At 49.1% G+C, this 65,918-nt stretch overlaps 1 protein-coding gene across 1 annotated transcript; it reads left to right on the forward strand.

The window, feature by feature from the left end:
- Positions 1–18,540: 18,540 nt before the first annotated feature.
- Positions 18,541–60,204, forward strand: LOC149441017 (thialysine N-epsilon-acetyltransferase-like). The gene is made up of 6 exons (XM_089657865.1): positions 18,541–18,661; positions 32,725–32,776; positions 32,897–32,983; positions 47,308–47,409; positions 49,009–49,049; positions 59,573–60,204. The coding sequence occupies exons 1-6, from the start codon at positions 18,596–18,598 to the stop codon at positions 59,771–59,773; spliced, it is 549 nt and encodes a 182-aa protein (XP_089513991.1). The 5' UTR covers positions 18,541–18,595; the 3' UTR covers positions 59,774–60,204.
- Positions 60,205–65,918: the final 5,714 nt, after the last annotated feature.

A 65,918-nucleotide genomic window follows, 5' to 3' on the forward strand; every position in this document is an offset into this window, starting at 1 on the left:
GTCATGCTGCATACACCACTTCAAAACAGAGGCAGCGATTGGGGCCTGCAAAATGTGTCACAGCAAGCCGAAATATGGGGCTGACCGAGGAAAAAGTACCTCTGGGGGCGCTGCATAACACAGGATGGTCTGGGGGCGCTGCATGACACAGGATGGTCTGGGGGCACTGCACGCCACAAGGCACTCTGGGGGCACTGCATGCCACAAAGCACTCTGGGGGCACTGCATGACACAGAGCGCTCTGGGGGCACTGCATGACACAGGGCGCTCTGGGGGCGCTGTATGACACAGGATGGTCTGGGGGCGCTGCATGAGACAGGGTGCTCTGGGGGCACTGCATGACACAAGATGGTCTGGGGGGCACTGCAGGACACAGGATGGTCTGGGGGCGTTGCAGGACACAGGATGGTCTTGGGGCGCTGCATGACACAGGATGGTCTGGGGGGCACTGCAGGACACAGGATGGTCTGGGGGCACTGCAGGACACAGGATGGTCTGGGGGCACTGCATGACACAGGATGAGGATGGTCTGGGGGGCGCTGCATGACACAGGATGGTCTGGGAGCGATGCATGACACAGGATGGTCTGGGGGGCGCTGCATGACAGAGGTTGGTCTGGGGGTGCTGCAGGACACAGGATGGTCTGGGGGGCACTGCAGGACACAGGATGGTCTGGGGGCGTTGCAGGACACAGGATGGTCTGGGGGCGTTGCAGGACACAGGATGGTCTGGGGGACGCTGAATGACACAGGATGGTCTGGGGGACGCTGAATGACACAGGATGGTCTGGGGGGCACTGCAGGACACAGGATGGTCTGGGGGCACTGCAGGACACAGGATGGTCGGGGGGCACTGCAGGACACAGGATGGTCTGGGGGCACTGCAGGACACAGGATGGTCTGGGGGCACTGCATGACACAGGATGGTCTGGGGGCACTGCATGACACAGGGTTCTGTATAGGCACTGCATGATACAGGATGGTCTGGGGGCGCTGCATGACACAAGGTTCTGTATAGGCACTGCATGACACAAGATGGTCTGGGGGGCACTGCAGGACACAGGATGGTCTGGGGGGCACTGCAGGACACAGGATGGTCTGGGGGGCACTGCAGGACACAGGATGGTCTGGGGGCGCTGCATGACACAGGATGGTCTGGGGGCGCTGCATGACACAGGATGGTCTGAGGGGGCACTGCAGGACACAGGATGGTCTGGGGGCGCTGCAGGACACAGGATGGTCTCGGGGCGCTGCATGACACAGGATGGTCTGGGGGGCACTGCAGGACACAGGATGGTCTGGGGGGCACTGCAGGACACAAGATGGTCTCGGGGTGCTGCATGACACAGGATGGTCTGGGGGGCACTGCAGGACACAGGATGGTCTGGGGGGCACTGCAGGACACAGGATGGTCTCGGGGTGCTGCATGACACAGGATGGTCTGGGGGCACTTCAGGACACAGGATGGTCTGGGGGCACTGCAGGACACAGGATGGTCTGGGGGCACTGCAGGACACAAGATGGTCTGGGGGCGCTGCATGACACAGGATGGTCTGGGAGCGATGCATGACACAGGATGGTCTGGGGGGCACTGCATGACACAGGTTGGTCTGGGGGTGCTGCAGGACACAGGATGGTCTGGGGGTGCTGCAGGACACAGGATGGTCTGGGGACGCTGCATGACACAGGATGGTCTGGGGGCTATGCATGACACAGGGTTCTGTAGAGGCACTGCATGATACAGGATGGTCTGGGGGACTGCATGATACTGGATGGTCTGGGGGACTGCATGATACAGGGTGCTCTGGGGGCACTGCATGACATGGGGTGGATGGGTTCACAGGGGTTACTAAACATGCAGTAGTCAACAGAGACACAAGAGCACATGGGGCTCACAAGCTTCCCTGGAGACAGGGGTCACTGGAGCCATAGCAGTGCACAGGGGTCACTGGGGACACTGTAGCCACAGGAAATCCAAAAGCACATTGGGGGGTCACTAGATACACAAGAGAATATAGGGGTTGCAGGGGTCATTGAATACACAAGGGTTGCTTGAGCGCACAAGGATCGCAGGGTACTCCAAGACTCAGGGGCATCGGGTTTACTGGAGTGACCCTGGGGGTCAGTTGAGTGCACAGGGGTCACTGAAGGCACAGGAGTACATGGGGGGTCACTGAAGGCACAGGAGTACATGGGGGGTCACTGAAGGCATAGGAGTACATGGGGGGGTCACTGAAAGCACAATAGTACACAGGGGGAGTCACTGAAGGCACAGGAGTACATGGGGGGTCACTGAAGGCACAGGAGTACATGGGGGGTCACTGAAGGCACAGGAGTACATGGGGGATCACTGAAGGCACAGGAGTACATGGGGGATCACTGAAGGCACAGGAGTACATGCGGGGGGGGGTCACTGAAGGCACAGGAGTACATGGGGGGTCACTGAAGGCACAGGAGTACATGGGGGATCACTGAAGGCACAGGAGTACATGCGGGGGGGGGGGGGTCACTGAAGGCACAGGAGTACATGGGGGGGGGGGGGGGTCACTGAAGGCACAGGAGTACATGGGGGGTCACTGAAGGCACAGGAGTACATGGGGGATCACTGAAGGCACAGGAGTACATGCGGGGGGGGGTCACTGAAGGCACAGGAGTACATGGGGGGGGTCACTGAAGGCACAGGAGTACATGGGGGGGTCACTAAAGGCACAGGAGTACATGGGGGATCACTGAAGGCACAGGAGTACATGGGGGGGGGGTCTCTGAAGGCACAGGAGTACATGGGGGGGGGGGTCACTGAAGGCACAGGAGTACATGGGGTGTCACTGAATGCACAGGAGTACATGGGGGGTCACTGAAGACACAGGAGTACATGGGGGGGTCACTGAAGGCACAGGAGTACATGGGGGGGTCAGTGAAGGCACAGGAGTACATGGGGGGGGGGGTCACTAAAGGCACAGGAGTACATGGGGGGTCACTGAAGGCACAGAAGTACATGGGGGGTCACTGAAGGCACAGGAGTACATGGGGGGATCACTGAAGGCACAGGAGTACATGGGGGGTCACTGAAGGCACAGGAGTACATGGGGGGTCACTGAAGACACAGGAGTACATGGGGGGTCACTGGAGGCACAGGAGTACATGGGGGGTCACTGAAGAAACAGGAGTACATGGTGGGTCACTGAAGGCACAGGAGTACATGGGGGGGTCACTGAAGGCACAGGAGTACATGGGGGGGTCACTGAAGGCACAGGAGTACATGGGGGGTCACTGAAGGCACAGGAGTACATGGGGGATCACTGATGGCACAGTAGTACATGGGGGGTCACTGAAGGCACAGGAGTACATGGGGGGGGGGGTCACTGAAGGCACAGGAGTACATGGGGGATCACTGAAGGCACAGGAGTACATGGGGGGGGGTCACTGAAGGCACAGGAGTATATGGAGTGTCACTGAAGGCACAGGAGTACATGGGGGGGTCACTAAAGGCACAGGAGTACATGGGGGATCACTGAAGGCACAGGAGTACATGGGGGGGGTCTCTGAAGGCACAGGAGTACATGGGGGGGGGGGTCACTGAAGGCACAGGAGTACATGGGGTGTCACTGAATGCACAGGAGTACATGGGGGTCACTGAAGACACAGGAGTACATGGGGGGGGGGGTCACTGAAGGCACAGGAGTACATGGGGGGGTCAGTGAAGGCACAGGAGTACATGGGGGGGGGGTCACTAAAGGCACAGGAGTACATGGGGGGTCACTGAAGGCACAGAAGTACATGGGGGGTCACTGAAGGCACAGGAGTACATGGGGGGATCACTGAAGGCACAGGAGTACATGGGGGGTCACTGAAGGCACAGGAGTACATGGGGGGTCACTGAAGACACAGGAGTACATGGGGGTCACTGGAGGCACAGGAGTACATGGGGGGTCACTGAAGACACAGGAGTACATGGGGGGTCACTGAAGGCACAGGAGTACATGGGGGGGGGGTCACTGAAGGCACAGGAGTACATGGGGGGGTCACTGAAGGCACAGGAGTACATGGGGGGTCACTGAAGGCACAGGAGTACATGGGGGTCACTGATGGCACAGTAGTACATGGGGGGTCACTGAAGGCACAGGAGTACATGGGGGGGGGGTCACTAAAGGCACAGGAGTACATGGGGGATCACTGAAGGCACAGGAGTACATGGGGGGGGGGTCACTGAAGGCACAGGAGTATATGGAGTGTCACTGAAGGCACAGGAGTACATGGGGGGGTCACTGAAGGCACAGGAGTATATGGAGTGTCACTGAAGGCACAGGAGTACATGGGGGGGGGGGGTCACTGAAGACACAGGAGTACATGGGGGGATCACTGAAGGCACAGGAGTACATGGGGGGATCACTGAAGGCACAGGAGTACATGGGGGGATCACTGAAGGCACAGGAGTACATGGGGGGTCACTGAAGGCACAGGAGTACATGGGGGGTCACTGAAGACACAGGAGTACATTGGGGGTCACTGAAGGCACAGGAGTACATGGGGGGTCACTGAAGGCACAGGAGTACATGGGGGGTCACTAAAGGCACAGGAGTACATGGGGGGTCACTGAAGGCACAGGAGTACATGGGGGGTCACTAAAGGCACAGCAGTACATGGGGGGTCACTGAAGGCACAGGAGTACATGGGGGATCACTGAAGGCACAGGAGTACATGGGGGGGTCACTGAAGGCACAGGAGTACATGGGGGGGTCACTGAAGGCACAGGAGTACATGGGGGATCACTGAAGGCACAGGAGTACATGGGGGGTCACTGAAGACACAGGAGTACATTGGGGGTCACTGAAGGCACAGGAGTACATGGGGGGTCACTGAAGGCACAGGAGTACATGGGGGGTCACTGAAGGCACAGGAGTACATGGGGGGTCACTGAAGGCACAGGAGTACATGGGGGGGGGGGGTCACTGAAGACACAGGAGTACATGGGGGGGGTCACTGTAGGCACAGGAGTACATGGGGGGTCACTGAAGGCAAAGGAGTACATGGGGGGGTCACTGAAGGCACAGGAGTACATGGGGGGTCACTGAAGGCAGAGGAGTACATGGGGGGGTCACTGAAGGCAGAGGAGTACATGGGGGGTCACTGAAGGCAGAGGAGTACATGGGGGGTCACTGAAGGCACAGGAGTACATGGGGGGTCACTGAAGACACAGGAGTACATGGGGGGTCACTGAAGGCACAGGAGTACATGGAGGGTCACTGAAGGCACAGGAGTACATGGGGGGGGGGTCACTGAAGGCACAGGAGTACATGGGGGCGTCACTGAAGGCACAGGAGTACATGGGGGGGTCACTGAAGGCACAGGAGTACATGTAGACAGGTGCTCCTCTATAGTGTTCCTTTTTGATGATTATGACATGCTCCTGCAGTGTGTCTTAAATTGTCGCTGTCGGGGGTGACTTCCTCCTCTGCAGGGGTGACTTCCTCCTCTGCAGGGGTGACTTCCTCCTCTGCAGGGGTGACTTCCTCCTCTGCAGGGGTGTCATACTCTTTATAAATGGGCCCGGCCCAGAGTCTTTTGCTGTTGATCCATGGGAGTTCATTGGTCAGGACAGAGTGCTGAGACGTGATTCCTTCTCTGCTGTCATTACTCCTCAAATGGGCCCATCACCAGTTACTCCGGGTGCCAGGGACGTTGTTGCTCGGGACATGATCCATTCCAGGTACGGGCTGCACTACGTACCTCATGCAATATTAGTGACCCCCCCCTCCATGGTAATGATATACAGAACATTCCTCCCAAATGAACCAGAAAACGGTACACAAGCCCAGGGCCGGTGCTACCACTAGGCAAACTAGGCGGCTGCCTAGGGCACAGCCACTGCCACTGGTTTCCCTACTCTCCACCATGGCCGAATCTAGGGGGGTGCTGCGGTGGGCTAATCCCCCTAGGCTGGTCTTTCCATGGACTGGAGGGGGAGGGGTTGTGTTAGGAGAGGGGAGGGGGGGATTTGTGCTAGGAGGGAAGATTGGGGGATTGTTGGGATGGAGGATTGGGAGAGGTGTTGCTAGGCGGGGGTTTTGTGGGGGGGGGATTTGTGTTAGGAGGTTTGATTGGGGGATTGTTAGGAAGGAGGATTGGGAGAGGTGTTGCTAGGTGGGTTTTTTTTGGGGGGGGGATTTGGGTTAGGAGGGGGTATTGAAGGGGAGATTTGTGCTGGGAGAGGAGGATTTGGGGGGGATTATCCTAGGAGGGGGGATTTGTGCTAGGAGAGAGGGGGGATTTTAGGTAGGAGAGGAGGATTGGGGAGGGATTGAAGGGAGGGGGGGATTTGTGCTAGGAGAGGGGGATTGGGGAGATTTGTGGTAGGAGAGGAGGATTGTGGGGGGGGGGATTTGTGGTAGGAGAGGAGGATTGGGGGGGGAATTTGTGGTAGGAGAGGAGGATTGGGGAGGATTGAAGGGGGGGATTTGTGCTAGGAGAGAGGAAATGGGGCAATTTGTGGTAAAAGAGGAGGATTGGGGGGGTATTGAAGGGGGGGATTTGTGCTAGAGGAGGATGGGGGGGATTGAAGGGGGGGATTTGTGTTTGTGCGCGAGGAGGATGGGGGGATTGAAGGGGGGATTTCTGCTAGAGGAGGATAGGGGGATTGTACTAGGAGGGGGGATTGGGAGATTGAGATGGGTTGTGCTGGGAGGGGGGATCTGGGTGGGGAGAAAGGATTTGTGACGGGAAGGGTAACATGGAGGAGGTTGTGCTAGGAGGGATTTAGGGGGATTCGTGCTAGGAGGTGGGATTGGGGGCAGTTTATGCCAGGAGGAGGGATGTGGGGGAAAGGATTCATGCTAGAGTGGAAAATTAAAGGGGTAAGAGGATGTGTGCTAGGAGGGGGGATTTGGGGGGAATTTGTACTAGGAGGGGGCATCGGGATGGGATTTGTGCTAGGAGGGGGGTTGGGGAGAATTTGTACTAGGAGGGGAGATTGGGGGTTTGTTAGGAGGGGGGATTGGGGGAGGTGTTACTAGGCAGGGGGATTTGTTTTGGGGGGGGATTTGTGCTTGGAGGCAGATTGAAGGGGGGGATTTGTGGTAGGAGAGGAGGATTGGGGAGGGGGGGGGATTGTACCAGGAGTGGGATTGGGAGATTGAGATGGGTTGTGCTAGGAAGGGGGATTTGGGTGGGGAGCTGGGGCAGACTGACCATTTGGAAACTTGGGTACTGCTTGAGGGCCCGGGGTCAGTAGGGGGCCCCATGAGATGCCCCTGGTACCTTTTTCATAGGCTTTTTTGAGTTTGGGCAAGGCCCCGGGGCCCCATGATCCCCTATGTCTGGGGGCCCCATGAGTTGTCAGTCCGAAAGGATTTGTGCTGGGAAGGGTAATTTGGAGGGGGCTGTGCTAGGAAGCAGGATTGGGGGAAATGTATGCCAGGAGGGGGTATTTGGGAGAAAAGATTTGTGCTAGGGTGGAAAATTTAAGGGGTAAGAGGATGTGTGCTAGGAGGGGTGAAGTAGAACTACAGGTGTGGGGGGGGGGGGGGGTGCAAGCAGTTGGTCTTGCCCATGGTGCAAAATTGCACCGACCCCGACAAGCTGCCGTCCTTAACCCCCTACAAATCCAAATATGAAGTTCAAGAGATCCATCACGTTGTGCAGTGCATATCCTAAAAGTCGATCAATCAAATCAGTGAACACATGCCGATTATTGTGTAATGAATTATGAAAACTCCCTTCATACCGTATATTGTACATAAACCCAATAATCACACCCAACACAGACCAATAATGGAGCGCTAATACAGTACGTGTCCAGAAAACCGACACAAACATGACTCAATAACAAAGCGATCTTCAAACGTTAACAAAAAGTATCCAATTCAATAATAAAGTCGTTTTTTGTCAAAATAACTAGTCTTGTCAGGAATCTGCAGCAGAGACGGTCAGATCTGCGTGGCTACACTCAGGAATCTGCAGCAGAGACGATCAGATCTGTGTGGCTACACTCAGGAATCTGCAGCAGAGACGATCAGATCTGTGTGGCTACACTCAGGAATCTGCCGCAGAGACGATCAGATCTGTGTGGCTACACTCAGGAATCTGCCTCAGAGACGGTCAGATCTGCGTGGCTACACTCAGGAATCTGCAGCAGAGACGGTCAGATCTGTGTGGCTACACTCAGGAATCTGCAGCAGAGACGGTCAGATCTGTGTGGCTACACTCAGGAATCTGCAGCAGAGACGGTCAGATCCGCGTGGCTATACTCAGGAATCTGCAGCAGAGACGGTCAGATCTGTGTGGCTACACTCAGGAATCTGCAGCAGAGACGGTCAGATCTGTGTGGCTACACTCAGGAATCTGCCGCAGAGACGATCAGATCTGTGTGGCTACACTCAGGAATCTGCAGTGGAGACGGTCAGATCCGTGTGGCTACACTCAGGAATCTGCAGCAGAGACGGTCAGATCTGTGTGGCTACACTCAGGAATCTGCAGCGGAGACGGTCAGATCTGCGTGGCTACACTCAGAAATCTGCAGCAGAGACGGTCAGATCTGCGTGGCTACACTCAGGAATCTGCAGCAGAGACGGTCAGATCTGTGTGGCTACACTCAGGAATCTTCAGCAGAGACGGTCAGATCTGTGTGGCTACACTCAGAAATCTGCAGCAGAGACGGTCAGATCTGCGTGGCTACACTCAGGAATCTGCAGCAGAGACGGTCAGATCTGCGTGGCTACACTCAGGAATTTGCAGCAGAGACGGTCAGATCTGCGTGGCTACACTCAGGAATCTGCAGCAGAGACGGTCAGATCTGCGTGGCTACACTCAGGAATCTGCAGCAGAGACGGTCAGATCTGTGTGGCTACACTCAGGAATCTGCAGCAGAGACGGTCAGATCTGTGTGGCTACACTCAGGAATCTGCAGCAGAGGCGGTCAGATCTGCGTGGCTACACTCAGGAATCTGCAGCAGAGACGGTCAGATCCGTGTGGCTACACTCAGGAATCTGCAGCAGAGACGGTCAGATCTGCGTGGCTACACTCAGGAATCTGCAGCAGAGACGGTCAGATCCGCGTGGCTACACTCAGCAATCTGCAGCAGAGACGGTCAGATCTGCGTGGCTACACTCAGGAATCTGCAGCAGAGACGGTCAGATCTGCGTGGCTACACTCAGGAATCTGCAGCAGAGACGGTCAGATCTGTGTGGCTACACTCAGGAATCTGCAGCAGAGGCGGTCAGATCTGCGTGGCTACACTCAGGAATCTGCAGCAGAGAAGGTCAGATCTGCGTGGCTACACTCAGGAATCTGCAGCAGAGACGGTCAGATCTGCGTGGCTACACTCAGGAATCTCCAGCAGAGACGGAGATGGGGACAAGGGCCTCTATCCCACAATCCTGGGCTGTGGTTGTGGGGGTCTAAGGTGGGGTGACTTATAGGAAATTTGAAAGCCCCCCAAATACTGCCCCCCACCCTTTGAATGATTAAGCGGTACCCCTTTACTAGTACCCCTACCCATTTACCAAAAAAGCATAAAATGTGAAGAAACACATCAACAGTTTCTGACTTTTCTTAAAAAAAAAAATGGTTCCATCGTTGTACAGTAATCCATCGTCAAACATGGCGTCCAGCGTTGTCACAATGATGGCGACTCGCTAAAATAGAAAAAACCCTGACGCCCTCCTGCGGTCAGGTGCATTATTTCAGCCAATCACAATGCACTCTGAGAGCGTAGTGGGGCGCAGCGGGGGAACAGCCCGCTGAACACCCTTGCCATTCATGTGTTCATTGAACACACCAATGGCCGATGTTCGAGTTGAACTCGCTTTTGACTCGAACATCAAGCCCCACCCCCTTCCTCAGCATGCAGGACCTCATGAATGGGCCCCGAAGCCGGCCACACACATCGCCATCTGATACAGCAGCCATACTTTCAATTCAATTTTTTGTCGAAATTTCAAAGCCATTGAAATGGTGGTTTTGATTGACCCCCAAGGAGATGGGATTGAGAGAGATAAAGGTACTTTGCTATGGGGGGGCTGATTAGCGAGGTAGTCCCACATATTGAGGGAATGTGGCCTGGTGAGATTCGGGGTGTGTGTTGGTGGGGCCCCCGTTCTCTCCGGTATGATCAGGTGGCGCTCTCAGGTAAGTGAGGTGGATGTAAACTCCTGATGTAGACCAACGTCTGGGATAAGGGTCTGAGGTGGATGTAGACCAGCGTCTGGGATAAGGGTCTGAGATGGATGTAGACCAACATCTGGGATAAGGGTCTGAGATGGATGTAGACCAACGTCTGGGATAAGGGTCTGAGGTGGATGTAGACCAGCGTCTGGGATAAGGGTCTGAGATGGATGTAGACTCCTGATGTAGACCAACATCTGGGATAAGGGTCTGAGATGGATGTAGACCGACGTCTGGGATAAGGGTCTGAGATGGATGTAGACCGACGTCTGGGATAAGGGTCTGAGATAGATGTAGACATCCTGATGTAGACCAACGTCTGGGATAAGGGTCTGAGGTGGATGTAGACCAATGTCTGGGATAAGGGTCTGAAGTGGATGTAGACCAACGTCTGCGATAAGGGTCTGAAGTGGATGTAGACCAACGTCTGGGATAAGGGTCTGAGGTGGATGTAGACCAACGTCTGGGATAAGGGTCTGAAGTGGATGTAGACCAACGTCTGGGATAAGGGTCTGAGGTGGATGTAGACCAACGTCTGGGATAAGGGTCTGAAGTTGATGTAGACTCCTGATGTAGACCAATGTCTGGGATAAGGGTCTGAGGTGGATGTAGACTCCTGATGTAGACCAACGTCTGGGATAAGGGTCTGAGGTGGATGTAGACCAACATCTGGGATAAGGGTCTGAAGTGGATGTAGACCAACGTCTGGGATAAGGGTCTGCGGTGGATGTAGACCAATGTCTGGGATAAGGGTCTGAAGTGGATGTAGGTATCCTGATGTAGACCAACGTCTGGGATAAGGGTCTGAGGTGGATGTAGACTCCTGATGTAGACCAACGTCTGGGATAAGGGTCTGAGGTGGATGTAGACTCCTGATGTAGACCAACGTCTGGGATAAGGGTCTGAGGTGGCTGTAGACTTCTGATGTAGACCAACGTCTGGGATAAGGGTCTGAGGTGGCTGTAGACTCCTGATGTAGACCAACGTCTGAGATAAGGGTCTGAAGTGGATGTAGGCGTCCTGATGTAGACCAACATCTGGGATAAGGGTCTGAGGTGGATGTAGACTCCTGATGTAGACCAACGTCTGGGATAAGGGTCTGAAGTGGATGTAGGCGTCCTGATGTAGACCAACGTCTGGGATAAGGGTCTGAGGTGGATGTAGACCAATGTCTGGGATAAGGGTCTGAAGTGGATGTAGACCAACGTCTGGGATAAGGGTCTGAAGTGGATGTAGACCAACGTCTGGGATAAGGGTCTGAGGTGGATGTAGACCAACGTCTGGGATAAGGGTCTGAGGTGGATGTAGACCAACATCTGGGATAAGGGTCTGAAATGGATGTAGACCACCGTCTGGGATAAGGGTCTGAAGTGGATGTAGACCAACGTCTGGGATAAGGGTCTGAGGTGGATGTAGACCAACGTCTGGGATAAGGGTCTGAAGTGGATGTAGACCAACGTCTGGGATAAGGGTCTGAAATGGATGTAGACCAACGTCTGGGATAAGGGTCTGAAGTGGATGTAGACCAACGTCTGGGATAAGGGTCTGAAGTGGATGTAGACCAACGTCTGGGATAAGGGTCTGAGGTGGATGTAGACCAACGTCTGGGATAAGGGTCTGAAGTGGATGTAGACCAACGTCTGGGATAAGGGTCTGAAGTGGATGTAGACCAACGTCTGGGATAAGGGTCTGAGGTGGATGTAGACCAGCAATGGGCAAACTACGGCCCGCGGGCCATATATGGCCCGGCGGACCTTTTAATCCGGCCCGCGGAGTGATACTGTCAGGATGGCTGTCAGGATGTGTGTAGGCGGGGCAGCGTAACGAACGTGAGGGGAGCTAGGCTCCTCTCACAGTCCGCCCTGAAGACCGGAACGGCGCGGGAACACAGCGAGAGGAACGCGCGGAGCAAAGGTAAGTGAATTGAATTACTATGGGGGATGAATTACTATATTGGGGATGAATTACTATGGGAGATGAATTACTATATGGGGGATGAATTACTATGGGGGATGAATTACTATATGGGGGATGAATTACTATATGGGGGATGAATTACTATGGGGGATGAATTACTATATGGGGATGAATTACTATATGGGGGATTAATTACTATGGGGGATGAATTACTATATGGGGGATGAATTACTATAGGGGGGATGAGTTACTATGGGGGATGAATTACTATATGGGGGATTAATTACTATGGGGGATGAATTACTATGGGGGATGAATTACTATAGGGGGGATGAGTTACTATGGGGGATGAATTTCTATATGGGGGATGAATTTCTATATGGGGGATGAATTACTATATGGGGGATGAATTACTATGGGGGATGAATTACTATATGGGGGATGAATTACTATATTGGGGGTGAATTACTATGGGGGATGAATTACTATGGGGGATGAATTACTATGGGGGATGAATTACTATATGGGGGATGAATTACTATATGGGGGATGAATTCCTATATGGGGGATTAATTACTATGGGGGATGAATTACTATGGGGGATGAATTACTATAGGGGGGATGAGTTACTATGGGGGATGAATTTCTATATGGGGGATGAATTACTATATGGGGGATGAATTACTATGGGGGATGAATTACTATGGGGGATGAATTACTATAGGGGATGAATTGCTATATGGGGGATGAATTACTATATGGGGGATGAATTACTATGGGGGATGCATTACTATATGGGGGATTAATTACTATGGGGGATGAATTACTATATGGGGGATGAATTACTATATGGGGGATGAATTACTATGGGGGATGAATTACTATATGGGGGATGAATTACTATGGGGGATGAATTACTATGGGGGATGAATTACTATATGGGGGATGAATTACTATATGGGGGATGAATTACTATGGGAGATGAATTACTATAGGGGGGATGAATTACTATGGGGAATTAATTACTATGGGGGATGAATTACTATGGGGGATGAATTACTATATGGGGGATGAATTACTATAGGGGGGATTAATTACTATGGGGGATGAATTACTATGGGGGATGCATTACTATATGGGGAATTAATTACTATGGGGGATGAATTACTATATGGGGGATGAATTACTATGGGGGATGAATTACTATGGGGGATGAATTACTATATGGGGGATTAATTACTATGCTTACTATGGGAGAATATTACTATACTTACTATGGATGACACATACACATCATTCATCTACTCTTGGTCCGGCCCCCGGGTCCAATATATGAACCCATTGCGGCCCTCAAGTCAAAAAGTTTGCCCACCCCTGATGTAGACCAACGTCTGGGATAAGGGTCTGAAATGGATGTAGGCGTCCTGATGTAGACCAACGTGTGGGATAAGGGTCTGAGGTGGATGTAGGCGTCCTGATGTAGACCAACGTCTGGGATAAGGGTCTGAGGTGGATGTAGACCACCGTCTGGGATAAGGGTCTGAAGTGGATGTAGACCAACATCTGGGATAAGGGTCTGAAGTGGATGTAGACCAACGTCTGGGATAAGGGTCTGCAGTGGATGTAGACCAACGTCTGGGATAAGGGTCTGAGGTGGATGTAGACCAACGTCTGGGATAAGGGTCTGAGGTGGATGTAGACCAACGTCTGGGATAAGGGTCTGAGGTGGATGTAGACCAACGTCTGGGATAAGGGTCTGAAGTGGATGTAGACCACCGTCTGGGATAAGGGTCTGAAGTGGATGTAGACCAACGTCTGGGATAAGGGTCTGAAGTGGATGTAGACCAACGCCTGGGATAAGGGTCTGAAGTGGATGTAGACCAACGTCTGCGATAAGGGTCTGCAGTGGATGTAGACCAACGTCTGGGATAAGGGTCTGAGGTGGATGTAGACCAACGTCTGGGATAAGGGTCTGAGGTGGATGTAGACCAACGTCTGGGATAAGGGTCTGAGGTGGATGTAGACCAACGTCTGGGATAAGGGTCTGAAGTGGATGTAGACAACCGTCTGGGATAAGGGTCTGAAGTGGATGTAGACCAACGTCTGGGATAAGGGTCTGAAGTGGATGTAGACCAACGTCTGCGATAAGGGTCTGAAGTGGATGTAGACCAACGTCTGGGATAAGGGTCTGCAGTGGATGTAGACCAACGTCTGGGATAAGGGTCTGAGGTGGATGTAGACCAACGTCTGGGATAAGGGTCTGAGGTGGATGTAGACCAACGTCTGGGATAAGGGTCTGAGGTGGATGTAGACCAACGTCTGGGATAAGGGTCTGAGGTGGATGTAGACCAACGTCTGGGATAAGGGTCTGAAGTGGATGTAGACCAACGTCTGGGATAAGGGTCTGAAATGGATGTAGACCAACGTCTGGGATAAGGGTCTGAAGTGGATGTAGACCAACGTCTGGGATAAGGGTCTGAAGTGGATGTAGACCAACGTCTGGGATAAGGGTCTGAGGTGGATGTAGACCAACGTCTGGGATAAGGGTCTGAAGTGGATGTAGACCAACGTCTGGGATAAGGGTCTGAAGTGGATGTAGACCAACGTCTGGGATAAGGGTCTGAGGTGGATGTAGACCAGCAATGGGCAAACTACGGCCCGCGGGCCATATATGGCCCGGCGGACCTTTTAATCCGGCCCGCGGAGTGATACTGTCAGGATGGCTGTCAGGATGTGTGTAGGCGGGGCAGCGTAACGAACGTGAGGGGAGCTAGGCTCCTCTCACAGTCCGCCCTGAAGACCGGAACGGCGCGGGAACACAGCGAGAGGAACGCGCGGAGCAAAGGTAAGTGAATTGAATTACTATGGGGGATGAATTACTATATTGGGGATGAATTACTATGGGAGATGAATTACTATATGGGGGATGAATTACTATGGGGGATGAATTACTATATGGGGGATGAATTACTATATGGGGGATGAATTACTATGGGGGATGAATTACTATATGGGGATGAATTACTATATGGGGGATTAATTACTATGGGGGATGAATTACTATATGGGGGATGAATTACTATAGGGGGGATGAGTTACTATGGGGGATGAATTACTATATGGGGGATTAATTACTATGGGGGATGAATTACTATGGGGGATGAATTACTATAGGGGGGATGAGTTACTATGGGGGATGAATTTCTATATGGGGGATGAATTTCTATATGGGGGATGAATTACTATATGGGGGATGAATTACTATGGGGGATGAATTACTATATGGGGGATGAATTACTATATTGGGGGTGAATTACTATGGGGGATGAATTACTATGGGGGATGAATTACTATGGGGGATGAATTACTATATGGGGGATGAATTACTATATGGGGGATGAATTCCTATATGGGGGATTAATTACTATGGGGGATGAATTACTATGGGGGATGAATTACTATAGGGGGGATGAGTTACTATGGGGGATGAATTTCTATATGGGGGATGAATTACTATATGGGGGATGAATTACTATGGGGGATGAATTACTATGGGGGATGAATTACTATAGGGGATGAATTACTATATGGGGGATGAATTACTATATGGGGGATGAATTACTATGGGGGATGCATTACTATATGGGGGATTAATTACTATGGGGGATGAATTACTATATGGGGGATGAATTACTATATGGGGGATGAATTACTATGGGGGATGAATTACTATATGGGGGATGAATTACTATGGGGGATGAATTACTATGGGGGATGAATTACTATATGGGGGATGAATTACTATATGGGGGATGAATTACTATGGGAGATGAATTACTATAGGGGGGATGAATTACTATGGGGAATTAATTACTATGGGGGATGAATTACTATGGGGGATGAATTACTATATGGGGGATGAATTACTATAGGGGGGATTAATTACTATGGGGGATGAATTACTATGGGGGATGCATTACTATATGGGGAATTAATTACTATGGGGGATGAATTACTATATGGGGGATGAATTACTATGGGGGATGAATTACTATGGGGGATGAATTACTATATGGGGGATTAATTACTATGCTTACTATGGGAGAATATTACTATACTTACTATGGATGACACATACACATCATTCATCTACTCTTGGTCCGGCCCCCGGGTCCAATATATGAACCCATTGCGGCCCTCAAGTCAAAAAGTTTGCCCACCCCTGATGTAGACCAACGTCTGGGATAAGGGTCTGAAATGGATGTAGGCGTCCTGATGTAGACCAACGTGTGGGATAAGGGTCTGAGGTGGATGTAGGCGTCCTGATGTAGACCAACGTCTGGGATAAGGGTCTGAGGTGGATGTAGACCACCGTCTGGGATAAGGGTCTGAAGTGGATGTAGACCAACATCTGGGATAAGGGTCTGAAGTGGATGTAGACCAACGTCTGGGATAAGGGTCTGCAGTGGATGTAGACCAACGTCTGGGATAAGGGTCTGAGGTGGATGTAGACCAACGTCTGGGATAAGGGTCTGAGGTGGATGTAGACCAACGTCTGGGATAAGGGTCTGAGGTGGATGTAGACCAACGTCTGGGATAAGGGTCTGAAGTGGATGTAGACCAACGTCTGGGATAAGGGTCTGAAGTGGATGTAGACCAACGCCTGGGATAAGGGTCTGAAGTGGATGTAGACCAACGTCTGCGATAAGGGTCTGCAGTGGATGTAGACCAACGTCTGGGATAAGGGTCTGAGGTGGATGTAGACCAACGTCTGGGATAAGGGTCTGAGGTGGATGTAGACCAACGTCTGGGATAAGGGTCTGAGGTGGATGTAGACCAACGTCTGGGATAAGGGTCTGAAGTGGATGTAGACAACCGTCTGGGATAAGGGTCTGAAGTGGATGTAGACCAACGTCTGGGATAAGGGTCTGAAGTGGATGTAGACCAACGTCTGCGATAAGGGTCTGAAGTGGATGTAGACCAACGTCTGGGATAAGGGTCTGCAGTGGATGTAGACCAACGTCTGGGATAAGGGTCTGAGGTGGATGTAGACCAACGTCTGGGATAAGGGTCTGAGGTGGATGTAGACCAACGTCTGGGATAAGGGTCTGAGGTGGATGTAGACCAACGTCTGGGATAAGGGTCTGAGGTGGATGTAGACCAACGTCTGGGATAAGGGTCTGAGGTGGATGTAGACCAACGTCTGGGATAAGGGTCTGAAGTGGATGTAGACCACCGTCTGGGATAAGGGTCTGAAGTGGATGTAGACCAACGTCTGGGATAAGGGTCTGAAGTGGATGTAGACCAACGCCTGGGATAAGGGTCTGAAGTGGATGTAGACCAACGTCTGCGATAAGGGTCTGCAGTGGATGTAGACCAACGTCTGGGATAAGGGTCTGAGGTGGATGTAGACCAACGTCTGGGATAAGGGTCTGAGGTGGATGTAGACCAACGTCTGGGATAAGGGTCTGAGGTGGATGTAGACCAACGTCTGGGATAAGGGTCTGAAGTGGATGTAGACAACCGTCTGGGATAAGGGTCTGAAGTGGATGTAGACAACCGTCTGGGATAAGGGTCTGAAGTGGATGTAGGCCAACGCCTGGGATAAGGGTCTGAAGTGGATGTAGACCAACGTCTGCGATAAGGGTCTGAAGTGGATGTAGACCAACGTCTGGGATAAGGGTCTGCAGTGGATGTAGACCAACGTCTGGGATAAGGGTCTGAGGTGGATGTAGACCAACGTCTGGGATAAGGGTCTGAGGTGGATGTAGACCAACGTCTGGGATAAGGGTCTGAGGTGGATGTAGACCAACGTCTGGGATAAGGGTCTGAAGTGGATGTAGACAACCGTCTGGGATAAGGGTCTGAAGTGGATGTAGACCAACGTCTGGGATAAGGCTCTGAAGTGGATGTAGACCAACGCCTGGGATAAGGGTCTGAAGTGGATGTAGACCAACGTCTGGGATAAGGGTCTGAGGTGGATGTAGACTCCTGATGTAGACCAACGTCTGGGATAAGGGTCTGAAGTGGATGTAGACCACCGTCTGGGATAAGGGTCTGAGATGGATGTAGACCAACGTCTGCGATAAGGGTCTGAGGTGGATGTAGACCAACGTCTGGGATAAGGGTCTGAGGTGGATGTAGACCACCGTCTGGGATAAGGGTCTGAGATGGATGTAGACCAACGTCTGGGATAAGGGTCTGAGGTGGATGTAGACCAACGTCTGGGATAAGGGTCTGAGGTGGATGTAGACCAACGTCTGGGATAAGGGTCTGCTGGCAGATTTGGAATACCCGGCCATTTGTGGACAACCCTCTTGCTGGCAGCAGGTTCATCAGCAGGGAATTGCCAACAAGAGGTTAAATGCTCAAACCTGGGGGGGAGGGGCTGTGTTTAGATCACTGGATACACTGTTTCCTTTTCCACAATTGCTCCCTATGTGACCAACAAGGGGTCATTGGACAGAAGAGCGTGACAGGAGGAGTGAGACTCTCCTGAAGTCGGGGTGGACTCTGACCAATGGCTGGATACAGGGTGCGAGCGGCGGAGCCGGGGGACTGCGAGGAGATCATACGGATGATCCAGGTGGGATGATGGGATTTCTATTCCTACAGAAAGGCAGCAGCTGACCCCCAATAGTTGTCTCCCCTCCCCCGAGAACAAGGCTAGAAGTTTAAATGGAATTCTAACAAGTTCTGGTGCCGGACTCCCGGAGACCATCTGCCCCTGGACATGTGATATGGAGGCCCTGTATGACTGCCAGAATATTATTGGAGTCTATGGATCTTGTATGGGGGGCTCCACTCCTCCCACAACTGACATGATGGAGGATTAATCCCCCCAACAAGGCAAAGTTGCCTAGCTCACACTGGCCTTAGGTAGCCATACAAACATGCAGAGCCTTGCACCCGCACAGATTGTATGCAGTGCCCATTATGAGGGGTTCCCACCATCCCTGTGCTGAGTTCCTGGATCTGTACACCTTCTGTGCCCATTATGAGGGGCTCCCACCATCCCTGTGCTGAGTTACCGGGTCTGTACACCTCCTGTGCCCATTATTAGGGGTTCCCACCATCCCTGTGCTGCGTTCCCGGGGTCTGTACACCTCCTGTGCCCATTATGAGGGGTTCCCACCATCCCTGTGCTGAGTTCCCGGGTCTGTACACCTCCTGTGCCCATTATGTGGGGTTCCCACTCTCCCTGTGCTGAGTCCCTGGGTCTGTACACCTCCTGTGCCCATTATGAGGGGTTCCCACCATCCCTGTGCTGAGTTCCTGGGTCTGTACACCTGCTGTGCCCATTATGAGGGGTTCCCACCATTCCTGTGCAGAGTTCCCAAGTCTGTACACCCGCTGTACCCATTATGAGGGGTTCCCACCATCCCTGTGCTGAGTTCCCGGGTCTGTACACCTTCTGTGCCCATTATGAGGGGTTCCCACCATCCTTGTGCTGAGTTCCCGGGTCTGTACCCCCGCTGTGCCCATTATGAGGGGTTCCCACCATCCCTGTGCTGAGTTCCCGGGTCTGTACACCCGCTGTGCCCATTATGAGGGGTTCCCACCATCCTTGAGCTGAGTTCCCGGATCTGTACACCTGCTGTGCCCATTATGTGGGGTTCCCACCATCCCTACGCTCAGTCCCCAGGCATGGGTCAGTAGTAGTACAGTAGGTATACAGTGTACAGTTAGTAGGCATGCTTCCTTGGTCAGGCTTGCTTGTGGCTGACCTCTGTGACCTGCAGAGAGGAATGCTGGACGGCCCCATTGGTGAGCTGGTTACTTTCAGAGAAATCCTCCTTTCCATCACCGGGTGCAAATAGGTGTCTGTGATGTCCCCAGACTGTCCTATCTCCATTGTGCCTGGGCTCAGCCTATCTCCCCCCATCAGTGTGTGTCTGTACCTCCTGCCCCGTCCTCCTGCCCCGTCCTCCCGCCATGTCCTCCCGCCACATCCTCCCTGCCATGTCCTCCCGCCACGTCATCCCACCACCTACCTCCCGCCCCGTGGTCCCGCCACATCCTCCCGCCACCTACCTCCCACCCCGTCCTCCCTCCACATTGTCCCACCACCTACCTCCCGCCACCTACCTCCCATTCTTCCACCATGTCCTCCCACCACCTTCCTCCTACCACGTCCTCCCGCCACGTCCTCCCGCCACCTACCTCCTGCCACGTCCTCCTGCCACATCCTCCCGCCACCTACTTCCCGCCCCGTCCTCCCACCATGTCCTCCCACCACCTACCTCCTGCCATGTCCTCCCGCCACGTCCTCCCACCACCTACCTCACGTCACCTACCTCCCGCCCCGTCCTCCCTCCACATTGTCCCACCACCTACCTTCCGCCATGTCCTCCCACCACCTACCTTCCGCCACGTCCTCCCACCACCTACCCCCCACCACATCCTCCCGCCACCTACCTCCCGCCCCGTCCTCCCATAACATCCTCCCACCACCTACCTCCTGCCCCGTCCTCCCGCCCCGTCCTCCCGCCACATCCTCCCACCATCTACCTCTTGCCACGTCCTCCTGCCATGTCCTCCCACCACGTCCTCCCACCACCTACCTCCCGCCCCGTTCTCCCTCCACATTGTCCCACCACCTACCTTCCGCCACATCCTCCCGCCACCTACCTCCCATCATGTCCTCCCGCCACCTACCTCCCACCACCTACCTCCCACCACATCCTCCCACCACCTACCTCCCGCCACATCCTCCCATCACGTCCTCCCACCACATCCTCCCACCACCTACCTCCCACCACGTCCTCCCACCACCTACCTCCCATCATGTCCTCCCGCCACCTACCTCCTGCCATGTCCTCCCACCACATCCTTCCACCACGTCCTCCCACCACCTACCTCCTACCACATTCTCCTGCCACGTCCTCCCACCACCTAGCTCCCGCCACATCCTCCCACCACCTACATCCCACTACATCCTCTTACCATGTCCTCCCACCACCTACCTCCCGCCACGTCCTCCCACCTCCTACCTCCCATCATGTCCTCCCGCCACCTACCTCCTGCCATGTCCTCCCACCACATCCTTCCACCACGTCCTCCCACCACCTACCTCCTACCACATTCTCCTGCCACGTCCTCCCACCACCTAGCTCCCGCCACATCCTCCCACCACCTACATCCCACCACATCCTCTTACCATGTCCTCCCACCACCTACCTCCCGCCACGTCCTCCCACCACCTACCTCCCATCATGTCCTCCCGCCACCTACCTCCTGCCATGTCCTCCCACCACATCCTTCCACCACGTCCTCCCACCACCTACATCCCACCACATCCTCCCACCATGTCCTCCCACCACCTACATCCCACCACATCCTCCTACCATGTCCTCCCACCACCTACCTCCCGCCACGTCCTCCCACCACCTACCTCCCCTCCACAATGGAGCTGTGTAACGAGGGGGTGGGTTTTGCATTCCCTGTTTCCCCTCACTAGCTATGGGTAGTTGGCGTTTGAGGACAACTAAGACTTCCCATAGGAGAGGAGTGCAGCTTTAGGGAACGGCAGACAAGTATTTTAACCACTTTAGGCCCAGAGCCATTATTTAAGTTTTTTACATGTTTTAAAAATCATTTTAGGCATGAACATGACTTAAAACTCCCAAAACATATATTTTCTGAAGGCAGACACCCTGGAGAATAAAATGTCAGCAGCCCCAATTTTATGTTACTTGATATTAGTGCTACATTTCTGGAGAAGTACATTTTCAGGCATTTAACCCCTTCACTCCTGAGGGTAAAAAATCTAAATGCCTAAGCACAATTCTGCAACGTTGACCTGTGTTAGTAAAACCGTCCGTATCATCACAACTACTTCGTACATCCAGGTGGATTATACCGCGATGTTTTCAGGACAAATTGGCCTTTCATTTGGTGGTAAATGGTAATGGATATCTCCTGATTTTCTTTTATTATCAAAAGGAAAACTGGCCCAAAATAGTAAAAGAAAAAAAATGTTTTTTTAATGTAGCTGTGTGTTTCTTGTTACTACCATAACCGACCACCAAAGAACAACCCAAAATACATTCTCCAGCTCTTGACGATCGCAGCGATACCATAGATGTGGATGTTATTTGGTGTTTGTACCCGGAGTACAGAAACAATAGTGCGCATTTTGTTTTTGTCTGTTTTTTTTTTTTCTCTTTTACCTAAAACACACTGACACCAAATTTTTTAATCCTGACCTTTGACCCTGACCTTGACCCAAACAATAACCCTGGCACTGAAATGGATCAAACCTTGATCTAGGTATTTTTTCTTTATGTTTTTCTTTTATTTTTTAATATTTATTTATCTTCTATTTTTTTTCTTTTTACAAACATTTTTTTTTTCTCTCTTTGCCAGAAGTTCGAAAGATACAATGTATAATAGAATGTATATAATAATACAATGTATAATAGGAGGTATATAATACAATGTATAATAGGAGGTATATAATACAATGTATAATAGAATGTATATAATAATACAATGTATAATAGAATGTATATAATAATACAATGTATAATAGAATGTATATAATAATACAATGTATAATAGGAGGTATATAATACAATGTATAATAGAATGTATATAATAATACAATGTATAATAGAATGTATATAATAATACAATGTATAATAGGAGGTATATAATACAATGTATAATAGGAGGTATATAATACAATGTATAATAGAATGTATATAATAATACAATGTATAATAGGAGGTATATAATACAATGTATAATAGGAGGTATATAATACAATGTATAATAGGAGGTATATAATACAATGTATAATAGAATGTATATAATAATACAATGTATAATAGGAGGTATATAATACAATGTATAATAGGAGGTATATAATACAATGTATAATAGGAGGTATATAATACAATGTATAATAGAATGTATATTATAATACAATGTATAATAGAATGTATATAATAATACAATGTATAATAGGAGGTATATAATACAATGTATAATAGGAGGTATATAATAATACAATGTATCTCTCTCCTTCGTTCATTGAGAAAAAAACAAGGGGGCTGGGCTGCACAGTGACTGATCACTGTGATAGCCAATCAGAGGCTATCACAGCAATCGAGAGACCCGGAATCGGGCTTTCAGTGACACCGCGGTCTTTGTGCTGGCAGTGCGGTGCGCTCCCAGCACAAACATGGGTACACAAATACGCGGCCCCAGTTCTGTGAGGCCACATATCTGTGTGACGTCGGCGTCAAGGGATTAAATACAATAAATGACCCATGTTTGGACAAACTATGGAAAATGAGGCTGTGCCGAGTGAATAGATACCCAACGTGTCAAGCCTTAAAATTGTCTGCGCTGATGAAACCATGGAAACCGTCAGTACCCTATATAACCTATATATATTTTTTTATAAGCAACACTTTAAAAATGTCTGCAGGTCACCAGTTTAGTGTGATGCAGGGTTCTGGCACTACAATTGCTCTCACTATGTAACACGTGTAGGGCAATCACTGTTTTCGTACATAGGCGCCCCAATGTGTATGGCTTTGTATGTGGGAAGAGGTGGACTCCAATTTTTTTTTGTATCATGTTTATGTGTCTCTTTAAATGTTTAAAACATTTTAATTATTTTTTTTTTTATATAACTTTATTGCTACCACATAGGGGACCAATAGCCCCCTGTGTGATGGCATATTGGTGACAGGTACTCTTTATGAGGCATCCGGGGGTCTACTAGACCATAAATGTCTCCTCTGTACTCCACTGCAGCTGATGGAACACAGATCGGCCAATGATTCTGGATAAATGACAGCGCCTGTACATACATGACCAGGGGAGGGCTGACAACTCATGGGGTCCCCGCACAATAGGGGATCATGGGCCCCTGTGTCCTTGCCCACACTCAAAAAAAGCTTATAAAAGGTACCAGGGGCATTTCATGGGCCCCCTAATGACCCGGGCCCTTGGGCAGTGCCCGAGTGCTCGAATGGTCAGTCCGCCCCTGTACGTGACACCATACATGTCATGTATGGGGGGGGGAGAGGCTGAGCGGACAGATGTTTATTCAGCTTCCACCACTCTTCTCATTGACACCTGCCATGACTGCACCAAGCCAGCAGGTGGGATGGCGGAGCCCAGTAAACAAGGCGGGGGAGTGGTTATGGAGGCGGTTATGGAAGTGATTGGTGGCTTTATAGCCGCTTGTATCATTTCCACATTGAAAGCCGACAGTCAGCTTTACTAAAGTACACACAATCCTGGCCGATATAGCGGGCGGGAGTGTCTTAAATAACAGAAGAGGACTTAAGTGGTTAAGAATCTGATTTTGGATTTTTACCACCCCCATCCTGATGCCCTAAGGTGGCTGCCTCATGCTGGCGCCGGCCCTGACTGGTGACATGCCTTATGTCTCTCTTAGAGGACAGAACAAAGTAGAAGTACTTTCTCTTAAATGTGATTCAGTGGCCTCTGGAAAGTGAGGACCATGGGTTTGCCTGAACACTTGAATTCTGATCCAGGTGACCCCAACCACAGGGATGGGTGACTTCTTGGCACCTTCTGCTATCGGAGTCTAAATTCTGAGACTGATGTTGAAGGCACAGACCATTGTAGGGACCTCAGCTCCAGTATCTATCACACACCACACTGGCCTATCATTCATGCAAGAAGCGGCCACCTTCGTTCTAAGTTTGAAATGAGAAGAAGGACCTCCTGCAGCTTGTCCCGCTATGTCACATTTCTTTTGTTTTGGAGAGGAATGTTTTTCAGCTATGGCCTTCAATTCCTCCAAAATGGTCTGGGCAGCCACAGTGCCAACACCTCTGAGCCATGCCGTGGCTTCGCCTACAGAACTATTTCATGTGATGACTGGGTGACTTCCCATTTAATAGCTTATATTTTCTGCCAATTGGTAGTCATGGACTCTTTCAGGTCTTTGATGGCCTCCTCCAACTCCGACACCAACAAGGGAGAGGGAGGTGTCTCCTAGTCACAGATCTCACAGTCTTTTGAAAAGCTCTTACTGATGCTCAGTGCCGGGACAAGGTCATCCGGTGCCCAGGGCGAAGATGGCAAACTGCACCCCATCTGGTGTGCATGTGCCTGAAACCCTGAAACAGGAGCACACTCTGCACAGCGTTGCAAGCTCTGGCTCTGTCTACAAGTACTGTAGCGTGGTTGGTAAGCTGTGTACATTCAGTGTACTCGATCAACAAGGTTTTAGCAGTGCCTGTTCTTCACCCCAACTTCCTCCAGTGAATTGCACCACCCAGGGCTTTGTCCCTCTCTGCCCCACCCCTTTCCCGGCCCTGCTCATGCTTGTTCATCCTCTCCATCTTGTTCATAGCCTCCTAGAGAATGGAGGAAAATTTTCACCACATTTTTGGTCCTTTAAGACCCTAATTCAGCTGCCCAAACCGGACCATGGAAAAAATTTGTACACCAAACACAAGATCTAGATTTTAATTATGGATGCCCATCCAGGTCCATCTTTGAATTCCAAGTGTTTTCAAAACTTTTGACCACTGCATCTTGAGAAATAGTCCCCTCAAGTTCCTCCATGGAGGAAGGTTTACCATACAAGATTTCCAAGTGGGCCGTTATGACTGCTCTTGTCTCTCCCCTTTTTTGGCAAGACTAACTCTGCCCGGCAGGCTCCACCATCCAGGTGTAGCACCCCCCTAGGTTAGCTAGGGGGAGCTAGATTCTAATGGTTAGACAGGGGCTGAGCAGCAACCCAGGTGTATTAGCCAGAGAGCGGTCAAATTTGGGTCAGTAGCTGAGGGACTCTGCAGGCCAGCCCCTCTGAAATTTCCCCCTGCTCTAGGGCTTTTGAAGGCAGTGGGAGGACCTGAGGAGTGGCTGGCTGCACTCTTGAGGGGTCCTAGCCAAGGTTGGCAAGGGGCTGGACACCCTTAAAAGTGTTGGAGCCTGTTCAGTAGCAGGAAAGTTGGAGGGAGAGTTCGGGTGGAAGATAGAGAGGATGTAGGCTGAACGCAGAAGGCTGCAAGGAGTACCAGAGCGATGAGGCCTGGTGCTAGAGGGAAGGAGAGCTTGAAGCTAGCCGGCCCCCTGGGAGAGGACCACCTGTGTGGCAGGGAGGGGGCAGCCTAGCTGATGGGTCTGATGGTGGCCACTAGTCCACAGGCGGTGCAGGAGAGGATCTGAGTGAGTGCTACACAGGGAACTTATAGTTTAATCAGGAAGGTATGCAGAGCTCTCCAGCCGTTCTATGAGGGGAATTTTTGTGCCATTAAACCTTTGGGATTAAAGCCGGAGTGGCTCCTTAAGGCACCAATACCATACTCTCACCACACCCTCCACTTGGGATGATGGTTATCATGCCTACTATGCCAAATGTGGGCGGGGCTTACATTGTGGCTATAGTGCAGAGGGATCAGGTGACATAAGTTTTCCTTAAAACCTTTTTCACTGTGCCGAGTAATCAACACAAAGTTGAAGATTCTTCTAGAACCTTAGCAGCACTTCTCCCCGTCAGATATTAGGGAGGTTCAGTAGTGCAGCTGGAGTTTTGCCTCCTTGAGCAGTCTTGCTTGTGGCTGATCACTGTGACCTTCGGAAAGGGATGCTGCACAGTCCCATCAGTGTGCAGACTAACACTAGACGGGTGATTACATGTGCGGGAAGTTCCTTGTCTCCAAAACCGAGAACATACCGGAGTCTGGGATGTCCCTAGACTGGCTATTCTCCGGAAAACCTGTGCCTACGTGGATGTGGCTTAGCGCCCGATACAAGAATGCTCATGATTGCTTTTGCTAATGGCCTGAGCACACGGGCATGAGGGCCGTGGTCATGTAAAGTCCGCATTAAAGCAGCACCCCATGACTAATGCACCATAGATAGGCTTGTCCACTCCTACTTCCACCATTACCTATTCATACCCCTCCCCACCCCTTAACCAAATAAACTTTACAAAACACATGACACCATTTGGAGTAAATGGCCAACATGGCCTTTTATTAACAACTTCACATTTTACATACATCAACCGTTCCTTAACGGAAACCAAAGAATTGTTGTTGGTCTTCAAAGGCACCCACAAACGATCCAAAATGCACCTGCGGACAACCCTATACACCAGGCCTCCAACCGCAACCAACCAGCTCGGAGACAACCATACCATCCGCAGTGCAGCACCACCACCTTCCAGTTAAACCTTGGTTAACTGGGAATATCCTCCGGGCCCCCCATACCACGGATGGGGTCCCACACCATTGTTTTACCTTCCAAGATGAGAACCGCCTCCAAAGACCAACAACCGCCCACGAACCAACAGAAAACTGTTCTACCTTTTTTTTTTTTTTTTTTTTTATTTCTTACCTGCCCCCGGCCGAGACCCGATACCCGATACCCAACCAAACAGGGAGGGCGGGAGGGAAGCTCTGGTCCTTGCTCACGTCCAGCTCCACTGACGCCCCTTCCACAGAACCTCCCACCCTAAGGTGCCACAGACCCCTCCTACACTCCATATCTGCCAATCCGATAATTCCCCAATCAATTCCCCACCCCCTGGAGCTAACTTTAACTCTTTCCGTTCCCTACACCACTCTGGGCCTAGTCATGTATGCCCTGCGCTATTTCCATTCTTCCTTATTCGCTACGGGCATTTCAATCCTGAAGTGAGCCTATCGCCTTTACGCAGTTCCACTTGTTAAATTCAGACACTTAATGGTTAAGCACTTTTCCCATCTCATGAATGCAGCATTCCTGGGGAGACACTGTGGAGCCTGTGTCTCAGTCACCAGCACAGCCATGGTTGGTCACCTTACTCCCAGTGACAATGTACATTCCCATGCAGAACTCTATTACTAACAAGCTTTACACTTGACTTGGATCCACTTCCCTGCTGTCTCTTGCACTGTACCCTCTGGATAGGTCCCTGGGTCTCCTGTGCCATGATGTTGGTCCCATATGTGGATTACCAATCGTCAAGCTCACCAACAGCCTCACTACCGGGTTTACCATCTCCCATGCCAGGTACCAACCTCCCGTTGGCTGGTTGTTCTAGCATTCTGCATCGCTGTGCTGGTTATCTGTGGCAAAAGCAGTATACAGTATCTCCCAGAAGTGAGTCCCCCCCCCCCCCCCCTCACATTTTTGTATATATTGGATTGTATCTTTTCATGTGACAACACTGAAGAAATGACACTTTGCTACAATGTGACGTAGTCAGTGTACAGCTTGTATAACATGTAAATTTGCTGTCCCCTCAAAATAACTCAACACACCGCCATTAATGTCTAAACCGCTGGAAACAGAAGTTAGTCCACCCCTAAGTGACAAGGTCCAAATTGGGCCCAAAGTGTCAATATTTTGTGTGGCCGCCATTATTATCCAGCACTGCCTTCACCCTCTTGGGCATGGATGTCACCAGAGCTTCACAGGTTGCCACTGGAGTCCTCTTCCACTCCTCCATGATGACATCACAGAGATGGTGGATGTTAGAGACCTTGCGCTCTTCCACCTTCTGTCTTCCACTCCTCCATAACGACATCACGGAGCTGGTAGATGTTAGAGACCTTGCACTCCTCCACCTTCCATTTGAGGAGGCCCCACAGATGCTCAATAGGGTTTAGGTCTGGAGACATGCTTGGCCAGTCCATTACCTTCACCCTCAGCTTCTTTAGCAAGGCAGTGGTGGTCTTGGAGGTGTGTTTGGGGTCGTTATGTTGGAATACTGCCCTGCGGCCCAGCCACCGAAGGGAGGGGATCATGCTCTGCTTCAGTATGTCACAGTACATGTTGGCATTCATGGCTCCCTCAATGAACTGTATCTCCCCAGTGCCGGCAGCATTCATGCAGCCCCAGACCATGACACTCCCACCCAGGGGCGGACTGACAACTCATGGGGCCCACGGGGCAATAGGGGATCATGGGGCCCCTGTGTGCTCACCCACACTCAAATCACACCCAAAAAAGCCTATGAAAGGTACCAGGGACATCTTATGGGGCCCCCTACTGACCTCAGGCCCTCAGGCAGTGCCCGAGTTCCCCAATGGTCAGTCCGCCCCTGCTCCCACCACCATGCTTGACTGTAGGCAAGGCACACTTGTCTTTGTACTCCTCACCTGGTTGCCCCCACACACGTCTGACACCATCTGAACCCAATCAGTTGATGTTGGTGTCATCAGACCACAGGAGATGGTTCCAGTAATCCATGTCCTTAGTCTGCTTGTCTTCAGCAAACTGTTTGCGGCTTTCTTGGCACCATCTTTAGAAGAGGCTTCCTTCTGGGATGGCAGCCATGGAGACCAATGTGATGCAGTGTGCAGCGTATGGTCTGAGCACTGACAGGCTGACCCCCCACCCCTTCAGCCTCTGCAGCAATGCTGGCAGCACTCATATGTCTATTTCCCAAAGACAACCTCTGGATATGACGCTGAGCACGTGCACTCAACTTCTTTGGTGGACCATGGCGAGGCCTGTTCTGAGGGGAACCTGTCCTGTTACACCGCCGTATGGTCTTGGCCACCGTGCTGCAGCTCAGTTTCAGGGTCTTGGCAATCTTCTTATAGCCTCGGCCATCTTTATGTAGAGCAACAATTCTTTTTTTTTCAGATCCTCAGAGTTCTTTGCCATGAGGTGCCATGTTGGGACTTCTGGGAGACACTATCTTTATATATATGTATGTATGTAATATATATATACATTGTATACAGTCCGGGGGAGGGGGGACTCACTTCTGGGAGATACTGTGTGTGTGTGTGTATATATATATATATATATATATCACACACACACACATTGTATACAGTCCGGGGGAGGGAGGACTCGCTGCTGGGAGATCTTTGAGGGGACTCCGCTTGGGTACGCACAAAGGAGTGGCTCTTCTCAGAGGTGACCACTCCATCAGTCCATATCCCAGCTTGCTCTCCTTCTCCTATGCTGTGGAGCTCTGGAGCTGAGCCCTCCCCCTTTTAATAAAGAACACAGGGTAGAGGGCAGCGCACAGAAAGTCTGGGAAACTGCAGAGCCTGAGTTAGCCCCTTACAGACCCCCTGGCAGCCTACTAGACTAGTAATCATGAGTCGGCAACACATATTAGCTTTGTACAAAGTCTTTTAAAATGTGGGGAAAAAAGCATTTTGAATTTGGTACCATATTGTAAGCACCAGCTTACACCTCAGCTTCCCCCTACAAGCGTGTGTCGTCCCTACCTGCTTCCCTCAGACTGCAGGACTTGGACCTCGGTTTACCAACGCCTCTGTTAACGTAATTTTTGGTTTTCAAAAATGACCCATCATTGGTGTCAGCGGGAAGAATAGTGCCCCATCATTGGTGTCAGTGGGAGGAATAGTGCCCCATCATTGGTGTCAGCGGGAAGAATAGTTCCCCATCACTGGTATCAGTGGGAGGAATAGTGTCCCATCATTGGTATCAGTGGGAGGAATAGTGTCCCATCATTGGTATCAGTGAGGGGAATAGTGCCCCATCATTGGTGTCAGTGGGAGGAATAGTGCCCCATCATTGGTATCAGTGGGAGGAATAGTGCCCCATCATTGGTGTCAGTGGGAGGAATAGTGTCCCATCATTGGTGTCAGTGGGAGGAATAGTGCCCCATCATTGGTGTCAGTGGGAGGAATAGTGCCCCATCATTGGTATCAGTGGGAGGAATAGTGCCCCGTCATTGGTGTCAGTGGGAGGAATAGTGCCCCGTCATTGGTGTCAGTGGGAGGAATAGTGCCCCGTCATTGGTGTCAGTGGGAGGAATAGTGCCCCGTCATTGGTGTCAGTGGGAGGAATAGTGCCCCGTCATTGGTGTCAGTGGGAGGAATAGTGTCCCATCATTGGTATCAGTGGGAGGAATAGTGCTCCATCATTGGTGTCAGTGGGGGGAATAGCGCCCCATCATTGGTGTCAGTGGGGGGAATAGCGCCCCATCATTGGTGTCAGTGGGAGGAATAGCGCCCCATCATTGGTGTCAGCGGGAAGAATAGTTCCCCATCATTGGTGTCAGTGGGAGGAGTAGTGTCCCAATATTGGCGTCAACGGGAGAAATAGTGCCCCATTGTTGATGACAGTAGCAGGAATTTCTGTACGTCCCATTGTTGGTGTCAGTGGGAGGAATCATGTCCCATTGTTGATGTCAGTAGCAGGAACATTGCCCCGCTGTTGGTTTCAGTGGGAGGAATAATGTGTTTTGTTAGTGGAGGGAAAAATGCCCCAAGGGTTTGATAAAGGCAATCAGGGGGCCTCAGTTTGGAAGAGGAGGAAGTAGAATTGTAAATGACACTGAAGATGCGGTGGGATAGGTAGGATGAGAACCAACAAAAAGCACAGTGATGGGTACCAAGTAAGTAGTTTTTGAGGAGGAGGGAGTGGTCAGTAAGGCCAGGGAGTAGAAATCAACAAGGATATGACCAAGTTGTGGAAACAGTGGGAGGGGCTTAAAAGGGAATGTTTAAATAAAACAAAGGCATTCTTGTACCCAAAAAATAGCTTCGATTAATAAGATAAATGTCACTATAAAAATATGAACTTCACCTACTCTATAAGTGGACGGTGTCAGTAGGACAGAGATTGGTGTGTGGACAATATCAGTAGAGACTGGTGTCAGTCAGTGGAGCAGTGGACGGTGTCAGTAGGACAGAGATTGGTGCGTGGACAATATCAGTAGAGACTGGTGTCAGTCAGTGGAGCAGTGGACGGTGTCAGTAGGACAGAGATTGGTGTGTGGACAATATCAGTAGAGACTGGTGTCAGTCAGTGGAGCAGTGGACGGTGTCAGTAGGGCAGAGATTGGTGCATGGACAATATCAGTAGAGTAGAGACTGGTGTCAGTCAGTGGAGCAGTGGATGGCGTCAGTAGGACAGTGAACTTTGTCAGAGTTTTTATTTTTATTATTTTTTTTACAACATTTATTTTTTAGGAGCCCCTTTGGGGGACTTTGGGGAAATATCAGGGGCCAAAACAGACACTTGATGTGTCATTTTTGAGACCGCAAAAGGGACCGAGGACAGAGATTCCCCAGTCCCTGTCTCTGCAGCCTCAGCTGCACTGGACAGTGAATGAATGGGACATGCTCTGTGCTGATTGGCTTCATGTTCATTCACAAAAACAGTTTTCTATTCTTCAGTTATGAATGAACGCTGGAGTGATTGGTTCCGATCACTCACTGTGTTCATTTAGAATAGGAAGATGCCTCTAAATGGACCCTTCCCCCCACTTTCCATCCCTAAGAGATCCCCTGACGCAGCTGGCATGGAGAGGAGGGAAGATGACAGTGTTGCTGGGGGGAAAACACCAGAAAGAAGTGAAACATGGACCGGGTGGTAACTTTTACTAGAACCGATCAACTGTATTTTCCTCCTGCCGCTGGCTTTCAGCTGCGGCAGGAGGAAAATACAGCCAATAGGCTCTAGTAAATGCTGTCCCTGCTGCCCCTTCTACCCTGGTGTGAAAGGGAAACCCCAGAGGCCCCCTGTAGCACGGGGATGGCAACGCCCCTCTCATGCCCCCTTCCCGCCCCCTCTATGTTTTGGCTCTAAAACTACAGAATGTGTACTTGTTCTGTATGTATGGACTCTGCACAGTCCCACTTCTCCTGTCCTGGTGTCATTCTCAGTAGCAGTGATCAGTGTGGCCAGCAGGGGGTGCTATACTGAGTTTATTGTGTCTGTATTTTGCAGGAATTGGCAGATTACGAGAAGATGTCGGATGAGATGATGAATACAGCAGAAGGTAGGTGGGGCTGAAGATGCATTAGTCCTAATGGTCAATTTTATACACCACTTCCGTGGACTTAGCATAGAAACAATTTAGTTGTTGGCATCCATAATTACCATTTATTTTCTTCCACAGGGCTGCGCCATGATGGCTTCGAGGAGCCCTCCCCTCTATTCCGCTGCCTAGTAGCTGAGGAAGAAGATGAACAGAAAAGAGCAGAAGGTATCAAGAGCAGTATAAACACAAACTACTGGGGGGAAATCTCCATATTGTGGGAGGGGCAGAGACTACTGCAAGGAAAGCTCACCAATGTAGGAGGAGCTTGTTACTGTAGTAATAATGATATTATATAGAATTGTATACAGTACTGTGCTCTGTACAGTAATACATCTGCCCAGTAGGGGGCAATTTCCCGTCCTTTCTTTCCTCGCCTCTGTTCTCAATCACATAGCTCCTCCCCTCACCTTTGTTCTCCATTCCATAGCTCCTCCCTCACCTCTGTTCTCCATTCCATAGCTCCTCACCTCACCTCTGTTCTCCATCCAATAGCTCCTCCCTCACCTCTGTTCTCCATTCCATAGCTCCTCCCTCACCTCTGTTCTCCATCCCATAGCTCTTCACCTCACCTCTGTTTTCCATTCCATAGTGTGATGGGAGTCACTTTGGGTGGGGGGCCCATGGAACACAGCTCACTTTGGAGAGGTGGGGAGACCCCTGTCTCAGCTCCCCATATCCCTCTTATGTGTAAGTCACCCTGTGCCTGTTAGGGGTGCAGGGTGATATGTCATGATATTGTGTAGACATGTATAGGTGGGGTGGGGGTTGTTCATTGTTTAATGCCATGTGGTTGTGCCCCAGTGTTTTTTTGTGTGTCTTGCTTGGGAGCAAACTATTATGGGATGTATGTGTTTGTGTGTATTGGCTTGGTGGGGGGTGTTTCTGGCAGCCCTTCCCCCTGATGGGGTGTCTGCTGATGTGTCTCTTGTTACTGGGTGTGTATTGCCCCGCCCTGTGTATATATCTTGTATCTGTGTTAAAATAAAGTAGTATATTTCCTGATTTATTTCAAGACTGGTCTCGCCTAGTCCTGTATGGTCAGCGGTGGTGTCCGTGGATGGTGTTCGGACAGGGAAGCGGGAGTCTAATGGAAATACCCAGCCGCAGACTGGGACGGTTCCGTTACATTTATGTGACGGGAGTTACTTTGGGTGGGGGGCCCATGGAACACAGCTGTCAGGATCCAGGTGTTCTGCGGCATCGCGTCGGGCGGCGCATGCGCAGAACACCCACTCTCTCTACCCGGCGGGTGGTAGGACCTGGCCGCGCATGGCAGCGGCGGGGTTCGCGCATGCGCACTCGGGATCACGGACGCGCGCCTGGCACCAATGACAGCGGGAGGCGGGCTATTTAAACGCAGGAACAGGTATGTTAGTTGCCGTTTGGTCTTGTATCCTGTGTCCTGTATCCTGTTCCTGTGTTGCTGTATACTCCGTTGCCGACCTCTGCTTGTTCCTGATCCTGCTCTCTCCTGTTTGACCCCTGGCTTGCCTGACTACTCTTCTGTCTGATCCCTGGTACTGTATTTGCCCGCACCCTGCTGAACCTGGCTTGTGACCTGACCACTCTTAGCTCGCTCCTCTGTACCTTGTTGCCCGCATAATACCGACCGGCCTGTCTGACCACGCATACCGTATCCATCCATCCATCCATCCATCCGGTTTGGGTCAGACCTGTGTATCTGTCTGCCTCTTCCAAGTAGATTCCGTTCCTGCACTCCCCTGTCAGTATTCTCTACCACCGCAGGACGCACTCGGGGGTCGCGACCTGGTTTTAGTCTGCACCAAGTCCATCCCCACCATCAGGGGCCCTGGTGAACAGCAGGCTGGGACTTAGACCCCGCGCCCTGGGAGCGTCCGTGCGGTGGGCTGCTAGAGACTCTGCCAGGCGGCTTAACAGTACCAAACGGCCAAAAGATGACGGAACCTGGAAGAGGACCTTCCCCCCTGGAAAATATGTGCCAGCATCTGGCGGCTCTTACTCAGGCGGTAAGGGCGCTGGAGGAGGGCTATAATCACCTGGATGGTCGGATCCAGACCCTAACCACCACTATTTCGGCCCCCCAAGATCATAGTCCCTCAGCTCCGGCCAGTGGTACCACTGAAACCCTGGCCGGACCAGCAGCACCTACACCTACACTTATGCCAGAACCTCATGTTCCTGTCCCAGAACGATTCAGTGGGAATCGCACCAAGTTCAGAGCATTTCGTAATGCCTGCCTGTTGTACTTTAGGCTCCAGCCACGTACGTTCGCGACAGAAACCGTGAAGGTGGGGTTTATTATTTCTTTGCTACTGGATGAACCCCAAGAATGGGCACATCGACTATTAGAGATCCAGCAACCACCTCAGCTGGAATCTGTGGCAGCATTTTTTGAAGCGATGGGCCTCCTTTACGATGACCCCGAACGAGCAGCATCAGCTGAATCGGCCCTTCAGTCTCTCAGGCAAGGTCGTAGGCCTGCAGAAGAGTATGCGGGTGAGTTCAGGCGGTGGATGGGAGACACGCAATGGAACGACGCTGCCTTGCGCAACCAGTTCCGCATAGGCCTGTCTGAGTCCCTGAAAGACGAACTAGCCAGGGTAGGCATACCAGCCACACTAGAAAATCTCATGACCCTGGCTATTCAGATCGACCAACGCTTGAGGGAACGCAGGATGGAGAGGTCAGGCCAGGGCCTGAGGCCTGCTTGGATGTTTCCCCATGCTCCAGGACCAGTCAGTAGCACTGCTGGGAATCGCAATCCAGAACCCCCGGATACGCCGGAACCAATGCAAGTTGGGCTAGCTCGTCCCTCCCTAACACCTGAAGAGCGTCAAAGACGCCGCCACAACAACCTGTGCCTCTACTGTGGGGAAGCTGGCCACATGGTACGTTCCTGTCCGGTGAAGGCTGGTAAGTGCACTTCTGTTTACTCTGCCACACCTACCACAGCCAGTCACAATGTCAATTATTTAGCGGTACCCATTTCATTCCAGCTCCCCGGAAGGGTCGTAACGGCAACAGCGATCATTGATTCCGGGGCCTGTAGCTGTTTTGTGGATCTGGACTTCACGGCTCGATTCCAGATTCCCTTACAGGTTAAAGAATGTGGGTTTAATATTTTCCTAGCCGATGGATCTCGGATCAAGTCTGGGGTGGTGGACCGGGAGACCCCGCCTCTCTGTGTGACTGTATCCGAGACTCACCAGGAATTCCTGTGTTTGAATGCTATCTCCTCCCCTCTGTTTCCAATTATTCTGGGGCTTCCGTGGCTGCGGGCCCACGACCCCCAGATTAATTGGAAAGCCGGTACCCTCCGGTTCGGCTCTCCATACTGCCAAGAGCATTGTTGTCCACATGAGCCGGAGGCCCCACGCACATTATTCTGCGTAGATACTGACATGGAGCTGACACAACTCGTCCCTTCAGTTTACCATCAATACCTTGACGTATTTAGTAAGCGGGGAGCTGAAAATCTTCCTCCGCATAGGGCCTACGACTGTCCAATCGATCTGCTCCCGGGATCTGAGGTACCCTTCGGGCGGATCTTTCCTCTGTCAGAAAAAGAACTAGGGGTACTAAAGGAATATATTGAGGAAAATCTTCAGAAGGGGTTCATACGCCCCTCCACATCCCCGGCCGGGGCGGGTATTTTTTTTGTTGAGAAGAAGGATAAATCCTTAAGGCCCTGTGTGGACTATAGGGAGCTTAACAAGATCACGGTAAAGAACCGTTACCCACTTCCTTTAGTACCAGAACTGTTTCAGCGACTCAGGACTGCATCTGTTTTTACGAAGTTGGATTTGAGGGGGGCTTACAATCTGGTCCGTATTCGGGAGGGAGATGAGTGGAAGACTGCCTTCCGTACTAGGTTCGGGCACTTTGAGTACCTGGTAATGCCCTTCGGTCTGTGTAACGCCCCCGCCACCTTCCAGCACTTCATTAACGATGTGTTCAGGGACTTCTTGGATATTTTTGTGGTCATCTATCTTGATGATATCTTAATTTTTTCTGCATCTCTGGAGGAGCATAGGGGTCACGTCAGGGTAGTGCTGGAAAGGCTCCGTTTGCATGGGTTATACGCAAAGGCAGATAAATGCAGTTTTGAGCAGCACAGTATCCCCTTCTTAGGCTTAATTATTTCTACTACTGGAATAGCGATGGATCCACAGAAGATCTCCGCAGTTCTGGAATGGCCGGTGCCGTTAGATAAAAAAGGGGTCCAGCGGTTCATTGGCTTTGCTAATTTTTACCGGAAATTCATTAGGAACTTTTCAGGCCTAGTATCCCCCATCACGCAACTTACCAAGCAGGGAGTGCGTTTCAAGTGGACATCTGAGGCGCAGGAAGCCTTTGAGTCCCTAAAGAGGTTATTCACCGAGGCCCCAGTATTGAGCCATCCTGATTCTTCACTACCCTACATCTTGGAGGTGGATGCTTCCGAAAACGCGGTTGGGGCTGTGCTTTCCCAAAGGAAGGGCATCAAGGAACTGATGCATCCCGTGGCATTTTTCTCCAGGAAACTATCTTCGGCCGAAAAGAACTATGACATAGGGGACCGAGAACTCCTGGCCATCAAGGCAGCGCTGGAGGAGTGGAGGTACTTGCTGGAAGGAGCCGTGCACCCGATATTGATTTTTACGGATCACAAGAACCTTGAATATTTGAGAACGGCGAAGCGCTTGAGACCAAGACAGGCTAGGTGGACACTTTTTTTCTCTCGGTTTGTGTTTCATATCACTTATAGGCCTGGATCAAAGAACACGAAACCAGATGCTCTTTCGCGGATGTTCGAAGACCCAAAGGAGGCCCACAAACCTGACACCATCCTGTCGTCTGGTAATTTTTTGGCATTACAGACTGAGCTACGTTCCCAACTACAGGCAGCATCCATAGGGGCTCCAAAGGTTCCAGGGGTGCCACTACAGAATAGAGACGGATTATGGTGGAAAGGAGAACGAATCTTGGTACCTGACGAATCTCGCACCACGGTCTTGGGCCATTGCCATGACCATCCCCTGGCTGGGCACTTCGGGACCCGGAAGTCGTTGGAACTTCTACAACGTATGTTCTGGTGGCCCAGCATGTCCAAAGATTGCGAGGCTTACGTAAAGACCTGCGCGGTCTGTCAAAGGAATAAGCCTTCCAGGAACACGGCTTGGGGGCTCCTGCGACCCTTACCCATACCCAACAGACCGTGGGAAATGATTTTGATGGATTTCATTGTGGAACTTCCTCCATCTCAAGACCATACCACCATTTTCGTGATTGTGGACCGCCTATCCAAGATGGCCCACTTCTTGCCTCTCAAAGACACACCATCCGCTGCGGAGACGGCGCAAATCTTTGTGAGAGAGGTGGTGAGACTCCATGGAATTCCTAAGGATATAGTTTCGGATAGGGGTGCCCAGTTCACCTCCAAATTTTGGAAAGCACTATGCGAGACCTTGGAAATCAAGTTATCTCTCTCCTCGGCATATCACCCACAGACCAATGGACAGACCGAACGTACAAACCAGACCTTGGAACAATATCTCCGATGTTACACATCATTTCTTCAGGACGATTGGCTAACTCTTTTACCACTGGCCGAATTTGCTTACAACAATGCTAGCCACTCGACTACTCAGCAATCCCCATTTTTTGCCAACTACGGCTTCCACCCGACCTTTTTACCTGACACAATTCCTGAAAGTTCGGTGCCAGCTACACAGGACATGTTGCACTTCCTTTCTGCAAACAATAAGGTCTTACAAGAAGCAATCCTGAAGGCCCAGGAGGGCAGTAAGAAAGCCTTTGACAAAAGGAGAAGAGGGGAGCTTATGTTACACCCAGGGAACCGGGTCTGGTTGGCCACGACAAACCTTAGGATGATATGCCCATCGCGGAAATTGGGACCGAGATTTATGGGCCCATTCCAGGTAAAGAGGAAGGTTAACGAAGTGGCGTACGAGCTCGTACTCCCGGAATCCTTTAGAATACACCCGGTATTTCATGTATCGCTGTTGAAACCCGCGGCACCGGACCCATTCCCGAACCGGAGATCTAGGCCTCCTGACGCCATAAACGTTGATGGGGAGGAGGAATTCGAAATTGAGACAATTCTAGACTGTAGGAAGAGGGGGGGTCAGACCCAGTTTCTCATTAAGTGGAAAGGGTATGGTCCAGAGGAGAACTCATGGGAACCCTCCCAGAACATTCATGCCTCTAGATTGATTCGGGATTTTTTTGACAACCACCCACGCAAGAGAGAACTGTTGGGCATCCGGCGGCTGCCCGTAGGGGGGGGGGGCAATGTCAGGATCCAGGTGTTCTGCGGCATCGCGTCGGGCGGCGCATGCGCAGAACACCCACTCTCTCTACCCGGCGGGCGGTAGGACCTGGCCGCGCATGGCAGCGGCGGGGTTCGCGCATGCGCACTCGGGATCACGGACGCGCGCCTGGCACCAATGACAGTGGGAGGCGGGCTATTTAAACGCAGGAACAGGTATGTTAGTTGCCGTTTGGTCTTGTATCCTGTGTCCTGTATCCTGTTCCTGTGTTGCTGTATACTCCGTTGCCGACCTCTGCTTGTTCCTGATCCTGCTCTCTCCTGTTTGACCCCTGGCTTGTCTGACTACTCTTCTGTCTGATCCCTGGTACTGTATTTGCCCGCACCCTGCTGAACCTGGCTTGTGACCTGACCACTCTTAGCTCGCTCCTCTGTACCTTGTTGCCCGCATAATACCGACCGGCCTGTCTGACCACGCATACCGTATCCATCCATCCATCCGGTTTGGGTCAGACCTGTGTATCTGTCTGCATCTTCCAAGTAGATTCCGTTCCTGCACTCCCCTGCCAGTATTCTCTACCACCGCAGGACGCACTCGGGGGTCGCGACCTGGTTTCAGTCTGCACCAAGTCCATCCCCACCATCAGGGGCCCTGGTGAACAGCAGGCTGGGACTTAGACCCCGCGCCCTGGGAGCGTCCGTGCGGTGGGCTGCTAGAGACTCTGCCAGGCGGCTTAACAACAGCTTACTTTAGAGAGGTGGGGAGACCCCTGTCTCAGCTCCCCATTTCCCTATTATGTGTAAGTCACCCTGTGCCTGTTAGGGGTGCAGGGTGATATGTCCTGATATTGTGTAGACATGTATAGGTGGGGTGGGGGGGTTGTTCATTGTTTGATGCCATGTGGTTGTATCCGATTGTTCTATTGTGTGTCTTGCTTGGGAGCAAACTATTATGGGATGTATGTGTTTGTGTATTGGCTTGGCGGGGGGGTGTCTGCTGTGTGTCTCTTGTTGCTAGATGTGGTTTGCTACGACCTGTGTTATTATGCAGGGAGGGGGAATTGTTCTCTTGAATGTATATATCTTGTATCTGTGTTAAAATAAAGGAGTCTATTTCCTGATTTATTTCAAGACTGGCCTCATTTAGTCTTGTATGGTCAGCGGTGGTGTGACATAAATGTACAGATGTGAGTAGCTGAAATGTGACCTGTAGCAATATGTAATCATAAATGTAGTTTCAGTCCTTGTTATTAAAAAAAATATTCAGTCATAGGTACTCAGAGACAGATGGTCATCCATTAGCATCTGAAAAGAGACAGAGCTTCCTCAGGCTGGAAGTGACGCCTGGGTGCTAATAATATTTTGTCACCTGTATGTAATCAGACTCTGCCATCTTCCTGAAGCTTAAAAGAGGAACGCAGACGTTTTGGCTTCATGACACCAGGGGGGCTCCGATCTGTCTAGGGAGCTCTAAATGTATATACATACTTCAAAGGAGTATGTTTCATCCCTCATACAAGCTATTTGCAGAGATGAAAATACTTCCTTCTGATTGGGCACTCTATCAGCTACATCGGCATATAAAAACTATATTTGTGGCCTATATAGAATGCCAGGAAAATGCAGGAAATGGTTAGGTGGTGCTGGAGTGCGATAGCGGAACAGTGATTGGTACTGTCGCGATCGGACTGATGCGCTGGTGTCGGAAATTCAATCCCCGACTTCGTGATTCAAATCGGTCTTGGTCCAATTGACTTTGGGCATTTCAGCACCCAGAACAGCCTGTGGGCTCATACAGGAACACCCCCCAGAGTCAATTGGCCAAGAACTAATGTCCCGCCTACGTCCATATCCCCATAAATTGAGGACCCTGACATTTGGACATTTGTGATTCATATGGAGCTGGTTCGATCAACTAACGGATTACGGACTCTCTGACTTGCTCCAGTCGCAGGATAAATCTTGGTAAAAGTTTTATCTCTGTTTTTTATTCCCTTTTATTCTATAGTGAATAGTCAATTGTGTGTCTTCTTGTATTTTTTATATTTTCTGTAACTTTTTATACTTTGTACATTATGCACTGCCCACTTTCAGGATATTAAATCTTAAAATTAATAAGTAACTTCTGTGTATTTAAGCTCGGGCTCATATCTCCAGAGAGATTAGATAGTATTGTATGTTAGAGCCTTTAAACGCTCGGTCAAGTGCAGTCGGTGTCCGGTTCCGTTACATTGGTGGCAATAGTGGGATTGTGCTTCCTGGCTCTGAACACATCTAAACCACCACCGGGATTCAAGATCAGGAAAGGAGAAGTCGGTCACCCCAGTGGAGATATGGACCTGGCATCAGAGCTCCCAGGGCTGCTGCGGATTGTTCTTGCAGCATACCCCAGGACTGTGTCTGCGGATGAGTACCTGGAGCTCAGGCAGCGGATTTGGGAGGTACTTTGGAGAGGAGCCCTCCAGGTTGCTGGTATGTACGAGGGCAAGTGCTATCCAACCCCAGGGGAACGGGCCAGGGACCATCGGAAGTTACGGATGCTATATCTGGGAGAGCGACCCGGGAGCAATGGGTGACTGAGTTGGACAGACTGGTCCAGCAGGAGATAGAGCTGGACAACAGATATTGGGCTCTGCAATGGTATGCAGAGCAGGAATATTTAGGGGTGACAACAGAATGCTCTCTGGAGGGATATGACTTTGGTGGCCCTGGATTGCTGTGGGAGAGCCTTACAGATCTTTTTGCATTTGGCGATGAAGGAGAACCTACCCTTGAGGACTTGCAAGAAGACAGAGAGGCTATGTTCGATCTCACAGGGGTCTCAGAGCTTGAACCAGATCTGGAATACCTGCTGATGAAAGAACTGCATCTGGAAAGGGCATACAAGCAACTGATAAAACATGTTCAGCAGCATGCCCAAGAACACTGTTCAACAAATTTTTATTTTTTGCCAGTTTTGGAAACAAAAGGATCAATTTCTTAATGAATTTCACATTCTGAGTTCAAATATAACAATGAAATTTGTCAATTGGCTCTAGTTTTTCTGTAAACGGAAAGTTTTCTACTATAGGCGTAATGACTACATAATGCACAATAATTATATAGATAGATGTCTTTCCACAAATATAAAGCAAGTGATATGACTACATAACAAAGCCTAAATGGCATAATATATTGCATAGGATTACCAAGAAAAATGATAGCCATAAGCTAAGTTGAATCATTTTAATACTTAGGATTCTCACTAGTTTTGTCTTCAGTTTGTGTCGGTTTTGCTTCTCTTGGCTTTTCTCTTGTATTCGAGGAAAGGGCTATCTCTAACAACTGCACGTGACGACACGCTTCAGGTTCTTCCTCACTTGACTCAACCACGAAGGATTCTGGTGCTTTAGGAATTGGTAGCCCCTCTCCATGAGGAACTGGACGTATTGCCGATGGAATATTTGGATAGTGCACAGATAACTTTTTCTTCTTATTTAGCCCTTTTACAATTGGAGGCACCATACAAAAGTAACAATTACTAACATGATCTGTTGGCTCTCTCCAAATCATTGGCACAGCGAAAGGCATAGATGCCTTTTTTCCATTCAACCATTGCTCCAGTGCCGTCCCACAAGAATTGCAGCATATATGTGGTGCCCAGCTCTTGTCCTGGTCTCCTATCTTGCAGCCAAAATACAAGTTGTAGGCTTTCTTAATCATTCCTGTTATCCTCCTTTTTTGTGAGATAAAAGTTATTTCACTGCAGATATAGCAGAAATTATCTGCTTTATTCACACAAGTTCGAGGCATTACTGAGTAGCCTATATAAGCAGAAAACGAAATGTAAAGACGAACTCCAATCAGCTACAGATACTGCAGCTTTTATGCAGTGAAGTGATGCAATTAAAGGCTAATATTGCATCATCTCAGTATACATGACATTTTCTATTGGTCACCAGTATCAATTGCGCAATATGCAGCTGAAGTTGTATCATAATTTTGAATGGCTTACGTCATTAGATGGGTGAATATATCATGGAAACTAGAGCCAATCAACATTTTTTAGGGTCATTTTCGTTTTCAGCACCCCATAATTATGTAAGATTAGCTAATTTTATGCCCAAAACTTTTTACCTGTTGAACAGTGGAATCGGCAGTGGAAATTCCAGAGACTGGGGATTTTGTAGACTTCTCTGCTGAGGAAAAATAACCTGGTGAGCCTCCAGCAGAAGAGCTGGTAACAGGGCCAAACATTGCTGAACTCTGCCCAGCACTGGTAACATCTTCTGAGTTCCACAGACAGGAGATGGTGAACCCCTATCCCCAGACACCAGTTCCAGAGACTGGGGATTTGATTGACTTCTTTGCTGAGGAGGAACCAGCCGTCGCGCCTCCAGCAGACGAGCTGGCATCAGGGCATGGCATGGTTGACCTTTGCCCACAACAATCAGCACTGCAGGAGCTACAGGAAGAGGATGCAATCGGCACCTCACAACGGCAGCTTGAGCTGATGTCTATGGATGGGACTTCGGTCTCCACTGACACAACCCCAGAAAAGGGTCTGGCATTGGGACAGGAGGATGTCAGCCTTACTTTGCAAACACTGGGGGATGTCCATAAAGTCAAAGTGGATGAGACTACAGTACCCACCTGGATCCCCAGCAGCATGATGGAGTCAGCCCAGCCACCCTGTCTTTTCTCCAGCGGCTGAGAGGACTTCAGGGAGAAGGACCAGTCCGTACTTCTCCCCAGCAGCGGGTATGTTCTACGAGAGAGGCAGAGGTTGGGTGGGTGAGTAGTGCTTTGTGTGGGACAATTTGTTTGGGGAACTGTGTGGGTGCCGGCATTGGGGGACTGGAAGTACAGACTAACTTCAGAGTCCACCCGTCTGGGGTGTCCTCCTGCGTTACTCTCCTGCCAAAAGTGGAGATATGTGATGGGAGTCACTTTGGGTGGGGGCCCATGGAACACAGCTCACTTTAGAGAGGTGGGGAGACCCCTGTCTCAGCTCTCCATATCCCTATTATGTGTAAGTCACCCTGTGCCTGTTAGGGGTACAGGGTGATATGTCCTGATATTGTGTAGACATGTATAGGTGGTGTGGGGGTTGTTCATTGTTTGATGACATGTGGTTGTATCCCATTGTTCTATTGTTTCTTGCTTGGGAGCAAACTATTATGGGATATATGTGTTTGTGTATTGGCTTGATGGGGGGTGACTGCTGATGTGTCTTTTGTTGCTAGATTTGGTTTGCCCCGCCCTGTGTCATTATGCAGGGAGGGGGGAATTGTTCTCTTGCATGTATATATCTTGTATCTGTGTTAAAATAAAGGGGTCTATTTCCTGATTTATTTTAAGACTTGTCTTATTAGTCTTGTATGGTCAGTGGTGGTGTCCGTGGATGGCGTTCGGACTGGGAAGCGGTATCCTAACAGAAGTAACCAAGTTCAGTCGGGGTCCGGTTCTGTTACACATAGCTCCCCACCTCACCTGTGTTCTCCATCCCATAGCTCCCCACCTCACCTGTGTTCTCCATCCCATAGCTTCTCACCTCACCTCACCTCTGTTCTCCATTCCATAGCTCCTCCCTCACCACTGTTCTCCATTCCATAGCTCCCCACCTCACCTCACCTCTGCTCTCCATTCCATAGCTCCCCACCTCACCTCACCTCTGTTCTCCATTCCATAGCTCCTCCCTCACCTCTGTTCTCCATTCCATAGCTCCCCACCTCAGCTCACCTCTGTTCTTCATTCCATAGCTCCCCACCTCAGCTCACCTCTGTTCTTCATTCCATAGCTCCCCACCTCAGCTCACCTCTGTTCTTCATTCCATAGTTCCCCACCTCAGCTCACCTCTGTTCTTCATTCCATAGCTCCCCACCTCACCTCACCTCTGTTCTTCATTCCATAGCTCCCCACCTCACCTCTGTTCTCCATCCCATAGCTCTTCATGTCACCTTTGGTTTCCATCAGATAGCTCCTTCCTTCACCTCTATTTTCCATAAGATAGCTTGTCCCCTCACCTCTGTTCTCCATCGCATAGCTCCTCACCTCACCTCACCTCTGTTCTCCATCCCACAACTCCTCACCTCTATTCTCCATCCCATAGCTGCTCACCTCACCTCTGTTCTCCATCCATAGCTCCCCACCTCACCTCTGTTCTCCATCCATAGCTCCCCACCTCACCTCTGTTCTCCATCCCACAGCTCCCCACCTCACCTCTGTTCTCCATACTCTAGCTCCTCACCTCAACTCACTTCCGTTCTCCACCCTATAGCTTCTCCCATTACCTTTGTTCTCCATCATATAGCTCCTCTCCTCAACTGTTCTCAATTCCATAGCTCCCCACCTCTGTTCTTTATACTATAGCTCCTCACTTCACCTGTGTTCTCCATCCCATAGCTCCTCACTTCACCTGTGTTCTCCATCCCATAGCTTCTCACATTACCTCGGTTCTCCATCCCTTAGCTTCCCACCTCACCTCTGTTCTCCATCCATAGCTCCCCACCTCACCTCTGTTCTCCATCCCATAGCTCCCAACCTCACCTCTGTTCTCCACCCCATAGCACCTCACCTCACCTCACCTCTGTTCTCCACCGCATATCTCCTCCTCTCGCTTTTATTCTCCATCCAATATCTCCTCCCCTCACCTCTGCTCTCCAAGCCATAGCTCCCCACCACACCTCTGTTTTCCATGCCATAGCTCCCCACCTCACCTCTGTTTTCCATGCCATAGCTCCCCACCTCACCTCTGTTCTCCATGACATAGATCCTCCCCTCACCACTTTTCTCCTTCCCATAGATACTCCCCTCACCTCTGTTCTCCAGCCCATAGCACCTCCCCTTGCCTCTGTTCTTCATTGCGTAGCTCCTCACCTCACTTCTGTTCTTTATACCATAGCTCCTCACTTCACCTTTGTTCTCCATCCCATATCTCCTCACATTACCTCTGTTCTCCATCCCATAGCTCCTCACATTACCTCGGTTCTCCATCCCATAGATCCTCACTTCACCTGTGTTCTCCATCCCATAGCTCCTCTCCTCACCTCTGTTCTCCATCCCATAGCTCCTCACTTCACCTCTGTTCTCCATCCCATAGCTCCTCACTTCACCTCTGTTTTCCATCCCATAGCTCCTCACTTCACCTGTGTTTTCCATCCCATAGCTCCCACCTCACTTCTGTTCTCCATTCCATAGCTCCCCACCTCACCTCTGTTCTCTATCCCATAGCTCCCCACCTTACCTCTGTTCTCCTTACCATCGCTCCCCACCTCACCTCTGTTCTCCATCCCATAGCACCTCACCCCTGTTCTCTACCCCATAGCTCCTCCCCTCACCTTTGTTCTCCATCCCATAGCTCCTCCCCTCTCCTCCTTCCTCCATCTTGTAGCTCCCAAATTCCCTTTCTACAAACCTTGTTTAAAACCAGATTTTTGTTTTGTACATTTCCAAATGCTTATTTTAATACTTTTATTTGTAAAGCGTTGACAGGTCCCCTTTACAGACATATGACCCCAAAAAATGGAATCCCTGGGGGTTCTTCTCCACATGTTATCAAGTAAATTCATTTTCATACAAAGACTACAAGTATAGGTGATTATTTCACCGACAGCTTAATCAGCCAACCCCTAAGATCAAACTCTTGCAGGTTCCTGATTTACTTGGACTTCAAATAGATGAGCGACTTCAGAAAGACAAGCGACTTTCAACATCTCCCCATTGACAGCGATTTATCATGTCCAGTTCAGGGACTGACAATTATCTTCAGAATTCTCAGACCAAAAAGTCCAGATTTTTGGCGTGATCCATCTACAAAATATCTGTCTGGATTTTTTTATCAGATGGTAAAAAGTGTGTCAATGAATTGTCCAGAACAGCTTAAAAAATGTACAAAATTGGATTAAATGTATTTTTTTTCCAGTAAATAATATTGTAATTAAATTAAAAATGTCCTTTGAAATTAATGGTGGGCTATAAAGTGAAGAATGGAGCTATGGAGTGTCTAGTGGGCTTTGGGTGTTGGTGTCATGAAACAGACACAACATGCTTGTAGATTGCGGCAGACTTGGCTCTCCGTTCACTGGCTCTGGTCGGGTTATATATATATGTGCTTACAAAGTCTCTTCTATCAAATATAAAAAAGGTAATTGGAATAATAGTCATTTTTTAATTTATTTTTTACAAGTTCTCTTCCATGAAAAATACTCATTCACAGGCTATGAAATATAAACTGGGTCCATTCTTATGTCTTCAGGGCCACGGTTGGTGGGTTACGCCGTGTCTCACTACATCTACAACACGTTTAAGGGGCGAGCACTATACCTGGAGGACCTCTTTGTCATGCTGCAGTACAGAGGTGGAGTATATTGGATCTATGATGGGGGGGAGGAGCGCCAACCAGATTACGTGATCATCCTTCCCGATTTACCTCTTACAGTCACCACAATCTATGATGTCACAGTGTCATGTAAAAATGGTGGACAGACAGGTCTTCTTGTGTTCCATAAGTTCTGTATTTTACTACACCAGAACATTTGTCTACTTTGGAGGTCTGAAGGAGTACATATATGACTGGGTGGGGCAAGCTCCGTCCTGACAGAACATACATGTATGTCCTGTCAGATTCTGGCCTGCTAGGTGGCCTCAGGGCCACGCAGTGGGACAATCCCACGATGGCTGTGTCCCTCAGACACAGCGCATCACAGATCGGGACATGAGCTCTCTGATTTGCCCTCCTGATCATGTGATGGATGTTTCCAATCACAGCCATCACACAATGTAATTTTTATGATTTTACTTTTCGGCTGTACAGAGTGCAGCCATTCCGCACCAGTTCACCAAGCACGATATGTCCCTTATCCAAGTGCACATCAACATCTGTACCAGTGTCCCATCAACATGTGCACCAGTGTACCACTGCACAAACACATCTGTCACAGTATACCAGTGCACAAAAGCATCTGTCCCAGTGCACCAGTGTCCCATTAACATCTGCAATAATGTCCCATTGCAACATCAGCATCTGTTAGTGTGGCTAGTGGACCATCAACATCTGTCACAGTGTACTAGTGCACCAAAATAATCTGTCAGTGTGCCAGCGTCCCATCAACTTCTGTGACATTGTACCAGTGTCCCATCAACATCTGCAATAGTGTCCCTATTGGACCATCAACATCTGTCACAGTGTACTAGTGCAGCAAAACCATCTGTCAGTGTGCCATCGTCCCATCAACTTCTGTCACATTGTAATAGTGTCCCATCAACATCTGCAGTAGTGTCCCATTGCAACATCAACATCTGTCAGTGTCCCTAGTGGACCATCAACATCCGTTGGTGTCCCTAGTGGACCGTCAACATCCATCGGTGTCCCTAGTGGACCGTCAACATCCATCGGTGCCCCTAGTGGACCGTCAACATCCGTCAGTGCCCCTAGTGGACCGTCAACATCTGTCGGTGTCCCTAGTGGACCGTTAACATCTGTTGGTGCCCTTAGAAGCCTGTCAACATCTGTCAGTGTCCTTAGTAGAGCATCAACATCTGTCAGTGTCCCCAGTGGGATGTGTATTGTCCTGACGTTTGGGGGGATTTGTACTGTCCTGACATTTGGGGGTATCTTGTCTCCGCATGGCGCGTCTCCTCCCTATACTGACCCCTCTTGTCTCCGCATGGCGCGTCTCCTCCCTATACTGACCCCTCTTGTCTCTGCATGGCGCATCTCCTCCCTATACTGACCCCTCTTGTCTCTGCATGGTGCATCTTCTCCTTATACTGACCCCTCTTGTCTCCGCATGGTGCATCTTCTCCTTATACTGACCCCTCTTGTCTCTGCATGGCGCGTCTCCTCCTTATACTGACCCCTCTTGTCTCTGCATGGCGCGTCTCCTCCCTCTACTGACCCCTCTTGTCTCCGCATGGTGCATCTTCTCCTTATACTGACCCCTCTTGTCTCTGGCAGGTAAAGGCATCGGCTCCAAGCTCCTGATGGCTACAGCAGAGGTGAGGACACTGGGGATTCATACACACCCGGGGGATAATGTTTAGTGTATTATTCTAGAACTAGCTGTGTGCACAGGTGTGCGTTCCTAGTCCTAACCGCTCTGTTACTGACATAGACTTGCATGATATTTATGGCTCCGGACCGACTCTAACCTAGAAGAGGTATCAATAAATGATCATTCTCAGGCGCTGTGCCCCATAGGAAGAGAGCATTGGTATTCACTCACTGACCACTTTATTAGGTCCATCTGTTCAAATGGTTGGTAAAGCCGGCTATACATGGGTTGATTTTCGAGCGATTTTTCGTTCAAAAATCGGACCTAAGAAAATTTGCTCGATTTTTGCTCTGTTAGTGAGGCAATGGCACCAGCCGCTTTTTGTGGTTCCTCCCCTTTTCGTTTATCAGACATGTTGGAAAATCTGTGAAAAACTACCGATTTTCTAAATCATTGATGGCACCATCGGACTACAGAGCGAACAATGTTTTTGATTTTAGAACCAAAAATCGTTCAGAATTTGAACCATGTACGGCCTGCATAAGTTTAGGTTCACACCTATGCAGGTTGCATTTGAGCCGTTTCTGCATTGCGTTTTTGCACTTGCAGTTTCTGCAAAACGCTGCAGAAAACGATTAGGTGTGAACCTGGGGTAACACAAATGACTAATCATCCAATCACACGGCAGCAACTCAATGCATTTAGGCATCTAGACGTGGTGAAGGCAACTTTCTGAAGTCCAAACCGAGCATCAGAATGGGGAAGAGAATCGCTTGTTTAGGACAGGGGGCGGAGCCTATCTATGACGGTGTAGGAGAGCACGGTGTGGGTGCTCTCTGTGGGTTCTCCACCGCCTCGGATACCCGGAGAACTGGTGGTGCAGGAGCTGGGGGACCTATCTGAGCATGGTGGGTCCCGGAGTTAAGATGGTGGCCCCGTGAGCGGCGAGGAGTGGGTGGACCGCGGCATAGGGACTTGCTGGAGGCTCGTTGGAGGAAGTTCGGGTTGTCGTGCAAGGTTGCCGGGGAGACGAGGAGGCGTGTCATGATCACATGGTCAGCCGCAGAGAAGCTCTGGGTAGGGGAAATCCAGCTGGTGTTCCGAGGTGAGAGAGAAGACGCCGGTTCACCCCCCCAGAACACAGTTTTGGATCTGGATAAACTCTCCCATGGGCAGCCTGCCTCCCCTAGTATGGAAATGAGCTACCCACAGGGGAGAGAATTAAGATGGCAGTAGAGACCCAGAGGAATCCCCCCTTGAAGAGAGCAACAGAAGGGGACAACAGAAGAATCTGCTGGTAGCCTGTAGCTGTCTCGCCAGAAGAAAAGCAAGTAGAGGGTGAGTGTGAGCAGCTTAGGCTGGCCTACTTTGTATAATAGTGACTGTTTGATGCTTAAAGGGTAAAGAGGATATATGGAAGGGGGATTCCCTGGGGGGACTGAACAAGATAAGGAGGAATTAAAGCAGCCTAGAAGAGAACTAAGTGAAAAAGTGGACAATAATAAGTTTGGAAAAATTTGGGTTCCTGGCGCCTATTGGTTATTACTTCTGTGGTGCGTGTGTTGAGGAGAAATAATACGCATAGAAGAGATGAAGAATAAAAATGTTAAAAGCAGTGGGCCAAAGGGGTCTCAAACTGGGACGATAAAAAAATATACGTCTCAAGGAAATGTGACTCCAGAAAGGTCTCAAGGTGTTGGTGAAAAAAGTGAACTGGAAAGTAGTATGGAAGGTAGCCCTAGACTCTCCCTGGGAAAGAAATGTAGTAGTCAACAAGTTACAGAAAATTTGGAGATGAAAGAACCTGAAAAGGAACTACAAGTACCGAATAAGAAAGAGATGACAGATATGTTTAAGAATCTAGAAAAAACAATAAAGCAAGAAATGGAAATTATAAGGAGTGATCTGGGGCAGATGTTGTCAAGGGTGGAGGAGGCGGAGGAAAGAGTTAAAAACCATGCCCAATATATCTCTGACCTAGAGAAAAGGACAATAGAAATTAGGAAAGACCTAAAAAAATTGCTTTATAAAATGGAAGTTCAAGAAAATAGGGATAGGAGAAACAATCTCAGGGTAAGAGGAGTTCCAGAATCCGTAAAGAGAGAAGAAACATGAGGCCTTGTTTGTAAAATTTTGAACTCCATAGTGGACAGATCGGAAACAGAATTGGTTAATCTGGAAGGTGTGTTCAGGATAGGAAAAATTCAACAAGGAAGTGGAAAAGAGAAACCAAGAGATATAATTGTCCAATTCCAGAAGTGGGGAGACAGAGAAGAGATATGGAGAAAGATTAAGGGAAGATCAATTATTAAATATGGTGCAATGAATATACTGATTTTTGCGGACTTAACATCAGAGTCATTATGGAGGAGAAGATCTTTGAAACCCCTGTTAGTGCAGATGGTAAAGCAGAATGTGCCCTATAGATGGGGTATTCTGGAGTGTTTAATTGGATGGAAGAATGGAGTTACAGCTTATTTGAGATTCCCCGAGGACTGAAGAGACTTTTGTGATAGATTTGATTTACAAATGATAGAGGTCCCTGGTTGGGAGGTTGAAGAAGAAGGGGGTTTAGGAGTTAGAGGGAAAAAAGATTGGCAGTTTGTTAGAAGAGGGAGATAGGGAATAGAGGGAGGGGGGTAGGGTGATGGGTGTTTTTTTTTTTTTTTTTTCTCTCCCTCTTTCTTCTCTCCCTCTCTCTGGGCCTTAAGAATTATTGGGAATATATCGAATTGACTAAGATACATTTGGGGTGGGGGGAACTGTCCATGGTTGGAGTTCAACCCCAAGGTGGTAAATCTATGGTGGGTTTGGTCCTTCAAAAGATGTATAGGCAAAATGTAAGCCTAAAAGAAGGGATTGGTGGGAGGGAGAGGGAGGGAGGGTAGATTGGAGGGAGGAGGGGTGAGGGAGGGTAGGGGGGAGGTTTTTAGGGTGGATAGCTTGGATGAAGAAAGGAGTAATGGGGGCGGAGAGAGAGGGGGAGAGGAGAGGGTAGAGAGAAGGGAAGAGAAATAAAGAAAATGGAAGATTTACGGTTTATAACTTATAATGTAAACGGGTTGAGTTGCCCAGGGAAAAGGTTTAAATTATATAAGGAACTACAACATAGATCTGCCTCACTGGCTTTCCTGCAGGAAACAAGTCAAATGTAAAGTTAAATACTAGATATTATCCATTATGGTATTATGCAGATTCCCCAGTTAAGAAAGCAAACGATGTAGCTATAGGATTTGCAAAGAATATAAGGTTTGAGTTGGAAGATAGGGAGACAGACCCGGAGGGGAGGTTTTCATTTCTGAGAGGTAAAATACAAGGTATTGAATGTACAGTTGCTAATATCTATTGCCCAAATAAGAAGCCGGAGCCATTCCTGAAAAGAGCTTTAAAAAGATTAATGGATTTTAGAAAGGGGTATTTGATAGTAGGTGGGGATTTTAATTTATGTATGGACTGACAAATGGATACGACTTCTTCTACACAAAGAGAGGGGAGTAAGTCCCTAAGAGTACTGAGGAAAGTGATAAGGGAGTATCAGTTGGTGGATAGTTGGAGAATCATGCACATGAAAGACAGAGACTATTCCTTCTTCTCAAAGGTACATGAGATGTATTCTAGGTTGGACTATGTACTGATAGATCACCGATTAATAGAGTCTTTGGTTAAAGTAACAATAGAGGTAATTTCACTCTCAGACCATGCCCCGGTTGTAATGAAAGTAGGATGGGGAAGGAGGCCTCCAGGAGGGTCGGTTTGGAGGTTGAATGAGGCACTTCTAATGGATCAAGAGACCGAAGATTGGAGAGCAGATTAGGAGATATTTTGAGGAAAATGAAACGGGAGATGTGTCAGTAGCTACAGTGTGGGAGGCCCATAAGGTATATATAAGGGGAATCCTTATCGCAATTGGGGCAACAAAGAAAAGAGGAGAGAGAAAATCAGTGGGCTCCTAAAGGAATTAGCTGAGCTTGAACAGTTGCATAAAAAGAATATAACAAAGGAGATACTGCAGAAAGTAAAGAAAAAGAAAGAAGAATTAGAGATTATGATGGAGGAAGAGAGTCTTTAACAAAGTGTTATGTGAAAGATATAGATGGGGGGATAGAACAGGAAAGTTTCTAATGAGAGCTTTGAGGAAAAAGAAAAATAGGAATTATATAGATAAAATAAAGAACCCCAAGGGAGAACTGGTTCACTCAACTAGAGATATTGTGAAGGTGTTTAGGGATTATTACAGTAAACTTTATAACATTGCCCCCCAAGATTTAACATATAAGGATGGCATAGCAAAGGCGGAAAAAAGAAGAATTTATTTAAAAAATGCAGGCCTACCGAAATTAAATGAAGATCTTCTGAACTCTCTAGAATCTGAAATTACGAATGAAGAAATAAAGATAGCATTAAAAAGCTCTATGACAGGTAAAAGCTCAGGGCCAGATGGGTATACTGTTAGATATTATAAAAAATACAGTGAATTGTTAATACCTAAACTGAAGTCCTATTTCTACGCCTTGGGGGGAGAGATGGATTTGAGACGAGAATCCCTGCAGGATCAGGTGGTCCTCATTCATAAAGAAGGAAAAGATCCCACCCAGTGTTCAAGCTATAGACCAATATCATTATTGAATACAGACACGAAGATATATGCAAAGATCTTAGCAAATAGACTGAAAGATTTAATGCCCAAATGGATACATGAAGATCAGGTGGGTTTTGTTCAAGGGAGAGAGGGCAGAGACAATGGGTTGAGATCATTGCTGCTTATTCAGAAAAGTAGAAAGGAAAGGACTCCAGTGGTGGTTCTTTCAGTGGATGCAGAGAAGGCATTTGATAGAGTTAACTGGGGATATATGATGGATACATTGGAGGTCCTGGGAGTGGGAGCTAGAATGAGAGCATGGATAGGAAAGTTGTATAGGAGGCCCTCTACAGTGGTTATGGTAAATGGGGAGATGTCGGAGTCATTTGAGATGACAAATGGAACAAGACAGGGCTGTCCGCTGTCCCCATTGTTGTATGTTTTGTCCTTGGAATCACTGTTGGCAACAATAAGGAAAAATTCAGACATAAAAGGAATATGGGTAGGAAATATAGAACAAAAGGTTGCCGCTTTTGCGGATGATTTATTGTTTTATGTTGGAAACCCTAGGATAACGCTACCTAACTTAATGAGGGCATTGAAGGAATGTGGAGAGATGTCAAACCTAAAAATTAACCCGGCTAAAACAGAGATATTAAACATAAATCTTCCAAATAAAGAAAAAAGGGGGATACAAGGGAAATTTCCCTTTGTATGGAATGAGAGAGAATTAAAATACTTGGGGGTAAAACTCACTTCGGCATATAAAAACCTTTATAAATCAAATGATATAGTAATGTTAAATGAAATTAGAGGGGAACTAAAGAGATTAGGAGGAGGAAATCAGTCCTGGTTGGGACGCATAAATCTGATAAAAATGGTAGTTGTTCTGAAAATCCTATATAAATTCCAAATGGTCCCTATTAAGCTTCCAGAGGTATATTTTAAGATGATTAAGAAGATGATGATAAGATATATTCAGGGAAATAAAAAACCGAGAGTATCTTATGAAGTGATAACTAGAAATAAAGAGAAAGGAGGATTGGGAGTGCCAGATTTTAAGAGATATTATAAAGCAGTAATTTTGGCTAGAATATTTGATTGGACACATAATTTGGGTCACAATAGAAAATTCACTTAGTGGTAATAATTTAAGTAGGAGTATATGGGTGCCACCAGAGTATAGAGGTTTAAAAGAGAGCACAAGTGTGTATACTTTAAATGTTTTAAGAGTGCGGGATAAAATGCACAAACAGTTAAAGTGGGATTTTAACTCATTCTTGATGCCATTGAGAAACTCAAGGTTTTTCCCGCCAGGTAGTGTCAGGGACTGCGGGTCTCGCAGCGGTGCACAGGTCTGCACATACGCAGATTGCCTAGGCACACTAATGTGCAGGCACTAGGACCTGGGCGGCGGCGGCAATTGCACCAATGACGGTGCAGGGTTCACTGTTTAAACTGGCCAGACGGTGACTAGGTTGCCGCAAGGTCTAGTTCCTGCACCCGTGTTCTGAAGTGTGTTCCTGTTGCCGATCCTGCTTGTCCTGATTTGTGTTGACCTTCTCCTGCTATGACCCCCGACTGGTCCTTGACTACTCTCCTGCCTGTTGCTATATGACTATTGGACCTCCCGTTGCTGAACCTTGGCTCGTGACCCGGCTGCTCTCTGTCTACTGTTTAGTACCTACCTGCCTCCACTGTTACTGGCCCGGCTAGTCTGACTACGCTCATTCCTGACTGTCATCCATCTATCCCGCTCGGGACCTGGACTTGTCAGCCTCTTCACAGCAGGCTCACCCCCGGTACGTACCCTCTGCGGGACCCTTCTACCACAGTTGGGTGCACTCAGGGGTCATGACTTGGTTTCAGTCTTACACCAAGTCCATCCCCACCATCAGGGGCTCTGGTGAAAAGGCAGACTGGGACTTAGACTCCGCGTCCTGGGAGCTCCCGTTCTGTGGATCACTAGAGATTCTGCCGGGCGGTGCCTGACAGGTAGGGAGGAAATCTCAGGAAAATGGATCAGGAATGAGGGAGCCCAGTTGAGAGATATAATGAGGGGTGTAGAACTGAGAACACTTAAGGATTTGGAAAAGGAAGAGGGAAAGATTTTCATTAAGATAGATAGTTGGAGCGATAATCAATTAAAATGTTTTGTGGGGAAATTGCCTAAACCTTTGAGATCTAGAAAAGATTGGAATTTGTTTGAGAGGCTGTTGGAATCACGGGGTGATGGAAAGCATGGTACGGCAAAAATATATAAAATTCTCACTGAGTTAGACATAGGTGAAAAAAAATGAATGTATATAGAAAAATGGGAAAGAGACTTGGGGGTGGAGATAGATGAGGTTAAACAGAAAAAAATGTTTAGATTGGTTCACGAAAGTACACATGAGGTGGAAATGAATTCCAAATGTTTGACAAGAGGATATATTACACCGAGTATAGAGCAGAAGAAGAGTGGGGAGAAGTCACCTTTGTTGGCGGGGGTGTGGAGAGATTGGCACGATTTATCACATATGGTGGAAATGTCCAAAGATACAAGTATTCTGGAGAAGAGTGGTTCATCAAATTAGAAAGATTACAGAAGTTGATATTAGTTTGGACCCTGGAATCTGCCTTTTACGTAATACAGAATTATCAGTAACTCCACTATCATTCCCGCCCCGCAAGCCAAAGTCCTTGGCTTCATTCTTGACTCGAACCTCTCCTTCCAACCGCATGTCAAATCACTTACAAACACATGCAGGCTCCACCTCCGCAACATTGCCAAGATACGTACCTTCCTCACCCCAGACACCACCAAACTTCTAGTACACTCCCTCATCATCTCACGCCTTGACTACTGCAACTCTCTTCTCACTGGCCTACCCCAGTGCAGGCTCTCCCCGCTCCAGACCATCCTGAACTCAGCGGCTAGACTCATCCACCTCACCACCCGCTCCACCTCTGCCACCCCCCTCTGCCTCTCCCTCCACTGGCTCCCGATTGCCCAACGCATCAAATTTAAACTTCTAACCCTGACCTACAAAGCCGTTCACAACACTGCTCCTGACTACCTCACCAACCTGATCCCCAAGTACCGCCCTACCCGTACCCTTCGCTCCTCACAGGACCTCCTTCTATCCTGCTCCCTGGTCTCCTCCTCTGCAAGACTTCTCCAGGTCCTCCCCCATCCTCTGGAACTCACTGCCCCAATCCATCAGACTGTCGCCTTCCCTCCTCACATTCAGGCGCTCCCTCAAAACCCATCTCTTCAGGGAAGCCTACCCCACCCTCACCTAACGGCCATCCTCCCTCATTCCTCCCACCACCTCACTCCCCTCAGCCACTTCCTACTGTACCATTACCCCCTCCCTCCTAGATTGTAAGCTCGAAAGAGTAGGGCCCTCTTACCCCTCGTACATTGTTTGTTGTTGTTGTACTGTGCCATGTATTGTCCCCCCCCCCCCCCCCATTGTACAGCGCTGAGCAAACCCTTTGGCGCTATATAAACTCCATGTAATAATAATAATCAGTAAATAAATGTAAAGAATCAGGTGTATGGTACTTTTTAAATGCAGCCGCCAAGGGTTTGATCCCCAAGTTCTGGCGCCAAGTAGAAGCTCCAAAAGAGGAGGACTGGATAGATTGAGTGGACCATATTGTTAGATTGGAGAAATTATTTTATATTCAGGAAGATAGGTTGGTGACATAATACATGAAATGGAGAAAATGGGAAGAGTTTAGATCGAAGGGGAATAGATGAAAAAAGGTCTCTCTTGTTCCAGCCCCTCTGTAATAAAAATACCTTTCAAGTCTCTTTTTCTCTTGCCTAAGAGCGGAAGGTGAAGAGAAGAGCGAGGGGGGGGGGGGGGCAATTTTAGATTTTGTTAAGGGGGGGGATGGGAGAAATAAGGAAAATATAGGAAATGAGTGTATAATTTTGTTTTTGCTGTTATACGAATGTAAAGAATTTATACTGTGGATCTTAACTTTCCTAATATTTTAAAAATTAATAAATATTTAAATTAAAAAAAAAAAAAAAAAAGAATGGGGAAGAAAGGGGATTTAAGTGACTTTGAATGTGGCATGGTTGTAGGTGTCAGACGGGCTGGTCTGAGGATTTCAAAAACTGCTGATCTACTGGGATTTTCACACACAATCATCTCCAGGGTTTACAGAGAATGGTCCGAAAAAGAGAAAATATCCAGTGAGAGTCAGTTGTGTGGAAGAAAATGCCTTGTTGGTGTCAGAGGTCAGAGGAGAATGGGCAGACTGGTTGGAGATGATAGAAAGGCAACAGTTACTCAAATAACCCCTCGTTACACCCAAGGTATGCAGAATACCATCTCTGAACACACAACACGTCCATCTTTGAAGCAGATGTGCTACAGCAGCAGAAGACCACACCGGGTGCCACTCCTGTCAGCTGAGAACAGGAAACCGAGGCTACAATTCACACAGGATCTCCAAAACGGACTATAGAAGATTGGAAAAACGCTGCTTGGTCTGATGAGTCTCAATTTCAGCTGCGACATTTAGATGGTAGGGTCAGAATTTGGTGTAACCAACATGAAAGCATTGATCCAGCCTGCCTTGTATCCACGGTTCAGGCTGGTGGTGGTGTCATGGTGTGATGGATCCATCCTGCCTTGTATCAGTGGTTCAGGCTGCTGGTGGTGCTGTCATGATATGGTGGATCCATCCTGCCTTGTATCCAGGGTTCAGGCTGGTGGTGGTGGTAGTGTCATGGTGTGGTGGATCCATCTTGCTTTGTACCCATGGTTCAGGCTGGTGGTGTCATGGTGTGGGGGATCCATCCTGCCTTGTATCCATAGTTCAGGTGTGGTGGATTCATCCTGCCTTGTACCCACGGTTCAGGCTGGTGGTGTCATGGTGTGATGGATCCATCCTGCCTTGTATCCATGGTTCCGGTTGGTGGTGGTGGTTTCATGGTGTGGTGGATCCATCCTGCCTTGTATCCACAGTTCAGGCTGGTGGTGGTATCATGGTGTGGTGGATCCATCCTGCCTTGTATCCATAGTTCAGGTGTGGTGGATTCATCCTGCCTTGTACCCACGGTTCAGGCTGGTGGTGTCATGGTGTGATGGATCCATCGTGCCTTGTATCCATGGTTCCGGTTGGTGGTGGTGGTTTCATGATGTGGTGGATCCCTCCTGCCTTGTACCCATGGTTCAGGCTGGTGGTGGTACCATGGTGTGGGGGAGATTTTCTTGGCACTAGCAAGGTGAACCTAATAAAGTGTCTGGTGAGTGTACATTGTATTGTAGAACTAGCTGCACACGCAGGTCTCCGCTCCTAATTCTAGGAGGAGGAGGGATTGGTGTTTACAACAAGTGTCCTGGTGATGGGACACCAAGACCGGTAGCATTGTGTCCTGCCAGTCAGCCACTTCTGGTGGTGGTTGTGGTTGTTGTTGATGTTGTTTCCGTGTACAGAAATTGTATATCAATCCTACATTAATATCTCCTAAAATTCTTCTGATTTTCTCATTCTCACAATACATTTTTCAGAGCCATGTTGAGATTTGCAGCTACCAGAGGGTGCAACACCTGGTGTGTTGGCCACTGAAATCAGCATCTTTTCTGAACAAGTAGTGCGTAATGAGCCACATAAGTGTACTGCACCCCAGACAGTGGCCCCACTGACCTGAAAAGGATGGAGTCGTGGACACACCCGCTTTTTCTATGGGTTAGGTCCACCCACATTATAAGAAGTGGAATCTGTAACTCTTCAGGCTCCTAGGGCATGGGGGGGCTTTTCCACCAACACCAGAGCTGAGAATACGATATGAGCAGCACACTGGATGGATATGAGACCCCCTACTTAGTGTGGTGTTGTAGTAATAGGACGATCCCTTGAAGGGGGGTTTATATTTTCTGGCCGCTGATGTTATAACATAATGGTGGCTGTGACCGTCCTCACTGTCTCTCCTCTCTCCACAGCTGTGCCTGTCTCTGGGTTGTGCCCGTCTCCAACTCTCCGTCCTGGACTGGAACCAGTCAGCCATCTCCTTCTACCAGTCCCATGGGGGACGCAACGTGTCCGATGAGGAAGGGTGGCGCATGATCTGGTTCCTCCCTGAAGAACTACGACAGATGATTTCTAAGAATACTGAGCGGGCCGGAGACCCCGGACTGTCATGATGCAGCTGCACCTCATGTTTCCCCACAAGGAATTTAAGGGGTGCTCCACACAAAATTGACATTACAAGTGAATGGTGGTGAGTTGATTCACTCGCTGGCTTCTTTTATCTCTCAGGAACTTCACCTGTATGGTCTGCTCAGCCGTGCTCTCCGCCCACCTCATGACATCACAATAGGAGCTGATCAGAAGCTACTGGGGGAGTCCACTGAAGACTAAATGATCAGTTATGGGTGGAGCCTTTTTTTGGAATCTCTACCTGGCTATGATAGGCAGAGGTAGTAGGTTCCCTTGTCCCCCAGGGATGTTCCTAAATCTTTGATGAAGACTATTACATTTGCACTTTATGTATGCATTTTTTTTCTCTATGGACATAATATATTTTAATTTTTTTTTTTTAATAATAAAATAAATAATGATATAACAAAACATAGATCACGTCTCCAATAAACATTTAATCTCAGGGAAAGCAAACGAGATATGGGGTCACGATACAAAAACAACCAGATGGTGAAGAGTATTTCCCAATGAGCAGCTCAAACATATGCGGAGTATTCTAAGACAATATTCATAATTTTCTGTATTCTATATAATTCTTTTATCTTAATAAACTAATAAACAGGTTCAAAACCCAGGAGATCGAACAGATTGTAATCCCCAAGTAGTGAAAACCACCTAAGTAACCAAACGTTACCATGAATAGGATTAGATCATATGTCGCACACATGAAGAAAGAAAAAACAAATGTGTGGGGGGAGGGGTGGAGAGTGGGGTGGCCCACATGGAAGAAAAATATATTTGAAATATATTTTTTTAAATTTCTTCCCAAATATATTAACATATATTTGAAATAATACCATTTTGGCCGTATTCAGTATATTTCAAAGTATATTAAAAAAAAAAAAAAAAAAAAAAATATATATATATATATATATATATATATATATATATTGTGGCAGTGCGGTGTCCTGCCACGGTCAAAATCAAGCTGAAAACCCTGGATTCTTGACCAGGCAGGTTGAGGGGCTCCAGAGAGTTGATGTATTGCAGAGGAAACTGGCTTTTCGGTTTCCTCATTTATTCATTAAGTCTGTTTTAGGATCTGGAGCCTGGAGATTTCAAAGAGATCTGGGAGGGATGAAATCTCCAATCCGGGGTCCGTGTTTTTGAGAATCCCCAGCACACTGATTGTACAGGTGGGTGCAGAGCTTTTTGTAGAGGCCTAACCATGGTTCTGGGCTCCACCCCTGCAGACAGGAGTCAGGGAGGGCTCCACCCCTGCAGACAGGAGTCAGGGAGGGCTCCACCCCTGCAGACAGGAGTCAGGGAGGGCTCCACCCCTGCAGACAGGAGTCAGGGAGGGCTCCACCCCTGCAGACAGGAGTCAGGGAGGGCTCCACCCCTGCAGACAGGAGTCAGGGAGGGCTCCACCCCGGCAGACAGGAGTCAGGGAGGGCTCCACCCCGGCAGACAGGAGTCAGGGAGGGCTCCACCCCGGCAGACAGGAGTCAGGGAGGGCTCCACCCCGGCAGACAGGAGTCAGGGAGGGCTCCACCCCGGCAGACAGGAGTCAGGGAGGGCTCCACCCCGGCAGACAGGAGTCAGGGAGGGCTCCACCCCGGCAGACAGGAGTCAGGGAGGGCTCCACCCCGGCAGACAGGAGTCAGGGAGGGCTCCACCCCGGCAGACAGGAGTCAGGGAGGGCTCCACCCCGGCAGACAGGAGTCAGGGAGGGCTCCACCCCGGCAGGCAGAAGTCAGGGAGGGCTCCACCCCGGCAGGCAGGAGTCAGGGAGGGCTCCACCCCGGCAGGCAGGAGTCAGGGAGGGCTCCACCCCGGCAGGCAGGAGTCAGGGAGGGCTCCACCCCGGCAGGCAGGAGTCAGGAGGGCTCCACCCCGGCAGACAGGAGGTCTCTGCCTTGGAGTCAGGTGGAAGCCAGACTAGCTGTGTGCGAGTGGCCAGCTGTGTGTGAGAGCCATATTTTGTGAAGAGTCTGCAGGAGACAGACTTAAAACGGCGTACAAGCCAGGAGGCTGAATACTGTTTAATTTGCTTCATGGTGGATACCCCGGCGTGGGAAGCATTTTTGTTTATGGAACTTTTTTCTTTTAAATAAAATTGGGCAAAAAGGCCCTTAAAGAAGTGAGTTGCTGTGTGCTTTAACAAGAAAAGCTCTACCATTTTGAAGCGAGTTCCCACAATATATATATGTATAGTGATTGAAAAGTAACTCCTTATATTAAAGATCTTATAATTTATTTTTAATCATTATTTTTACAAAAAAAGAATATGAGAACACACATAACATGGAGTTTTATTTAAAATTCGATATGTGCACCAGCATTCGCCTGCAGCTTCTGAAGCCGATTGGGAATCGCATCAACTGAGCTTCGCAGGAACTCTTGTGGGATGGCAGAAATAACTTCTCGTTCTTCTAAAGTCTTTGTTTTCGTAGAGTAAACTTAGAAACTATACACATATATATATATATAGCACATTTTTTTTATATATTACAAAATACATGACAAATATTTTTTTAAATATATATTTTTTAAATGTATTCTTCAGATTTTTTTTTAACATATAAAAAAAGTAATTTTAACATTTTTAAAAAAAATATTTTTGTAAATGCGTTCCAAAAATGTAGATTAAATGTATTTTTAAAGACATACAGTATATTTGAATATGTGTGTGTGTGTGTGTGTGTGTATATATATATATACATATATATATAGTGGGAACTCGCTTCAAATGGTAGAGCTTTGTTAAACGCACACAGCAACTCGCTTTCTTTTTTAAGGCCTTTTTAGCCCACTTTTATGTAAAGAAAATGTTCCATAAAGCTTCCCACGCAGGGGTATCCACCATCAAACACATGCAAATGAAAATTCAGCCTCCTGGCTTGTGTCGGTCTCCTACAGACTCTTTCCAAAATATGGCTCTAGCACACAGCTGGCCTCTCGCACACAGCTGGCCTCTCGCACACAGCTGGCCTCTCTGCACACAGCTGACCTCTCTGCACACAGCTAGTCTGGCTTCCACCTCTCCTTGGTGAAGCCCTCCTGACTCCTGTCTGCCGGGGTGGAGCCCTCCTGTCTGCTGGGGTGGAGCCCAGAATTATGGTTAGGCATCTATGAAAAGGCCTGCACACACCTGTGCAATCAGCACCCTGGCTGCTCTCAAAACACGGACCCCGGATTAGAGATTTCATCCCTCCCAGATCTCTTTGAAATCTCCAGGCTTTAGATCCCAAAATGGACTTTATGAATAAATGAGGAAACCGAAAAGCCAGTTTTCTCTGCATTACATAAACCCTCTGGAGCCCCTCAACCTGCCTGGTTGAGAATCCAGGATTAAAGGTTTGATTTCAACTGTGGCAGGAAACCGCACTGCCACAATATATGTGTGTATGTATGTATGTGTGTGTGTATGTATGTATATATATATATATATTTTTTTTTTTTATATATATTTAACATGGCCAATATTGTATTTTATTTCAAATATATTTTTCTTCCATGTGGGGGGTCACATTGAACCCCTATTAATCACAGATCTGAGAATAGAGGCAGCTTCAGGGCTTCAAAGGGCCCTACAAATCGGCCCTACAAATCTTTTAAAATAACCAAATGAAGTTAACGAGGGGAGAAAAAGAAGAGAAAAAGGAAACGAGGAAGGACAGAATGTGAGGAACCAGAAGAGGGGTCACACTGGGATCTATTGGGGAACTGAAATATACCGGATGCCACGATTTTGTGGAATTTCTGGGTAGTATGGAGAAGAATGCAGGTGAGTCCATCGTTAACCACAATCCAGTTAAGTTTGGTTTGAACATACTGAAGAGGAACCATCGGCTGCTCCCAATATGTGGCTGTAGTCATTCGTGCCGCTAGGAGCAGATATGTAAGTTGGCGCACAGACCCTCTGGGAACATTGTCAGGGAATTTATAGAATAAAGTGGTTTCGGGGCATCTGCGAATATTCACTCCCGTCAATGAGTAGCAGGGCTGCTGTTATAAACCATGCGGCCCCTCACAGCAAACCTGACAGGACCCCTGCACCAAAAAAACACAGTTTACTATGCTTCAGTTATGAATGAACACAGTAAGTGATTGTTACCAATCACTCAATTTGTTCATCCAGGAAAGGAAGGGACTGGTAAATGTGACATATTTGCTGGACCCTTCCCCCACTATCCATCCTGAAGGGTCCTATTGTGTGCATGCAGCTGCTGATGAAAAGGAGAGGAGGGAATCCGGCAGCACTGTGGGGGCACACGGGGGGGCCTGGGCAGCAGAGGGAAACATATGGTGCACAGAGTGGGTGGTGGGTGCACCGGGGGGGCAATTACTGGAGTTGATCCCCTGTATGGCTCTCTCTGCAGTAGCTGACAGTCAACGGGAGGGAGAAGAGAAGAAGCCACCTTCTCTGTCCACATCTGATTCAACCAGCTACCTGGGCCCCATACAGGAGGACTTGTGGGGCCCCCTTATCCCCGGCCCTGCTGAGTAGATCAAGGTAAATGTCCGAATCCAGAACCTGGCCACAATAGGGCACTGCCACCATATATGGCACATAGTTCCCATGTGGCCGCGATCCGGAAACACGGAAAACGGCCACTATTCTATACTTTTACTACTTGACCTCTCTGCGGCTTTTGATACGGTTGACCATCCCATCCACCTCAAAAAACTCCACTTTCTTGGCCTCAGAGACTCTGCTATATCCTGGTTCTCCTCCTAACTATCGCAGCGCTCCTCCGGTGTTACCTATAATGCTGCCTCCTCTTCACTCCCTCTCTCTGTTGGGGTCCCCCAAGGTTCTGTCCTTGGACCCCTTCTCTTCTCCATCTACACCTCCTTCCTTGGTCACTTTATAAACTCCCATGGCTTTAAGTACCTTCTCTATGCTGATGACACACAAATCTCTCTTTCTACCCTTCACCTCACCCCTTCAGTCTCCTCCACACCTCACCCCTTCAGTCTCCTCCACACCTCACCCCTTCAGTCTCCTCCTCACCTCACCCCTTCAGTCTCCTCCACACCTCACCCCTTCAGTCTCCTCCTCACCTCACCCCTTCAGTCTCCTCCTCACCTCACCCCTTCAGTCTCCTCCTCACCTCACCCCCTCAGTTTCCTCTCGCATCACTAACCTACTAAGTGACATATTGGCATGGATGTCACTCCACTTCCTCAAACTCAATCTTTCCAAAATGAAGCTCTTCGTATTCCCCCCAGCCCGTGTCCCCTCCCCCGACTTTTCCATCAAGATCAACAACACTACCATCAGTCCCTCCCCTCATGCCAGGGTACTAGGTGTAATCCTAGACTCCCATCTGTCCTTCCAGCCCCAAATCCAATTGCTGACAAAATCTTGTAGACTTCACTTCCGCAACATCTCCAAGATATGACCGTTCCTAACCCCGGAAACCAATAAGCAACTTCCCTTGCTATATCTCGCCTTGACTATTGTAACTCCCTCCTCTTTGGCCGACCTCTTTGCAGGCTATCCCCTCTTCAGTCTATCATGAATGATGCTGCCAGACTCATCCACCTTACTAACCATTCTGTATCTGCCATCCCTCTCTGCCAATCCCTCCACTGGCCTCCACCCAGTGTCCTCCACCCCTCTCTGCCAACCCCTCCACTGGCCTCCACTCAGTGTCCTCCACCCCTCTCTGCCAACCCCTCCACTGGTCTCCACTCAGTGTCCTCCAGCCCTCTCTGCCAATCCCTCCACTGGCTCCCAGTTGCCCAACGGATAAAATTCAAAACACTAACAATGACGTATAAAGCCATCCACAACTCTGCCCCAAATTACATCACCAATCTTGTCTCTAAATATCACCCAAACCATACTCTCCGCTCCTCCTTCTCTCTAGCTCCCTTATCTCCTCCTCCCAAGCTCATCTCCAAGACTTCTCCAGGGCATCCCCCATCCTCTGGACCTCCCTACCCTAATCTATCAGACTATCGCCTACTCTACCTACTTTTAGGCGATCTCTGAAAACCGATCTCTTCGGGGAAGTCTATCCTGCCCTCTGCTAATACTGGAATCTTCTACTCCTCCTACCAGTCCATTCCCCACAGTTACTTCCTTTTGTACCATTAACCCCGCCCTCGTAGATTGTAAGCTCCAAGGAGCAG

This window comes from Staurois parvus, unplaced genomic scaffold (assembly GCF_062004578.1).
Source record: "Staurois parvus isolate SC_StPar_1 unplaced genomic scaffold, SC_StPar_1.0 ptg001036l, whole genome shotgun sequence".
Lineage (NCBI taxonomy): Eukaryota > Metazoa > Chordata > Amphibia > Anura > Ranidae > Staurois > Staurois parvus.

What these genes read in the sequence shown, in the direction of transcription:
- LOC149441017 (XM_089657865.1), top strand. Translation starts at nt 18,596, where the DNA reads ATGGCTGGATACAGGGTGCGAGCGGCGGAGCCGGGGGACTGCGAGGAG. An exon ending in GATGATGAATACAGCAGAAG is followed by an intron (nt 32,777 to 32,896) that starts GTAGGTGGGGCT and finishes TTTCTTCCACAG; the next exon opens with GGCTGCGCCATGATGGCTTC. An exon ending in TCCTGATGGCTACAGCAGAG is followed by an intron (nt 49,050 to 59,572) that starts GTGAGGACACTG and finishes CTCTCTCCACAG; the next exon opens with CTGTGCCTGTCTCTGGGTTG.